The sequence below is a fragment of the Lithobates pipiens genome, unplaced genomic scaffold (genome assembly GCF_037356315.1).
Source record: "Lithobates pipiens isolate NorthernLeopardFrog02 unplaced genomic scaffold, aLitPip1_a1.2 Scaffold_18, whole genome shotgun sequence".
NCBI classification, from domain to species: domain Eukaryota; kingdom Metazoa; phylum Chordata; class Amphibia; order Anura; family Ranidae; genus Lithobates; species Lithobates pipiens.
Window position 1 is genome coordinate 249055815 of NW_027507758.1, and position 72089 is coordinate 249127903.

Below are 72089 nucleotides of genomic sequence, written 5' to 3' on the forward strand. Positions count from 1 at the left end.
AGTTGAGAGCAAAGTTCTTTTACTAAAAGTAATTAGGTATAAATAAACATTACTTGTTTGTTCACAGACATCCATTCTTGCAAAGTATTATTTCAGTGCCTCATGGTGCCCCCTGCCTATTAAGATAGTGATACCTTTTGGATAGTAGGCAGAGAGCTTAAAGTCCTTAGAATATCGAGTCCATAAGTTCAAGCCCTGGAACCCAAACTGGGTTATTGCCAAGGGGTGAACACAAAAGTGCACACTAAGGCCGCGTACACACGGGCGGATTGTCTGTCCAACTTAGTCCGCTGAACAGTGTTTCAGCGGACAATCCGCTCGTGTGTGGGCTTCAGCTGACTTTTTCAGCGGACAGTCTGACGAACAAAGTCTTACGGAATTTCCGTAAGACAGTCCGTTCAAACTTGGTTTTGTCCGTCCAAACTTGGTTTCAGCGGACAGTCCGCTCGTGTGTAGGCAAGTTGGACGGACTAAGTATGGCGCATGCTCAGAAAGGGTTTACACGGCCGAAGGTTGCATTGCAGTGTATAGGACGTCGTTTTTCTAGTCCCGTCGTACGTGCTGTACACGTCATCACGCACGCTTTCAGCGGACTGTCTGCTCATCGTGTGTGGTCAAGTCCGTTCATGCAAATTTTGAACGGACTGTCTGTCGGATTGTCTGCCGAACTTAGTTGGGCAGACAATCCGCCCGTGTGTACGCGGCCTTAGTTACATGGTGTGTCAAACTTCCATACTAATCCCTTACAAGGAGCTACTACAAGTTCTAAAGGCAGCTTCCTCCTTTTAGTTGTTTGCCCCCAGCAGAGGGTGGTACCAATAAAAAGCCGGGGAAAACCTGACCAGCTTAGTTGAAACTTCCCACACTCAGCTGGAGTGCTTTCATCATATACCGCTTCCTCCCAGTCTGAATATAGAGATCAGATATTCCAACCGCTGCTGACAACCAACAATACAAGACAATACTTGTTTTATTTGCTGAACATGGACTGTTTATTGAAAACGCATGTACACAGGTAATACTCTGGACAATCGCACCACCTTTGCATTCCAGGCAGGGTAGATGGTCCAATCAGCAGTGAGAGCTGATGGAGGAATTCGCCCCCACCAATCTACATACACATCCCATAATATCCAAGGCAGACAGACACAATAGAACATTGGAATACAGCCACACCCCAAATGACCCAGCAAAGAGTACACAACAAAATGAGACTATATATATAGTCGGACAAAGTTTGTCCAATTGGAATTCTCTACACATGATCGGAGTATGTCCGATCGGAGCAGTTTGTCGGAAAATATTTCCAGCAAGTTGGAAAATTTGGTCTGACGGATATTCCGACGGAAACAGTCCAATGCATACCACACACAGTCAGAATATCCGACAAACCGCTCCGTGTGTACAAGGGCTTAGTGTCAAAATCAGTAATGAAGGACTTGCTTACTTTGACTAAATCCAGAGAATAGCCATTCACAACTGGATGTTCACTCAAGTTGGACATTCCCTCTCTCACAAGGCCTAGCAGCCAACAAGGTGCTTTACTCAGGAACAAGTCTCTGCCACAGACGTTGTTGTAGAACATACAGGAATATGTCTCTGCCACAGACATTGTTGTAGAACATTCAGGAAACGAAAACATGTGGAACACTCGCGTGATACCTGGATCTTTCAGCCAGCTTGGCGATACCCACAAGACTGGATTCACTTAGGTACTTCAGTCCTACCAGGCTCTTGCTAAGAAGCCAACCCGTACGTGGCCTTCTTCTGAAGAGTCCTCCCCTGGATAGCTATGAAGTTACTGGTCCTCTCCAACTACCAGAGACAGCAGCGCACCACCTCGGAATCCTTCTTTAGTTTCCTTGCCTCAGGCTAGCCAGCCCTGAGACAATAAGTTGGTTGGATCCGCACCCAAGGCCATAGCCTTCCTGGGGGCTGGTCAGGAGGACAACGACCATGGAGTCAGAACATACTTTTGGACCGAAACCCCGAACCACGTGACATCCGCATCTTAAGTACCCTCTCCCAGAAAGCACAGCAAGAGTGACACTCCCACTGGGCGGGCTTTGAGAGAGAGAGTAACCTTAAAGCACCCAACCAGACTGTGGTTCCATGCCTGCCAGAAGAGACAGTGCCCCTTGTGGCCAGGCTGAACATCCTATAGTCCAGTCAGACTGATGCTGAGGTCAAAATTTAGAATAATTGTACCCAAACCAAACTACAGTTCAGGTGTAACCTTAAGTTTCAAAAAACATATCGCGTGATCTTCAGCAGCCGACGATATATATATATATATATATATATATATATATATATATATATATATATATATATATATAAAATATATAATATATATATATATGTATGTATATACACACACACAACATTCCAGTGTGGTTGTACAGTGAGTCCAATTAGTACAGACTGGATTTCTCGGTCAACCCTGTGCCCCTGTTAGAGACACAGGGTGACTTAGACATACGAGGTGTATGAGCAGCTGAAACAAGGTTTTCCCAACCACCCCAAGGGATTTTGGTTACCACGCCCCCCCCCTGCCCAAAGTGACTCAGTCACAACAGACTTCCCATGGGCACCAGCCTCACATAACTAAACAGTATAACAGTTAGTATGGATAAAGCATAATAGAAAAAAAAACAACACATAACAGACACTTGGTAAGCACCTAATTACATGCAAATCCTTACCAATGTTTGTAGCATGTACATCTCTGCTGGATTTCACTGTAGCACTTTATATGTTAAGATTGTTTACAGGTACTCGTTTGTGGTCTTCCTCTATGTCATTTTTCAAGTCTGCTTTCACAAACTTGTTATTTTACAGTCTAGTATATTTTGTCTGAAATTTCAGACGTGTAATTTAAATATTATTATTAAATCCTTATTAAATATACAGTTTAAATAAGCCAAATGCATTACAAGTTTATCTCAACAAAGATGTGCAGTCTTTTACAGTTGGTTGTCTTTAGTTGCCACAGCTGGTTGAAAAAGCCTGTTTCCTGCCATTATGCTGTAGAGATGGACCCGTGTTTTCTGTGAGGAAGTAGTATTATTTCTTCACGCGTTAGACACACCCCATTAAGACCATACCTAAGAAACTACTCACAAATATATATGCAAACCAATTTAATACATTTTTGGCGCAATATATCCACGTGGACCAGGTGGGATTTGTTAAGGGGCAGCAGGCTGCTGACCAGATCCAATGGGTCATAGATCTGATCTCTATCTTACGCTCTAATTGGGATTGGGGTGGGTGCTAGGCGAGGAATATTGCTGTCTTTGGACCTTCACAAGGCCTTTTACTAAGTTTCCTGGCCCTTCATCTTCCACATATAGAGATGATGGAATTGCGGACCAAAATTCTTAAATCTTATTGGTACATTATACTCAAATCCTTCAGCTAACATTCTCGCATATGGGTGCAAATCGAACCTTTTACAGATAAAGAGATGAACTAGGCAGGGATGCCCTCTTTTGCCTCTCCTTTTTATTTTGGCAATATAATCATTGGCTGCGGCCATTCGTGCTAACCCCAACATTCACAGTGTCTCTATTGTTGGCAAGACTCATAAATGTGCTTTCTTTGCCTACGATTTGTTATTATTTATAACAGATCCCATCACAACTCTGCCCAATTTATTTGTAACACTTTTTAGGTTTGAAACTGTCTCAGGACTGCGAGTCAATCAATCTAAATCAGAAGGATTGGACATAAATCTTCCTGACTCGGTATGGGATGCGGTACAGCAGTCTTTTTCCTTTAAATGGTGCACACAAGCACTCCCTTATCTTGTAGTTAAACTCACTCGGGACATTTCCACACTGTTTCAGGTTAACTATACCCCCCTTTGTAACTCCTCTGAACAAGAATTAAAGAACTGTCAGAAACATGAACTTTCCTGGATGAGTAAAATAGCGGCCATTAAGATGATGGTACTCCCTCAAATCTTATATTATTTTCGATCATTGCCAATTCCAATATCATTTATATTCATTAAAAAACTTCAATCGCTGGTTTACAAATTAATTTAAGGTGGAAGCGGATGTAGGGTGGCTCACTCTACCCTCTATATCTCCAAGTGGAGAGGTGGACTGGGATTTCCTCATTTCCTGAGGTACTACAGGGCTGCTCAATTGGTACAACTGTACCAAATTTTCTCTACGGCATACCAACCTAACTAGGTACGGTTGGAAGCACAGGCTAGTCCCTCACTGCCTGTGGACCCCCTGATGTGGGTTTTGACAAGAGAACATCTGGCTATTCTGAGTCCTTCTTTATCCCATTCCCTGCGTCTCTGGGACACGGTGTGCAAATTATATCTGCTGAGATCTGATAGACATAACCACTAGGACTTTGTTTGAAAATAAATGCATATGCGGACCTGAGTCACGTTGGGGGATCTCGGAGCTCCATGCCCTCTTCAACACTCAAAGGACTAAACTCTCATACCAAACAGCATGGGAATCAGGTCTAAGCGAGACTATAGAGGAGGAGGTTTGGGGGCAGTGAACCATGGCACACTGAGGAATACTCAATACTTTCTTGGTAGAAGCGAATTACAAGGTGCTGTCCAGGTGGTACCTGGTTCCGGCAAGGCTGGCGAGATTGTACCCTGGCACTTCACCTCTTTGCTTCAGAGGATGTGGGCAAGAGGGTACTATGTTCCATGTGTGTGGTCCTGTCCCAAGGTCCAGCGATTTTGTATGAGAATATTCATTCTGGTCTATTCAGTGACAGGACAACATCTACCTAAAAATCCTAAAACTGCGCTGTTTGCGGACCTGCTGGACGAGATTTCTAGACATATCCGAACTCTCATCTTCTTTAATTTTCAGCAGCTAAAATTACAATAGCGAGAGCATGGAAAACCCCAGTGGTCAGTCTTGCACTAGTAAATCATAAACTTTCTTGGATCATGGTCAATGAAAAATTGACCAGCATCCTTAGAGACAGAGAAGCCAGATTTGATAGGGTGTGGTCCCCCTGGATTAAGTACCTCCAAGCTCCATAATTCCCAGTACTGGATAGTAGGGGGCCTAGGCCGAGGGCAATGACTCCCGCTTTTGATTTCTGACCTTTATTCTTATACTTTTCACTCCTTCCCTCCTCCCCCTTTTTTTCTCTCTTCTTTTCTATTTTATGTTCAGTGATTTACCTTTATGGATGCAAGTGGAGAGTCCTGGAGCCTCTCATTTCTTGATTCCAATGAAGGAACTACATAAAGTGACTTAATGTACCTGATCAACTTTGGTGATAAGGCCCCGATCTTGGGCTATGTTAAAGGCGCTGCAGCATGATCAAACATTACCAAGAAGTTATATTTATGCCATTCGAGCCCAAGCGGGGAGTAGCCTAATTCAACTGTATTTACCTTTATCATTGTTTTTATATTACAGTCATATAGATCAGACACTTGGTCACATTTGAGAGTGCATGGATCTTTCTGTAGTGATATACTATTTGTATCCTAGGAAATTTGTTAAACTTTTGAACAAAAAATCTATTGCAAACAAATAGAGTAAACATTTATTTTAGAGCCGGTTCATACAGGGGTGACCTGGGATCTGACTTCAAGTCGCCCCAAGTTGCACGGTTGAGAAAATCAATGGAAGTGAATGGAGCCATCTTAATCCACACTACTGAAGTCGCTCCGACTTCAGAAAAGGTTCCTGTATGACTTCAATCCAACTTTTAAGTGACTTGTACCCTTTGATTTCAATGGTTGTGTCCAAATCGGATCCCCTGTCTTAACTAAAGCAACTTTCCTGGAAGTAAAAATTGTTTTCTAGGCAAACCCCTCCCTTCCACAGAGCTGATTATTATGTGATTGGCCACTGGCAAAGTCCCCTGTCCTGGAGGCAACTTCCAGTTGCCTTGTAAGTTGCCTCAAGTCGCGCTGTGATTCATACTCAAGTCGTGTCCAAGTTGCCTCCCAAAGTCACGCTGGAAGTCGTGTTGCCCCTGTGTGAACCGGTTCTTAAGGTAAAGGCAAATTGTTTTCCTTTTGATTAGAGTAAGGAAGAAGAATATTTCCCCTCTATTCCTGTTCTGGGGACAATCTAAAATTTGGAATTTACTGTCACTTTTATCTTTGGTGATAAAGATCACCAGAGTAAATAGAAAGGGTGGATCTCGCTAACAGGGGCACGGACGGCAATAAAATCCTGACCGGCTTCTAATCCCTCTCCACTGTATCCAAAACATAAAAAACTTTTTTGCCTTTAGTTTTTTTCTTTTATGTTAACTGAAGCATACCGACACTGCTAAATTTAATCTGGACATCTAGGCATTCAAATAAAAAAACATTAAGTGACTATAAAAACACCATATAAACATTTTGCTATAATGTTATGTGTAGGTGATACAAGTAAGCATGACTGAATACCGTCACACTAAAATGATTTCTTTTAAACATTTTGCATTTTTAATTTTTATGTTTTTTAAGCTTTTTTTTCACTTTGTCTTACTCTATTACATAATGATAACTCATCATCGGGTCCCATTGACACATTCTCCCCTAATAATGTTCTCAAACAATTCACGTGTAGTGTACTTTTTCTTTGCTGAATTTTGCATGGCTCATAGACTCTACAGCTCTGTTAAGGGATTTAAACCATGCACAGGATGATACGCTGGTTAAATGTCACACTTCCTCTCCACCCACAACAAACATCCCCACCCTCATATTTAGAAAGAATCTGTCTATTTATTGGTTTGTTAAACATACTTTCCTTTACCCTCACTAAATTATGAAGGAGGGGGCAGCCTGTAACATTTGTGTCCTGTATTGTAGGCTGGCTTTCAGTATTAGAAGTGGGGAGTTTCTCAGGCTGAAGCAGTCACACACATTCTAATTTTTTGTGCAATCACATAAGGCCAAACACTGATCTAATTATGGGAAAAAATAAGACAACTCAGGTCGAGTAAATCTTTAATTACAGTTAATAATAATGGTGAATAAACTGTACAAATTAGGATATTCTCAGGATGCTCTGATATAACTTCTCATGGAATGGACTATTAAAATAATCTCTACCTATACATTTTAATGATCAAATGAGAGATATAAATGCAGTCAACCTTAAAGGGGTTGTAAAGGTAAATGTTTTTTCACCTTAATGCATTCTATGCATTAAGGTGAAAAAACATCTGACAGTGCCTGCGCCCCCAGTCCCCCCGTTTTACTTACCTCACCCCTCGAAAGTCCCGCGCTCGTCCTCGACTTCCTCTTCACCACTCAGCCTGGCCGCTGATTAGCTGGAGTGGATGAATGGAAAGCAGCGCAGCCACTGGCTCGCGCTGCTGTCAATCACATCCACTGATGCGGAGCACCGGGGGGCGGGGCCGTGTGATACAGCGAGCGGTTATAGCCGCCGGCTGTATCACGGGAGCGCGCCCGCAGATGCTTCTCACCATGCGAGCGTGAACGTGAGAAGCACTTGCGGGAGGAAGCAGAGACAGCCGCCGAGGGACCCCAGAAGCGCAGGTTCGGGGCCACTCTGTGCAAAACGAGCTGCACAGTGGAGGTAAGTATAACATGTTTGTTATTTTTAAAAAATAAAATTTTTAACTTTACAATCCCTTTAACCACTTCAGCCCCGGAAAGGATTTGCACCCTTCCTGAAAAGGCAATTTTTTGTGATTCAGCGCCGCTTTAACTGACAATTGCGCAGTCATGCGACATTGTACCCAAGCTAAATGTATGTCCCTTTTTCCTCACAAATGAAGCTTTCTTTTGGTAGTATTTGATCACCTCTGTGGTTTTTATTTTTTGCGCTATAAACAAAAAAAAGCGACAATTTGGAAAAAACAAAACAAAAACAATATTTTGTAGTTTTTGTAGTAAATATCCCAATTAAAAAAATAAAATTTTTTCCTCAGTTTATGTCGTGTATAAAAAAAATCACAATACGCGTATTTTGATTGGTTTGCGCAAATGTCATAGCTTCTACAAAATAGGGGATAGATTTATGTCATTTTTATTATTATTATTTTTTTTTACTAGTAATGGCGGCGATCTGCGATTTTTATCAGGACTGCGATATTGCAGTGGTCAGATCAGACACTTTTGACACCATTGCCATTTATATAGTTACATAGTTAGTAAGGTTGAATAAAGACACCAGTCCATCCAGTTCAACCTGAGTGTCTACAATTGTCCCCATCACTGTACATTGCACACTCACATAGGTCCCTAACCTCAAGGAGCCCACAATCCAAGGTCCCCATTTATATACTAGGGACAATTTTGGATTGAAGCCAATTAACCTACCTGCATGTCTTTAGAGGGTGGGAGGAAACCGGAGGAGGACCCTTCTTACTGCTAGGTGAGAGTGCTAACCACTACACCACTGTGCCAACCATATAGTGATCAGCGCTAAAAATAGCCATTGATTACTGTACACCCTGTACAACCACTTTTACCTACAGGTTAGCCTATATTAAGGCTTACCTGTAGGTGCTTGAAATATCTCATAAGCCTCCACGGTTTAAGAGATATTTACTAAAATGGTGAGCGGCACTGACTATGGCACACATCGTGCCGTTTCTAATAGGGGTCATGCCGTGACTGGCGGCTCCCGCGTGCATGCGTGGGAGTGATGTCACATGACTCCGGCCAGTCACAGAGCTGGAGTTTGTGGTCCCGGAAGGAAGAGGGGCGAAGATGGAAGCTCCCTGCTTGTGGGGACAACGGCGACAGTGTGGGCTTCAGTGTCAGGTAAGTGACACATAATGGGCTACTATACGATGCTCATTATGCTTTACCTTTGCAGGGAAATAAAGAGGAAGTAAAACCCACCAGGGTTTAATTCCTCTTTAAAGCAGTAATAAAGCCAAAACCAAAAATGTAATATATTGCAGCATACCAGTCCTTAAATGTCGAGGCTTCATTAAGCTGGGCATTGATGGTTAGTTACTAACAGATTTCTCTATTTTTACCTGGTGATCTTGGCAGTACCACACTTACTGTCTTAGGGTAGCTCCTCTGTCTATGAAAGGGCACTGTAGTCTGCTGTAGACTAGTAGATTAATGCCACGTACACAAGACCGGACTTTTCGGCAGCAAAGGTCCGACAGAGCGAATCCGTCGGACAATTCGATCGTGTGTGGGCTCCATCAGATCTTTGCTGTCCAAAAATTTCAAAAAAAAATCATATTTTTTCTATGGAACTCCGCCGGACCAAGTTCCTAACGAGAAATCCGCTCGTGTGTATGCTAGTCAGACGGATGAAAAACTACGCTAGGGCAGCTATTGGCTAGTGGCTATGAACTTCCTTATTCTAGTCCGGTCCTACGTCATCACGTTCATATCCGTCGGACTTTGGTATGATTGTGTGTGGCCAAGTCTGTTCATTGGGAAAGTCCGTCGGAACTCCGCCGAAAAGTCTGCTCATGTGTACGCGGCATTAGATGGACTTTACATAAGCAATTAACAAATTAAAGCCAAACTCCACTAATACTTTTTAAGCAGTTACAGTAACAATATTTCCCTTTTGGGATAAAGATTGAATTAGTCAAACAATCAAGCCCCTATGTTGGAGATTTTATCGAACAGGGAAGGACATAGCAGACAAACTATCCACAAAAATATATAAGTATTTGTTGTTTCATTGTATCAATATTTAATAAATGCATATAACTCTTTTCTATTTTATTTGTATATATCAAATCCTCTACACCAGGGGTAGGCAACCCTCGGCACGCAAAGCCTCTTTTGCCGGCACACAACTCCCTCATTAACAGCAGAGCAGCCCAGGGAAGTTTCAGTGAGACACGAATGCATCCAAATTCACAATTCCCCATGCCACACCTACACTGAGGGGAAGGCACTGTGCCCCCACACATTGTAAAAGATGGGAAATATTGATTGGTTATCTAACTTTGTTGTAGCTGCCATCGTCAGCTCTTGTGATGGGGAAGAGATTGGGTGCAGTTGTGCTAGGGGGGCAGTCCCTGTTTCCAGGAGGAGGAGGAGGACTGTGATTGGCCACTGTGAAAGCCAATCACAGCCCTGCTAGCCCCTTCCACCATCTGGAGGAAGATGACTCACTTGGTTGCCATTACCAATCTCAAAGAAAGGATTTCCCTGTGACAGAGAAAACCACAATCAAGTGAAAGTTTGTGGAAATACTGTTAAGCTTCTGGGATCTTTGTTGAAAAAAAGAAATAATATACATATATATATATATATATATATATATATATATATATATATATATATATATATATATTTATTTATGTGTTTGTGTGTATGTATCACTTACTACTGACCCCTCGGCTCTGCATCATCTACTACTACCAACCTCGACATCACCTACTCCCAACTCCTGAACTCTGCGTCATTTACATCTGACCCCTGAACTTTGCATCACTTACTACTGAACCCCTGCACTCTGTGTCCCTTTAAACCACAGCCAGTTTTCAGCGCAGTGAAAATCACACCCAGTTTTGCTGCGGTGCTCAGTGCTGCACTTTTTCTGCGCGGGCTCGATCTTGCACACAGGCCCACTACTTTCAGAAAATGCCCCTGATCTGAGTTCATCATTGCGTATCCATTCCAGATGCTTGTATGTGACATCACTGGGCTAGATGCGAGAGGTGGATTAGCGGGGATGAGTGTGCCAGGACAAGTAGATGTGTCTAATCTCGGCTTCCTTGCACCACTCTGCATATAGAGCATATCATAGATGATGTAACGAAACATCCCACACTCCGCTTGAGTGCTTCCATCATATACTGCTTCCTCCCAGTCTGAATATAGATATCAGATATTCCAACCTCTCACAAGCACAAAACAAGATGATACTTGTTTAGTTGCTAAACATGGACTGTTTATTGGAACCAAAATACAAGTCTATATATAGTTGAGGAGGAGGTTCCTACCACCTGCTCATATTACTCTAACATTACACCTGTAACCAGAAACAGAATTAACATGAGCTAATTAACTAATCCCTTAAAGCAGCCGATGTGACTCCATGCCCTCCTGGGCATTGTTATGATAAATCAGGATTTCACTACAGGCCAGACTTGTTGTCACCGAGCTTCACACAGTAGATTATACATTATCATAAGTATAAACACAAGACACCTTCCCACAATAGCAGGAGCTCCAGCAGGAGTCGGCTTGTCTCCTACATTGTACAGAGGCCAATGTGATCAGCTCTCTAAACTAACATGTTGAGTTCAGAATCAAACAAACCAAGAATAGTCTTTACATATATCCTGGGAGATATTGTGGAGTAAGTAATCCAAGATATATTTTCTCAGTCACCCCGTGCCAGGATGGCACAGGGTAACTTAGACATAAGAGGTGCATGGGGAGCTGAAACAAGGGGTTCCCAGCCTTTCCAAGGGATTCTTGGTTCCACGGCCCCTCCTGTCACATCTGAGAAGAGGGTACAGCAGTGGAGCAGATGAGTAGGAGGGTACAGTGGTGGAGCAGATGAGCAGGGGGGTTTAGCGGTGGGACAGAAGAGCAAGGGGGTTACAGTGATGGGGAAAATGAGCAGGGAATTACACTGGTGGGGCAGAAGAGCAGGGGGTACAGAGGTGGGGCAGTTGTGCCGGGGGGAGGGTGCAGTGGCAGGACAAAGGAGAAAGGAGGTACATTGGTGGGACAGATGAGCAGCGAGTTACAGTGCTGTGGCAGAAGAGCAGGGGGGTACAGAGGTGAGACAGATGTGCAGGAGGCAAAGTGGTGGGGCAGATGAGAAAGGGAGTTACAGTGGAAGGAAGCCATGAGAAGGGGTTCAGTGGTGGGACAGAAGAATGGGGGTACAGTGGTGGGGCAGATGTTCAGGGGGTACAGTGATTGGGCAGAAGTGCAGGAGGTACAGTGGTGGGGCAGATGAGCAGGGGGGTTTAGTTGTGGGACAGTAGAGCAGGAGGGTATGATGGTGGGGCAGATGTACAGGGGGTACAGTAGTGAAAGAGATGAGAAGGGGGTTACAGTGATGGGGGGTAAATGAGCAGGGAGTTACACTGGTGGGGCAAAAGAGCAGGGGGTACAGAGGTGGGACAGTTGTGCAGGGGAGGAGGGTGCAGGGCAGAGGAGAAAAGAGGTATATTGGTGGGACAGATGAGCAGGGGGGTTACAGTGTTGGGGCAGAAGCGCAGGGGGGGGGTTACAGAGATGAGACAGGGGTGAAGGAGGTAAAGTGGTGGGGCAGGTTAGAAAGGGGATTAGAGTGGTGGGAGCGATGAGAAGGGGTTCAGTGGTGGGACAGAAGAACAGGGGTACAGCGGTGGGGCAGATGTTCAGGGGTTACAGTGGTTGGGCAGAAGTACAGGAGTGCAGTGGTGGGAGAGATGAGGAGGGGGTTTAGTGGTGAGACATAAGAGTACAATACAGTGATAGGGCCAGATGAGAAGGGGGTTACAGTGGTGGAAAAGATAAGCAGGGGGTTCAGTGTTGGGGCAGATGTGAAAGGGAGGTGCATTAGTGATTAGTGGGACAGATGATCAGGGGGTTACAGTGGTGGGGCAGAAGAGCGGGGGTACAGATGTGGAGAAGATGTGCAGGGGGGTACAGTGGTGGAGAAAAGGAGAAAGGAGGTACATTGGTGTGATTACAGTGGTGGGGCAGAAGAGCAGGGGGAACAGAGATGGGGCAGATGAGAAAGTGGGTTACAGTGATGGAGCAGGTGAGCAGATGGGTTCAGTGTTAGGACAGGTGTGCAGACAGATGCAGTGGTGGGGCAGATGAGAAAGGGGGTACATTGTTGGGGCAAATGAGCAGGGGGGGTTACAGTGGTGGGACATAAGAGCAGGGTGGTACAGTGGTGGGGCAGATGTGCAGGGTAGTACAGTGAGGAAACAGATGAGCAGTGGGGTACAGTGGGGAGACAGATTTGCAGGGGGTAAAGTGATCTGAGGTGTGAAGGTGCAGTAATTGGGGCTGATATAAGGACTGGAGGTAAAGGAATTGGGGCTGATTTAAGGCATGAGAGAGCAGGATGTTATTTAGTCACTATTACTCAAGTAGTTTACAGCATTCTTTGAAAACATTTTTCCGCATAGTATGCTCAAAAGGTTGCCTACTCCTGCTCTACACAATAAACTTATTTAAAAATAAGTGGGTGGAGAATGCCTAAACGTGTGCAAATATCGACTTCAGATGTTGCCGTTTGGATTTCAGGGGGCTCCAGCATACTTGTCAGGGGGATGATCGGAAACTGGAAGGTAGAATCTGGCAATATATATTATGCCAACTGTCCATCAATGCGTTTAGAGAAGGTTTCCTCACTAGTGTTTAAGTTTATACTGTGGGAAACATATTTTCCAACTCCTAAAATCAGCCCTGAATACTTAACCTTTACTCTGTTCCTTCATGGAGGCAGCAGAGACACATCGGGCTCTGTGGTGGTGATGGGCGAGTCATACTGGAACCACTCATAGCTTTGTATCGCCCGACCATCTCCTACACTCTGCTGAACTCAGCTGCCTAAATTTAGAAAAAGTATCATGGCCAATACTCAATTCAGTATCAGGTTAGTGTCTGCATAAGTTTGCTAGAGTCCTTGCAATTATATAGCTGGTTTTGTATACATTTCTAACAGAGTAATAATACATAGTTTTTTTTTTTTTAAGATATTTCACAATATTTTAAATAATTAATTGGTTGTTGCTGCCTACTAACTAAATTTTTCTTCTTCGTTGATTTAGTTCAGATACTTATATAGCATCGTCAATTCACGCAGAGCTTTACATATACTGTACGTTCACATCCATCCCTGCCCTCAAGGAGCTTACAATTCAAGGTCCCTAACTCACATTCATACATACTAGGGCCAATTTTAGACAGGAGCCATCCAATTAATCTATCAGCATGTCTTCGGAGTGTGGAAAGAAACCCATGCAAGCACAGCGAGAACATGGAACCCAAGTCCTGCTAGGTGGAAGTGCTAACCATTAGACCACTGTAATTTACATGCAGTTATGTTTTCAGACATCTCTACCTAATGTCAGATAATACCGATCATTAAAGCATTATCTTTCAAACGTGTGCCAAACTTCCAATGGATCCTAATATGAAATTTCAATGGCAAGAACCTCAACTAATAGCAGCACACAAGATATTAAGGGAATATTTGGCTACATTTACTAAAGAGTTCCTACTTCTTAAGTGCTTAGCCAATAATGATTAACTTTGCTAAAGTCAGTCCAATATAGCATGAATTCTGAAAATACTTTTTTTTTAAATTAAAGTGGATGCAAACCCAGTATAAACTAATGGCACACTATTAATGTATATATATATATATATACATGCAAACCTCATGCATGTATTCCTACCTTGCAAACGCCACCCCCTTCAGCAGTAGGAGCCCTGCAAAACTCAGGAATCGGTGGGTGTGTCTCTTTGCTGGAGCTCGTGGGTGGAGTCATGATGTCACAAGACTACCTGCCCATCTCCTACTTTCCTATTCCTGGGTAATATCCAGTCAAAACTCAGGAAAAGCACCACATGACTTCAGCATGCCTAATCATGCTGAGGTGTGGAACAGCCAATCCTGGGAGAGCTGAAGAAGAAAGGAGTAGGGATGTGAAGCTGGAATTGTAACACTCTCTCTCTCTCTCTCTCTCATGAGATAAAGAAATCAGATGTCAGTCACAGCAGCGGGGGGATGTGACGACACAAACTTATCTGTGTGTAGTTCTTTATCTTACTAAAAAAAGACAAGAGGTTTGTTTAGAGCTGGATTAATGCTTTGTGGCAGGCCTGGGCACAGATGACTTGACATCTTCTACTGTACCAGGTAGCAGTCTTCATAAAAAAAAAAATTTCAGGTTTACATCTATTTTAAAATAAAAAAATATGTTATACTTGTGCAATGCATAGAGTGGCCCTTTACCCCCTTTTCAGGAGTCCCCTGCCTCCGCTGTCTGCTTCTTCCTGTGAGTGCCCTCTCATCAAGCTGGCTGCTGAGGGGGCACCTGTGCGGACACACAGCGCACCTCGGCCATGCCCCCACTCCCTCCTCACAAGTTTTGACTGCAGCACATTTATATAAAAATCTACTTTTTTAAGGGCTCTGTGACCTCTGTGTGTGTGGAAATGTGTGCGATTTACAGTACATGCATTTCCGGACCCACATATATGTGAACTTAGCCTAAAGGTCTGCATCACATTGTCAGTTATGATTTGTGATAACTGCTGTCTCAGTAGGAGATTGGCCAGGTATTCCGCAATATGAATACAGTGGAAATGTAGTAGGTGGCCATACCTTGGTGAATACTTGGGGTGTGGAAGACAGATGGAAGGGCTATACTGTTGGATGCTTTTACAGGAAAACAAAGGCAGTGTTAATGCGCTGAAAAGATGGGGACATGCAAGTATGCATTCTTGATTTCAACAGAGGCTAGGAAGTCTCTCTGATGAAGGGAGACTTTGACAGACCTAGTGAATTCCATACAAAGTTTTTGAACCATGGGGGAATATAACTGACTGGAGGAGGAGAGAGAGTGTTGTTCCTGATTACTAGGAACAGCAGATCTGTCTCTCCTCTCCTGTCAGCACAGGGATCTGTGTGTTTACATACACACATCCCCGGTGGCCGGCAGACATTGTAGCCGCTGGCCACGTGCATCGGGTCCCCCACCATGCAGCAGGCGCACACTTGCTATCACCCTTAAAGGCTCCCTTGTGTACACCTACGGTGATTTGCGGGATCGTGCCGACCTACCACAGTATAATGACGGTGGCTGGTCGGCAGTGATTAAAGCCTGGTAATATTGAAAGCTAAGCAGAGGCAGGCAGGGGAGACTTCCTATTTTTTGGCTTAGGCCTCTTCAGCTGGGGCAGCTTCCCGTCTGTTGCTGGAATTAAATAGGGTCCAGCTGAGAGCTTCTCCACCGTACAGGAGAAACCTTGTATCTTTACGAATGAATACAAGGCTTCCTCTGATTGGCTGAGGTAGAGCTCTTGATACCATCCTCCTGCCTCTTCAGCTGATAAAAATAAAAGAACTCTCCAGAGAAGCACTCAGTCCAACTCTTTTTAATGCCAGCAGCAGACAGGAAGTTCCTTATAAACAGTGCCACTTACTATATGTAGGTAATAATACTATAGTATATTACAGCACTCACATTGGCTGCATCAATATGTAATCTAAATAATTAATTTGGGACAAAGTGGTTATAAAGCTGGAATTCTACTTTAAAGCAGACAATCACCAGATCCACAGTGGGAATGGCCCAATTCATTTAGGAAGCATGAACAGTTTTCCAATTTCTGTACAAAGCACATTCAGATAAGGAGTGCTTCAGAAAAGTTTTCATTGCCTTAGTTCCCCTCAGTGATCCAAGGCTAGAAAGAGCCATAGCAGAAGCTAAAGGTTGTTGTTTTCATTTAAAGGTGAGAACTGATATAATATCTAGCCTGGGAAATATGGCAGCTGCCTGCAACTCCTTGGGAACAAAATCATCCAGTAAGAATCATCAGACAGAGACCCGGCAACAAAAAGCTCAGAGGCCTTAAAACCTACAGGTATGTCAGACACTTTTTATGGAGGGAAAGGCATAGAAATATGTTTACAGCCCATGCCTGCCTCCTGAGCCAGCAAGCATAGTTGCAATTTGGCTTATACATTCTAGCATAGCGAAGGAGAACTCCTTGGATAAGACAGAGGATGGGACAACATCTGAGAGAGCATCCAGAGAGTGCCTGAACTAGGGTTTCCACCTCATCCCTTTAAACCCGAACACATATTAATTACACAAATTCTGTGGCTGGTTAAGATGGTAATTAAACTCACTTGGTACCTTATCTGTAATAAATTAGCCTAATAACCTGTGTAATTCATATGTGTTTGGGTTTAAAGGAATGAGGTGGTAACCCTAGGCTGAACTCAGGTAGAGAACAACAATCCTGGTTGTTGGTGTCAGGTCCCTGAAGAGGGACACTGTAGGCTGCCCCAAAACGAATAATAGATTGTGCACTGTAGAGGCTCAATGCAGTGGGACTGCTCCCCATGCACTTGTAATCTGATTGGATAAATGTTCACAGCTTAACAGAGACAGCCTAAAAGATAAGGTCACCTTTGGAACATGTTACATGTTCCACCCTTTTTAGGGTAGAACATGTAACATGTTTCAGTATCTGCACATTCTCTCCCCCCCCCCCCCCCACCCCGATCCCCCCTTGTGAAAATGCAGCAAGCTTCAGTACAAGTTGGTCTTGGTATGGCCACCTTGACTAAAGAAAAATAATTTTGAAATGGAGAAAAATGGCTAGAAAAATTTATTCACTTTTTTTTCAATAGTTAAACGATGCACATTCTCCTTACCAAAAAAAATCAAGCATGCTGGGATTCGCTGGCCCAACACTGTTTTGTTAGCTAGTGCCCTGCTGTATTGCTCTTGTGTGTGGCATTATTGTCTCAAAATAACTGAATCCTTCCTGTGTCTCTTAATGAAGGAGAATGAAATTACCCTTGATGAAAATGCACATTCCAAAATATTTTTTCTGACATCCCATTCATGCACAGTCAGATTTGTTTAAGATTTGCAGTTTGAATGGTCTGTTTAGGTTTGAATGATCAAATCTGAAACAAATCTGTGTGGCTATTTTAGGAAGTAGACATTTTCAATATTCCATTTTTATTTCCCAAATTATGAACAAAATACACATTTTGGTTAAATTAATTTTTTTTTTTTTTAATATATATACTGTGTGGAATAAGGCAGGGTTTGAGTGGAATATAGCATCTGACAAGGTAATAATATGTTTGACATACATGTGTATTCATTTCTTTTTAGCTTAATGTTCCAGTACATCCAATCAAACATAATAACTTTGTAGTATTAACTTTTTTTGTACTATTCTACATGTCATATGCCAGCTTGGCACAATGGGAGGCTTGTATTAAGAGGTGTCCTTGGCACAATCTGATGCAACTGTGCTTAACCAATATTTGCAATAGCAGCAAATGCTAATGTACAGTATTATAAATTGTACCTTACCCACGATTTCAGTAACCTTCATCACTATGCACAATAAACAATATTAGAATGCTTTAGCTGGCCATACGGACAGAACAAAAATGGATGGAAGCACTAATCTTCCCCCTGTGGCTATTGTATCTTGACAGCACCAGCACCTGAAAAGTGGTTGCATCTAACTGGATGCAGCTGATGTTGGGCCATCTATTTTTGGTCAAGCGCTTTCGGTTCTTCAATCAAAGGATGTCAGGTGGGAGGGTAGCAACAGGACCACCCATTTAGCGAATTTCACTGGCTAATATTTGCATAGTGCATGACCAGCTTTAGATCTTACAAATTTCAGTTAAGAAAGCTGAACTGACAGTTTGAAAATACACACACACACATACCCTATTGATAAGTGTTTTGGGAGTTATAGAACTTTTTTTAAAGCTTTGATCCCAGTGAGATACTTTCCTATACAGCTTACAACCTGTCAGTAATTTAATAGTAGAACCACTTAAAATGTTGAACAAAGAAGTCAGTGTATTGTAAAAGTCACAGCTAAATCTGCAGTATTGGGTAAAATACAGGACCTTTTTCCATACATAACGCCAAATGTTTCCAAGAACTCTAATCATAGAACTGATGTACCTTAAAGCCTGGAGACAGAAGTATAACCCAGGCTATATTTATAATGCATATAATTGTATCCAGAATTATTCAAGGCCAAAAAGAACTCAGTCACTATATGAATCTCAGCAAGATCACCCTCAATTCAGTATCCCATTCAGCCACTCCCTGTATAAGTGAGATGAGAAATTTCACCTGCTACAAATACAGTATCTCACAAAAGTGAGTACACCCCTTACATTTTTGAAAATATTTTATTATATCTTTTCAAGTGACAACACTGAAGAAATTACACTTTGCTACAATGTAAAGTAGTGAGTGTACAGCTTGTATAACAATGTAAATTTGCTGTCCCCTCAAAATAACTCAACACACAGCCATTAATGTCTAATCCACTGGCAACAAAAGCGAGTACATCCCTAAGTGAAAATGTCCAAATTGGGCCCAATTAGCCATTTTCCCTCTCAAAGTTATGCTGGTAGGTTAATTGGCTTCTGTCCAAAATTGGCCCTAGTATATGAATGGGGACCTTGGATTGTGGGCTCCTTGAGGGTAGGGACCGATGTGAGTGTACAATGTACAGGGATAGGGACAATTGTAGACACTCACACAGGTTGAACTGGATGGACTGGTGTCTTTATTCAACCTTACTAACTATATAACTAACTATGCAACTATGTGACTCATTAGTGTTACAAGGTCTCAGGTGTGAATGGGGAGCAGGTATGTTAAATTTGGTGTTATTGCTTTCACTTTCTCATGCTGGTCACTGGAAGTTCATCATGGCACCTCATGGCAAAGAACTCACTTAGAATTTGAAAAAAATTTGTTGCTCTACATAAAGCTGGCCTAGGCTATAAAAAGATTTCCAAGACCCTGAAACTGAGCTGCAAAATGGTGGCCAAGACCATACAGCAATTTAACAGAACAGGTTCCACGCAGAACAGGCCTCGCCATGGTCGACCAAAAAGTTGAGTGCACGTGCTCAGCATCATATCCAGAGGTTGTCTTTGGGAAATAGATGCTGCCAGCATTTCTGCAAAGGTTGAAGGGGTAGGGGGTCAGCCTGTCAGTGCTCAGACTATAAGTTGCACACTGCAACAAATTTGTCTGCATGGCTACCGTCCCAGAAGAAAGCCTCTTCTAAAGATAATGCACAAGAAAGCACACTAAAAGTTTGCTGAAGACAAGCAAACTAAGAACATGGATTACTGGAACCATGTCCTGTGGTCTGATGAGACCGAGATAAACTTATTTGGTTCAGATGATGTCAAGCGTGTGTGGCAGCAACCAGGAGAGGAGTACAAAGACAAGTGTGTCTTGACTACAGTCAAGCATGGCGGTGGGAATGTCATGGTCTAGGGCTGCATGAGCGCTGCTGGCACTGGGGAGATACAGTTCATTGAGGGAACCATGAATGCCAACATGTACTGTGACATACTGAAGCGGAGCATGATCCTCTCCCTTCGGAGACTGGGCTGCACAGCAGTATTCCAACATGATAATTTCCCCATACACACCTTCAAGATGACCACTGTCTTGCTATAGAAGTTAAGGGTAAAGGTGATGGACTGGCCAAGCATGTCTCCAGACCTAAATCCTATTGAGCATCTGTGGGGCATCCTCAAACGGAAGGTGGAGTAGCGCAAGGTCTCTAACATTCACCAGCTCCGTGATGTCATCATGGAGGAGTGGAAGAGGGCTCCAGTGGCAACCTGTGAAGCTCTGGTGAACTCCAAGTCCAAGAGGTTTAAGGCAGTGCTGGAAATAATGGTGGCCACACAAAATATTGACACTTTGCGCCCAACTTGGCATTTTCACTTAGAGGTGTACGCACTTTTGTTGCCAGTGGTTCAGATGTTGAGGGGGACAGCAAATTTATACTGTTATACAAGCTGTACACTCACTACTTTACATTGTAGCAAAAAGTAATTTCTTCTGTGTTGTCACATCAAAAGATATAATAAAATATTTACAAAAATGTGAGGGGTGTACTTACTTTTATGAAATACTGTAAGTAATTACACCATTTAACAAAAAGGTTACAGGTTATTGTGTTCAAATTACCATTTTAATTAGCAGCTTGCACATGAATATATATGGAATAACAAGATCTTTTAGATTTGTTAATTTTGAATGTTTAAATTAGAATCATGTAATAAAAAATCTCTGCTAAGCATTTGTTGCATCTAAACTGAATAACTCCAGTGACATTTTAGAAAAAAAAAATATTATTTTTATTGACTCCATAGTTATGGTGCCCCAAGTTTCCATCTGATGTAAGGAACAATGCAAATCAACTAAGCGCCACTCCTTTCCAGCATTGGTGGACCTAGACAAATCCTGGATTCCCTGACTACTAGTAATTTTAAAATGGAGTGTGCTAAGGCTGGAGAAGCATGGATCTAGAGCAGCTGTGCATCACAACCAATCAGCTTCTAGCTGCCCTTTTCAAAGCTTAACTGAACAGCTGATTGGTTACTATGCACAGCTGCTGCAGTTTTATTAAATTCCCCCAATGCAATATTATCAAGGCTGGTAGATAGGCACTCATCCAGAGAATCCAAGGCACGCTATAGCACTGGAGAATGCCAACTAGGTGATTTATGTGCATAGAATGTGCATACAGTACATCACAGGTATGCTTTTAAAGTAAATATACACCGATAAAGTCTGCCATTTCAGACCTTCTCAAAATGATAGTTACCTGGGTGGCATTAGTATTTGTGCTATTAAAAAGCATGCAACAAATACAGTCAGGGTGATGTTATCAGGCCTGATCTGCATATTTGCTACAGATCAGTGACTAGGAAGGTATTAAAGCCACTTGAGCCCAATTAGAGCAAGGCACCATTATTTTCAGGTGATTAACCCACCTATGAACGTCTTTCAGAACAGATTTCCTTTAATGTAAGATGAGCACATAAATGCTCATTCACCTTCCTATCTGCTCAAAGAGGGGCCTTTCTCACTTCCATGACCTCCTCCATTTGAAATTTTTTAGACCCAAGTGACCAAAGAAAAGGCCCGGTCACTTTCAAATGGGTAGGACCAATGACATTATCCTCCCTGCTAAACACTGTCCATCACCAGAGTGGCAGTAGAAATGCAGCTGGTGAATGTGGCTTTGTGCGTGGGCTATCAATGAACACCATCACTTTGCCCTGAAAGGGCAAAGTAACAGTGGCCCTAAATGGGCAAAGTGACAATGGCTCTAAATGGGCAAAAGTGACAGTGTCCTTTTAAAAGATCCCTAGAACGTTGGAGATTGACAGTATATAGGGTTTGCTTTATAACATCACTTGTAAACCGCAATATTCTAACTCTGGTTTGCAAAATTTTACTAAATTAGGGCTGGTAATGTCACAACAGTACAAAATTATAAAGAGCATTTTTATCAAGATATAATTATAACCAAACATAACAGAAAATCCACACAAAACAACCCAAATAGTTTGAAAATATATAAAAATAAATCTTATTATAACACATATCAAACATTACACACAGAAACAAATTTCACACAAAGGGGATTCAAGGGATTTATATGTATATACATATTAAATAAAAATACAGTATTGATAAATATTATGGTAAAGTGATTAAAAGCATGTTCTTTCAAGATTTAGTAAGTTTATAAGGAGTGTTTTAGTGGTTTGTGCCATTTCCAAGTGTTTTGTCCAGTTTTTTTTTTTCTATCCATATATCTGTTTGAATTGGTAGCATTCATTACAGTAACCGCTGCACTTGTTATTTCCATAGTGATCACATCCTGGTGCCCTACACCGTAACTTAGGAGTGTCTTCTCCAGATGACTTGCCATGGCTGCCTCTGTATTTGCACTGAGTACAAAGCTCGTCATTTCTCCCAGTTACTGGATTCCGGCAGACATCCCTAGCACATTTCTTCATATTGGCACCAGAGCGATTTGGTCCAGATCTCTAAAAAAAAAAAAAAAATTTGATTTTAACAATGTGATTTTCAGTAAATATCTCAAACACTGAAAACATACTAAGAATCAAGCCTCTTTAGTATCTTTTAATGAATTTCCCCTCTAACCACTTGCTCATCCTCAAAAAGACTTTCTTTTCTATACTGATTCCTATTCCAGCACCTCACTGCACTCATATCCCCATATCTGTAGCAGAAACTAAAAATATGATGCTGAAAGGATAGGGCTCGGCATCAGGGTGAGGCTTGCTACTATGACAGTAGTTTAAAAGCAACCTGTCAGTTATCACACTCAGAACAAAAAGACGGGTTTTCTTAATAACACATACACCTTCCATTCTGTTCCCCTATCAAAGCACACAGAAATACTTGGTACTTCTGGTTATGGGGGAGTATATCACCTGCTACCTTTTCTCCCAGAAGGGCAAGAGAGCCCACTTGCCAAGCTTGTATATTTTCACATAGGAGATTGAAGAAGGTAATTAATGGTGTGCTCTGAAAGGCCAACAGGATTCTGGCAGAGCATGGGGAAGGTAATTATCGGCATATGATGGAGGTGGCCTATCAAGGAAATTTTTTGTCCATTTAAACAGGAACTTTAGAGTGAAACGTCAGGCAAACAGCCAAATACAGGTAATAAAACATACATGTTTGTCTGTACAGAATTATTAATAGGTAAAACAGTAATTTTGTGATTTATATACATTTCCACACTTCACAGCCAGATAGTTAGCACGCAGATTCTGATCAAGCAATTATTCTTCCTTAATATCATATAATCTATTGTATAACACCTGTGCACAACAGAATCTAAGTGCAAAGATAGCAATAAAGTGTGCAAAAAACGTTTTTGAAATTTCCAAAGTTCGTGAAAATTTAAAGTAATCCTCTTCCGAAGTGTTCAGATGAAAGTAGTGAATGTCAAATCACCATTTTTGAGTTGGTATAGAATTAATCTTCCTGGGGCAGCAATACAGTTTTATCAAATGAGCAGGAGTTTGACCAGGGAAGCAGTTATTTTAAACCAGGGGCAGGCAACCTCGGCCCTCCAGCTGTGGTGAAACTACAAGATCCACGAGACATTGCAAGACCCTGACAATCACAGGCATGACTCCTAGAGGCAGAGGCATGATGGGATTTGTAGCTTCACCACAGCTAGAGTGCTGAGGTTGCTTACCCCTATTTTAAACCAACAGTAGTAGAGTAGTTCTACTGATTAACAGAGGCATAGCAAACACAAGAATAAATGGCTGCGCTGTCCTAAGGCAGCATGATTTCTAAATACTGTCTGGTCTTTGGTTGAATAAGGTCTAACTCAAGATAGATTTCAGTCTTCCAAACGGTTTGAGGAAATTTTTACTCACCTCTGTTGGTCTCTGCAGTTGCTGCTCTGGATTTGTAGCTTCCTGAAATCTCTGATTCTGGGCTTCAATGAAACACTTTTGGCAGAATCCTTCAAACAGTGTACTCCCTAATGTACTGCAATCTTGCCCTAGGCAGCGACTCATGTCTTTAAATGCAGCCACACTGACATTGCTTTGCGATGATTTGTGACCTCTTCTAGAGGCACCACCTGGAAAATAATAAGCAGAATTGTAATCACATCTTGACATAATTACATGGTTGTTAGAATTATACTGTCGAGACACTTTGCACAAATCAGTTCAAAATGCATAACTTTGAATTATTACTTTTAAAATATCTTAGCATGACTGACACTCTAAAAACATAGCCAAAATATGCTTAAAAAGTACATCTGCTTGTAAAATTCAAATATTCACTATTACCTGTTATATTACAGTAAATGTGTCACATCTCCTAAAATAATCTCTTATTTAATTATAGCCTTTTCTTTAAAAAAAAAAAAAAAAAGTGCAGACAAAACTGAGTTAGTACAGAGATTGTTTATTCTTAACTCTGACTTTAAATAAAATACTGTAATTAGTGGCATTAATTACTTATTGATTTATTAATTACTATTGGATTTGGCGTAACTGTTTCCAGGGTTGTTTCCCTTCTCATTGAACAGAGGTGATAATTCATTCTGATTTAGTGCCCATTGAGGGGACAGGGGATGGAGATTTGACACAGGAAGCTGTAATGGAGAATCAGGAAAACGTCTGTGAGCTTAGAGAACAACTAAGGTCCCCAGATTACTGCTGGGTTTAAACAGTGGGATGACCTTTTACTTTCACAAAAGGCCCTGGGCAGGTTCTCTATATCCCCCACATGCAATCAGTGCTTAATGTTTAGTTTAGACTCTTTGAGCATGTTCAAGAGATGCATGAACATTTTAAAGACGTGATCACAAGAAAAGAGAGGTTCCAGAAAACTGCCCATTGCTTAGAAAAGCTTATGCTTAAGTGATTCTAAATGATTTTTTGTAATTAATAATCATGTTATACTTTTGGTGGTTTTGAACAGAACAGCCCTGATCACCTTCTTTTGGGGTCCCCTGCTCATGCTCTTGGCTCCATCCCCCAGAGGGCATTGTGCGGGGTCACTCCTGAGCCATGCTCTGTGTGTCCATTGGCACACAGCATGGCTCAGCTTTGTCCCCCACTCTCTCTTCACTGGCTGAGATTGACAAACAGCAGCAGGAGCCAATGGAGCCTTCCACTGCTGCCTCAATCTCCATTGAGGAGAGCTTTTTGGGGACAGAGCCGGTTCAAGATCAGGCTCAAGTAAGTATGGGGGGGGGGGGGATAGATTGGGCTGAGCTGCACCTGGAAGGTTTTTTATCTTAATGCAAGGGTAAAAACATTCTATCTTTGGGGCCACTTTAAATACCACTAACATTTTTTCAAAGTTCAAATATGCATACAGTATCTCACAAAAGTGAGTACACCCCTCACGGTTTTGTAAATATTTTATTCTATCTTTTCATGTGGCAATACTGAAGAAATTACACTTTGCTACAATGTATAGTAGTGAGTGTACACTTTTATAACAGTGTAAATTTGCTGTCCCCTCAAAATAACTCAACACACAGCCATAAACCGCTGGCAACAAAAAGGAGTACACCCCTAATTGAAAATGTCCAAATTGGGCCAAATTAGTAATTTTCCCTCCCCTGTGTCACGTGACACGTTAGTGTTATAAGGTTTCAGGTGTGAATGGGGAGCAGGTGTGTTAAATTTGGTGTTAACGCGCTCACTCTCTCATACTGGTCACTGGAAGTTCAACATGGCAAAAAACTCTGAGGATCTAAAAAAAAAAAAAGAATTGTTGCTCTACATAAAGATGGCCTAGGCTATAAGAAGATTGCCAAGGCCCTAAAAATGAGCTGCAGCATGGTGGCCAAGACCATACAGCAGTTTAACAGGACAGGTTCCACTCAGAATAGGCCTCGAGGGCCTCGTCATGATTGACCAAAGAAGTTGAGTGAACATGCTCAGCATCATACCCAGAGGTTGTCTTTGGGAAATAGATGTATGAGTGCTGCCAGCATGGCTGCAGAGTTTGAAGGGGTGGGGGATCAGCCTGTTAGTGCTCAGACCATACGCTGCACATTTCATCTTCTAAAGATGATGCACAAGAAAGCACGCTAATAGTTTGCTGAAGACAAGGACATGGATTTCTGGAACCATGTCCTGTGGTCTGATGAGACCAAGATATACTTATTTGGTTCAGATGGTGTCAAGCGTGTGTGGCGGCAACCAGGTGAGGAGTACAAAGACACGTTTGTCTTGTCTAGAGTCAAGCATGGTGGTGGGAGTGTCATGGTCTGGGACTGCATGAGTGCTGCCGGCACTTGGGAGCTACAGTTCATTGTGGGAACCACAAATGCATCAACCAGCCCCCTGATGTCATCATGGAGGAGTGGGAGAGGACTCCAATGGCAACCTGTGAAGCTCTGGTGTACTCCATGCCCATGAGGGTTAAGGCAGCTCTGGAAAATAATTGTGACCACACACAATATTGACACATTGTGCCAAATTAGGACATTTTCACTTAGGGGTGTACTCACTTTTGTTGCCAGCAGTTTAGACATTACTGGCTGTGTGTTGAGTTATTTTGAGGGGACAGCACATTTACACTGTTATACAAGCTCTACACTCACTACTTTACATTGTAGCAAAGTGTAATCTCTTCTGTTTTGTCACAAGAAAAGATAGAATAAAATATTTACAAAAATGTGAGGGGCGTACTCACTTTTGTGAGATATTGTATATAATAAAGTGCTCCTGTGCTCCAATTTAAGCAGCTTAATGTCATGCTGAACTTTTTACTCTCTTATGACTAAACAACCTCCTACATTGGTGTATTCCTGGTATGATATCATACACAAAAAAAAAATCTCATAACAGATATTTATAATAAAGCGCTCATGTGCTTTATATTCAAATAGCATTCAACGTGCAAAACATGCATTAATATTTATTTATATATATATATATATATATATATATATATATATATATATATATATATATATATATATATATACACACACACATACACAGACACACTCACACACACAGTATTATCAGTATACATATATTCCAATGAAATTAAGCAACTTAAAATTAAATTGTGGTCAGGATAAGGCTGTAGGCACTGTTGAACAATTCAGACTCAAAAGTCAAATCAGAAGCACTGACGTTATTTTCAAAGCTAACGAAGCTCCCCTTGTTTCCCCCTCCCAGCGGTAATTTAGGAGCCTTCTTGTCTACTTATCTCTAATCTGAACACAGAGCAGGCGTTTTGGGAGAATGGGCTAAATTGCCTGAGATAATGACTTGAAGGTGCTTATTCGGTGCTTCTGCTGTGTATTTTGAGGTAGAATTGCCCCATAGTGCCTGCAAATACAGAGGTCAGTAAAGCTTGTTTTAAAGTTTACCTGCTGTCTTTTAATAATATGTAAATACTTGAATGCACATAGACTGGCCACAAGTTCAATGGACCAGTATTTGGCATGTGATCAAGTTAGGATACATTTTATAGCAGAAAGCAGCAATTCACGAGTACAGTTAATATTGAAGAGTACACAATAAAAAGTCTAGTAATTACCTACCACTATTCTCCTGATATTCATAAAAACATAGTGTGCAAAATCCTTCATTTTGTAGTGTCCCGAAAAACTGGCAGCCAGACTTCCTGCACTTTTGGTTAGGTGTTCTTTCTTCTGCATTATACACAGCACCAGACTGAGACCCAGGGGCTGGTTCCTGGCTCTTACTGCTGGTTATCTCCAAACCTGTCAGGTTCACTAGGCTTCCAGACCCATTTATAGGGTCAGAGAAAGACCTCTGATGAACTACAGATGGGGAACTTGAACTGTGTGTTTGTTCTGTTGTCCTTTTAAAGCAAGAGCTGCAAATACCATTAAAAGTCCTTGTGGTGTCCTGGAAACAAATATTGCACCTAATTATATCCAAGTCCCTTGTCCTGTCTGCCTTGCTACCAGACTGAATTTGCCTGATATTATGGCAGCGCTCACACAATCCATTGAGTTCCATATTCAAAGTAAAGGGACAGTCAGGTGTTTTACATTTCATTGCATTTGTTTCACTAAAGATAAAAAGACTTGGTGCTGTAGCCAGAGCAGTGCCAGAGCCAGACACGGTCTCCTCTCTTATCTGACAAGATGGCTCCAAATATTCAGTTCTGTTGAGGATGGTTTCACCCTTGTGCACTTGAGCTTTAGTCCTGTCACTTGACTTTTGTTTCCTTTCAAAGCACTCATGGCAGTAAGGTTGGGTGTTCACAGACATGTAGAAAGGACAGTTTAATGTTTCACATTTTACTTCCACAAGAGACAGCTGAGGTAGACAAAGTTCATATCTACGTTTACTGCCATTGTCCCTGCTTGTTTGCTCTGAAAACTCTTGCCACCTCTTGTATTCATGTTGCACTAGCTGACAATAATCTTCTACTAAGTTGATTTCTTTTGGTAAATTATTCTCATCCAGTCTGTAAAAAAAATTTAAATTAGCATTTATATTAATGTGTTAACTTAGTAATAAAAGTTTATTTTATTGCATGCAATGACTGACTATCTCATCAGAAAATTTTACTTGAAAAGGGCTATACTGTTTTTACTAAACGCAAGAAAATGCCAAGCTAACAGCCACCAAATACTGTATATCAGTTTGTAATATTTTTCTTATTATTACATTGTTAAAGCAGCGTTGTTATGAAAAAAGTATTGTTGTCCATGTGAAATGGGGTTAAGAGATGTGTAGGCATAATCAATAAAGTGAAGGTCCTGAATTGGTTATATAGCGGATGTGTCTTTTCAAATTCCCTAAACTGGAGGTAACATTACAAACAGAAATGCTTTGATTCTTTGCTGTGCTTAAAGAGGAGGTTAGGGCTGTTAAAAAAAAATATATATATATATTATATATATATATATATATATATATATATATATATATATATATATATATAAATTAAATAAAGGATCCAGCACCGTCCTCACCCAGGCTTGTTTTTTGTTAGATTCCATGTTCCCAGTGTCAGCATCCCAACTGTGGGTAGCAGGCTGTGTGGCTTTTGGCTACACAGCAAACTTCTCACTGCACGAGCTGTGCTTTTTGAATGGTCCCGCAGTCTTCCGAGACCTGTGATGTGTCCCAGAGGACTGCAGGGTGGGAGGGGGAGGGCCAAGCAGAATTTTGGATGTATCTAAAGAAACTAAGATAAGGAGTTTTCTATTAGAAGGTGAACTCACCTGGCAGTATTTATTAGATGGGTAGTGCCATGCTCCCAGGACTGAACAGGTACCTGCAGTGCATGTAAATACTCTTTCAGAAGCTTGTCTTTGGTTTTTTCTTCATGATCAGTTAAGAAGTGAACTTTCATATCTTCATATCTCCCACTCTCGTTGAACACAAGTGGGACAGCTCGAATCTCTGTTTAAAAAAATTTAATTCTTTAGAAATGTAATGTATGTGGTCATTTTCTCTCTATATATAGGCAGTGAAGATAAAAAGTTAAAACATATGCTGATTTTTAGTCTGCTTGGGTTGTTTGCCTAATCTCCTGTAACAGACACGTGCAGTGGTAGCAAACCACCTCTCTTCCCGAACTATATATGCATGCAAATTCTGAATGAACACAATGAAAACCTAGTCAAACTTTGTAACGGCATGCGTATGTAGTCATTCTGTCTTCTGGACAATCTGGTTGAACAATACTAAACAGCTGGTTCATAAATGTACATGCTTTTCACAAAATCTTTTGAAGACTATACCATAAAAGACCCAGAATGGAGACAAGATCTTAAATTATCTAGCTTTCAGAGTTAAGTATACGGGTGCAAATCAGATACACATACCTGGACCAGTGTCCATCATAGTGACAAGAGGTGCAAAGTGCTGGCTTTCGTAGCCAAGAACTATAGGGTATTTATAGCATTCCTGTGCAGGCCAATGAAGAGGTAGGTAAATCCCACTAACATTAAGAGGGGAGAAGCTAGAGCCAGACTCCAAGCTACGAATTACATTGTCTGTGGAGAAAAAAGTAAATACATTGGTGGTCATTTATTAGTGACACAATATGCAACAGTTTTTCTGTGCATTTACAACCCGTGCAGGAAATCCTAGGTAGACAACTGAGATAGACTTGTACAGGTTCATGCTAAACAGATGTACAATTAAGAAGCAGTCAGGGAACATTTGTTCTGTTGTAGTGTTGGCTTAGAGCAGCAAAAGGAGGACTTTATGGATGAACCTGAACTTTTATAGTAAATCTGTCTCTCTCAGTGCTTCTGTTTAGCACCTCCTTGCATATGTACTGTTTATTATTATTGATAACTATGTTTACCTAATTATCATGAGAAGGCTAACATCACTTGTTGCAAATTAGTCTAAACCTGTTCTATTGTGGATAGTAAATCAGAGTAGAGCTAAGAAGACTTGACATTTCAATTCATATGGTAACTCTTGATCTTGAGATTGATGTGGTAAAAAAGGTAGGGGGTTAGGGACATCATCAGGGTCATCCTCCTTCATTGACATTTTATTGATGAGCTCTCCAGAAAGATAAACTGTGACATCTAACATGTCAGGTACACCCCTCTTGGTTCAATACCCTCCTGTCTAATCTTGCAGTCCAGTTGTTGTCTGTCCTTTAAGTCCAAATTGAAGTGGTGTTTTTTCTGCCGAATTTCATAATCATTGCTTGTTGCAGGAAACGACTCACTCCCATCTTCTTAGGAAGGCTTACTGTAGAAGTATCAATAAAAACCTTGCATCTCACTTCTACAGGGAAAATCTTTATCTTCCGGCAATCTTGAGCAGCTACAGTTGTCAATTGCAAGGTGCTTCATCAAGAGTACAGTCTTCTTCGCATCACTGCTTCAGGTATGCTTGGGGTAGTAAGTCATCAATAGCGCCAATGATTAGCCAAGATCTCTCTATTTCCCAGGCTCTCTTTTCCAGGCAATCCTAATTAGTCCATTGGCCCTGCTTGGATATTGAGATGGCCGTGGCATATCACTCTTACCACTCCTGCATTTTTACTTCCATCACCACAAGCTGTATCCTGTGCACTGATGCATTGATGCATTGATAAATTGAGCAGAGAGGAGCAATCAGCTGGTCTTGATCCCAAACAAGAAAAATAATTTTTTAGATACCATGGGTTACTAGAGATTCATGTTTTCTAGGTTCTGCTGAGAACCATGTCTAATCCATATGTATCTATGTGCCTGGACTAAAAAAGCATAATCTGATTGTTAAAAAAAAGAGTTGGTGTAGCTATTAGTATTCAGGCATTCATATAAAGTTTTTATAATCTATATATATAAAAAAAAAAAAGTATATTATATATATATATATATATATATATATATATATATATATATATATATATATATATATATATATATATATATATAGTCAATAAGTAGAGCCTTGCACTAAAGTGAACTAAACACTCCTATTTTCTTATCTGCCAACTAGGACAGTGCTATCATAGCCTCGATTTAGTGTTGCCATGCTGCTTTACACATGACCAGTTTCGACACCATTTCTTTTGGGGAACAGCTAAATTGTGGACTTCTGCTTTAATTTAAAGCAATTAAAGTTGTTCAAAACCAACATTCCCTATCCCTCTAAACAGTGCCCAGCTAAATATTTTTAGTACTGTCAATGTTTGCCTCTGTGCTAAATACATTGGGGTAAAAATAAACAGAGGTATTTAAAACGAAGACAATTCAAAACCACAACAGGAAGGAAGATAACATTTCTTATATTTTATATATTCACCTGAAAGAACAATAATTGGTCTCCTAAGGATGTTAACTAGCACGAATATATGAATTTCTTCAAGGCAGTTATACTGGAGTCCATTTTGGCCCATTGAGGGTTCTGTTGATGCCATCCTAACAATATGTTCCCATTCATCATCCCAATTCTATAAATGAAATAAAAGTAATTTTCAAAACAAATTATATACCTGTAATTTTCATCACAATACATTGCAATTTGTTTGCCAAAAAATATCTTCAAACATACTTTCCAAAGCTTTATCAAAGGCATGATATACCTGTAACCTCATATGGTGGTTTAAATGAGTGTTTTGTTTCTGGTTTAGGGGGATATCTCCGACAACTCTTTTTGAATGGTAAAGAACATAGGAAACTCTAATGCCCCGTACACACAATTGGACTTTCTGACAACAAAACTGTGGATTTTTGTTCAAAGGGTGTTGGCTCCAACTTGTCTTACATACACACAGTCACACAAATGTTGGCCAACAATTACAAACATGGTGACAGACGTAACTGATATCTCCATTACGAATGCTAGTTATATTTCCACCCCGTACTTGATTCCGAGCATGCGTGGACTTTTGTCCAACTGACTTGTGTACACACGATCGGAATGTCCGACAACAATCATTTGTTGATGGAAAATTTGAGAACCTGCTAGCCAACATTTGTTGGTGGAAAGTCCGCCAACAAATGTTTGATGGAGCATACACGTGGTCGGACTTTCCGCCAACAAGGACTTTCACATCCAACATTTGTCGTCGGAAAATCCGATCGTGTGTACGGGGTATAAGAATGTGTCCATCTTTAAGGCAATATTTACTATATTTATCTTATATTGGGGTACCCTCTCCTGTAGGGGTAGGATCGGTATATGGGTCTGTATGAACTTACTATGGGGGGTGGGGGGATGATATCCCTCTTCTTACTCTACAATATACTGTATATATTCTATTTGCCAAGTATGTTAAACCTAGCTGCATAGTTCTTGTCCAATAAAAGGAAATCAAAGAATGGAAACTCTTAATAATGCCTGTAAGTTTATCATTTCAAATGAAGTATCTCTAGAATTTGCTTTTGTTATTGCTTTAGTAAATGTGACATTGCTATTCACAATCTGTGTAAAAATCAGCAATGCAAACACATTTGCTAAGGCGGCCATAGATGAATCAAAATTCAGCTGGTTCAGCAGGGATAGGCCTATTTCAAACAGTGTAAGGCCATCCCTGTTGGACAGACATTGATATTTAGATCCACATCTGGCAAATGATCAAGTTGGAAAAGGTTTGTTGATCAGTGGCTGCATCTACTGGTCACTGTATTCTAAGAGCTCTAAGCCCTTGTACACACGGTCGGACATTCCGACGGAAAATGTCAGATTGGACCGTGTTGTCGGATAATCCGACCGTGTGGGCTCCATCGGACTGTTTCCGTCAGCATATCCGACCAACAAAGTTTTAGAGCAGGGCTATAAAATTTTCAGACAACATGATCCGATCGGACTTTGTCCCATCGTGTGTAGAGAATTCCGATTGGACAAAGTGCCACGCATGCTCAGATCAAATTCCTAGACCAAAGCTATTGGCTACTAGCCTGAACGTAGTCCCGTTGTAATGAAATAATGTCACCACGTTCAGAACGATCGGATTTTCCGACAACTTTGTCCGACTGTGTGTATGCAACAGTTTCGGACAAAATCCGTCAGACAAAATCCAACGGATTTGGTTGTCAGAATGTCCGACCGTGTGTACATGGGCTAAGTCCTGCTGTCAGATTACAATGTCCCAACGAGGGGGTTGGGGAGATTTCTCCATCCGCCTTGCTTGTGTGGATGGAGAATTTGGTTTGTTTTTATTCCTGGCTGAACAAAAAAAACAAAACAAATTATGGCCAGGTTTATGTCTTATGGAGAGCAATTTCCATTTGTTTTGTTGAACTTTATATAATACACTAAACAGCACTAACAAAGTTTCAGATGGATTGATCCTAGTTTGCTAGGCAATTCATCTTCCATTTCTTACCCGAGTATCATATCGAAGCCCGGTTTGTATAAACTCTGTGGATTTAACAGATTCAAGCTGCCAGCGAAATTTAAAGTTTCGAGTATCTGATGTCCTTAGAACTTCTTGTAGGGTCTTTCTCAGCAGTAAATCCGTGTCCTGCACACCCCACATGTACATAGATGTTGCATGCATTAAGCAGTTTCCATCACCTACATAAATATGACACAGGATTTATACAGAGGAATGTTGACAGGAAAACCAACATATTAAAAAAAACATAAATATCTTCACAATGTTAATTAGATTGTATTTAAGTAATCAAATTAGTACCTACCTAAGTAGGTATGAGTACCTAAAACTTTTTTTTTCTGATATTAGGAGGGGAACTTATGATACCATAGTCTGACAGTGAGAATAGATGTCCCATTAAGTCCATACATGCCTGAATCAGAATTAATTCCCCCCACTTAGAAAATCAAAACTCCCAGTTCTGTGTTCCCCTGTAATCTTGTAATATTTTTGATGGAATATACTTGTTAAAGTTCATCTAATGCAAGCCTGTTTTAACCACTTCCTGTTTACATAATCTCCCTCCAACATTGTCCCAGACCTGCTTCCTAAAAGCAACAACAGTGGACTATGCCTGTGCAATGTGTGTGGCATTGCCACTTGTAGGCTCCATTAGGGGTGCAGGTGACATGGTGACAAATCAGGGGAACCACTGGAAGACGGTTGTCAAACCATAATGCCCTGTACACATGGTCGAACTTTCCGACGGAAAATGTGTGATCGAATCTTGTTGTCGGAAAATCCGATTGTGTGTGGGCTCCATCTGACTTTTTCCATCAGAATTTCCGACACACAAAGTTTGAGAGCTGGCTTGAAAATTTTCGGACTACAAAATCTGATTGTTTAAATTCCGACAGACAAAGTGCCATGCATGCTCAGAATAAATTATGAGATGAAAGCTATTGGCTACTGGCCTCTTTATAGTCCTGTCATACGTGGTTTACGCCACCTCGTTCTGAACGATTGGATTTTCCAACAACTTTGTGCGACCGCGTGTATGCAAGACAAGTTTGGGCCAAAATCCGTTGGAAAAAATCAGATGGATTCATCGGAATGTCCGACCATGTGTACAGGGCATAACAGTAAGTGCTTGAACAAGGACTTAATGAATGCTCATATAAGCTAGAAACTACAAACACACAATGGGGCCACTTAGTGACAACCAAAGCAAAGGGCCATTTTTCAGAAATTACTGAATTAAAGGGGATAGGGCATCATGAAGCTTGTCTCTGGTTTCTGACCAGATCTTGAATTGAGCAGTGTCCAGGCATATGTGATAGCAGTAATAGGTCTCATCACATACCTGACCCACATCCCATGTAAATTGTTCCCTAAATCCCAAAGTGTCGTTGTTTAGTTGCACAGCATGTACAAATGGTGCCTCTACCCCTGCAAAGTTTGGAAAAAACCCACTGGTTTTGGAAGGTTGGGGGCAACCAGAGCGCTTAAGAAAACAAACTTCTACTTTTTTTTTCTAAATATAACAATATAAAACTTGGAAATACATAAAAATAAAGTCCTTACACATTACAATCGATTTGTATGACTTTTTCAGTCTGAATGATTTTTTTAACCTGATAATTTGATGATTGCAATGTGTGGTGGCGTTTTTATTGAGATTGCAAATGCCAATTGTTTTCAACTGACTATCCATTAGATAACTAGAAAATGCCTAGTTCTATCTGATCCATTCCAAAAAAATAACCAAACTGTCATAACTTAAAAGCTTTAACTGAACTGAAAAATAGTTATAAAATGTGCAGCCAGACTGTTGTATTTTCAGTAACGCTACAGCTGCTAAGTACCTAGGCAGAGGATGATAAGCCCAGCACAAAAGAGCAGTCTGTAAAACTGACAGGTAAATTTCCCTTCTATTGTAAAATGTGGAACAAAGATCAGATTTGTTTTGCCTGTGCCAATCAAATAATGATCTGCATAAAATTCCCTGTCACTTGGAATTTCCCAGAGTTCAGCTAGATGACTGGTAATAGGCTGAAGTCTATTGTATTTTTTTTTTTTCTCCTTTCAACATAACAGCAGACAGGACTTTCCAGGAGGGCGGGACAATAGACAAATGAAATCTGTGCACACAATTGAAGTGGGAATTTTTTTTCTTCTCTCTCGTAAGTTTCAATTTTTATATGACCCATGTTCTTCCTCATTTTATGTCATTCTGATATTTCAAGTCACACAGGTTTATTATTCAGAAGATAAGCATTCTGTAAGGTATTCTGTGAATGTGACTTTTTTTTGAAAAAAAAAAAAAAAAACTTGGCTTAACTTTTTTATGAATGCATGTCAGTAAAGTGCAAAGATTATTGATAAAATATAGACCAATCTTTTTTTACTTTAGCAATTGTTAATAAACTTCAAAGATTAATGAAATACTTTTAGCCCATATCAACCAATCCGTTTTTACTTTAGCAATTATTAATAAAGTTTATTTGAAGAAAACTAAATGTAGTTAAGCAGATGATTTTATTTTGTTAACACTCTATTTTTTCTGGGTCGCTTAAAGATTAACAAAATATATTTATAACAGATAAGCCCCGCAAAATCTCCTTAAAATATTATGGATTCTATACAAGGAGAGACCCACCAAAGCAGTTAAATTCCCTATGACAAAATGCCCCATCAGTTTCATGTGTTGACTCATATCCAGGGGTGGACTGACCATTCGGGCACTGCCCGAGGGCCCCATCAGGGTTGCCAGCCTCAATAAAACCAGGGGCAGTATGTAAAAATCTGTGTTTTAAAAATCCCAAGATTATATCTACCTGTCTCTCCAGTACCTTTTCAGTGTGTGTATGTGTATTCTGTGTGTGTATACTGTGTGTATATTGCATGTCTACGCGTGTGTGTATACTGTGTGGCCCATAATCTATTGCCTGGGGTCCCCATAATCTCCTATTGCCAGGGGGCCCCATGAGTTGTCAGTCCGCCCCTGCTCACATCAACTTCAGTGTACAATAGATACATGGTACACTGACTATACACAATTTCAACCAGCTTTCAATCGCAAAAACAATCAAACAGATTAGGGCAACCTACCACCATCAGTTTATATATACATGGCAGGGATGTTGGTAACATGTGTCTGATATTTTCTACAACTGATATCTGGCTGAAATTGTTTTAATAAACAGCTCATATATAGCAAGAATTCAAAGAACAGAAACATATAAATGTGAGCATATAAAACGCAGAAGACACAGATAGGCAACATAGATTATATACAGTGGTGGTACACATCTTAAGTCACGTACAACACATTTAACCTGCCAGTTTAAAACTGTGGAAATATATGAAATCAGTTAATATTATTTCAAATATGCCATAATAAAGAATACTTTATATGATAAAGTAGCAATCTACTTGTAGTGCTATTTCATTCATAAATAAGCCTGTAAGTACAGTAACAAATATAAATCATACTTGTAGCATGATCGCGAGATATATATATATATATATATACACACACACACACATACATACATACATACATACATATAACCATACACACACACATAAATTATATATATATATATATATATATATATATATATATATATATATATATATATATATATATATATATATATATATATATATATATATATATATATATATATATATATATATATATATATATATATATATATATATATATATATATATATATAAAATATAAATTATAATATATATACGGTATACACACACACACACACACTACTTACCATTTATTTTCAAAGGGACAAGCTTCTTCACTTCTTTACATGCATTTATCCTTTTGTGACTTTCCAGCGCAACTTGCATGGATCTGTCAAACAGACTCTTTTGAAGAATCTCCCGAAATTTGGTGCAAAATTGACAAATCATAAACAGTTCGATAGTGAATCGGTGCATCGTTCTAAAATGATGTATGATTCCGTTGCAGGGCTTCATGATGTCCTGCTTGGTCCTTTCTCGGATTTTCACAGCCTTAAGCATGTTGCTCATGTGTAAGTCTTGAGGAAGGACCTGTGTGTTTGCCATGTTTCTGTGGAAAAGTGAAGGGAAACCAGTTGGCTGTCATATGTACACTGAACACACACCTGAAGGTTGTAAACTTGGCATTTTACATGTACACAGTTCAAAATTCCCCAGCAATTACAAAACTGCTACGGCAAGTTTCCGAGATTTCACAAATAAAAAAAAAGACTTAGTCATACAGCTCTGATGTAATTTACATATTGTAGATAAGACGACATCTATAGTGAAGGTACTCTACATATTACATATACATTTACCAGTACACCAGGCAATTTGTTATGCCTGGTTGACTAAAAAAGTAGTAAAATGACGTGAATATATTTTATTAACATTAAAGGGTGATGCATGAAACTGCTAACAGTGCCAATAAGAATCTATCAGAAATCTTGTTTAATTTAAATAAAATTAAATTTAAAAAATGTTGGCAAAAGCTCCACTTGTCAGCTTTAATGCTGCAGGCCCCTGGAAATGTGTTATCTATGGTAACCAGACAAGGTCTCCTTTTATAATAACCTATAGAAATCATAAGTTTGATGCTATATACACAATTTTTTTTTCATTTTTCTTAGAGCTGGATTTTACCCTCCTAAGTAACTTCATATATTTATTCCTGCTCTCCTCCGCTAACAGAATTTAATATTTTTGGGGAGCCCTTCCCATACTTCCATATTTCTGACATAGGCCATAATGACATGTACTGTACCCACGTCATGGGTCCCAGGAGCTGCTGCAGGTCTGGGGGGCTGACTGCCTATTCATGGATTTTGCAGCCCCCTCTTTTCTGATGATGCAGCGAATACGCCTCACCACAGAGCCAATGCACAGTCCGGAAAAGGCAACCTCATTAAAATGTGCATATGGCTCAGTACAGGGCGAGTGCACAACCTGGAAGAGAAAGCCACCTCCTTGATGTCGCATCATCACGGGACCAATGAACAACCCCAAAGAAACAGTTGTCCCATTGATGAAATGGTGCATAGGTGTACAAGCCCCATCATGGGGCCAATGCATAACCTAGAAGAGGCAGCTAACAGCCCCCCCCCCCCCCCCCACTCAGTGACATCAGAAGAAGATAGTGATGTGGGAATGGGTATGCTGTAGCAAACAGGCGGATTCTTAGGGCCAATAACTTCGGGGCAGGCCAGTGCTAAATATCTGGCTGGCCATGAGGTGAATTATTAGCTATATAGGTTTTTTTAATTTAGCTCTATGGCGGTGTATAGTTTGGGGCAGTTTCAGTCAACATAATATTCCAGGCCAATCATCATTTTTTTGTCCAGTGACCAAGCAGGAGAGACAGCAAGCCCACAAATCCTAATACGTAATACTGGTATCACCTGACTAGCTGTGCATCATGTATGTATAAAATACAACTGGCAGAACAGACATTTTTGGGAAGGTAAAACCGTGTGTATATATATATATATATATATATATATATATATATATATATATATATATATAAACATATATAAAAACATATAATGTAGTGTGTATATATATATATATATATATAAACCTAGAGTCCCGCTTCAAAGTGAGTGTAAACTCCCAGGTATGATTTTTAGCTATTACCTATAATAAGGCTTACATATAGGTACTGTAAATATCTCCTAAACGTGCACCGTTTAGGAGATATTTACTTTAGATGCAGCTGGAGACGTCACCGGCGCATGTGCTCCGAAAGAATGTCATACCAGTGCTGTTCCTTCAGAGCCGTGCCATAAACAGCAATTCCCGTGCGCATGTGGGGGAGTGATATCATCGCCGGCATGGCCAATGAAAGCCCTAAAATCTGGAAAGAAGAGAGGGTGAAGATGGAAGCACCTTCAGCGGTGAAAGCGCACCGCTGGAGGGCTTTGTTTGCAGGTAATTCTGTCATAAGGTGCTAGTATGCGATGCATACTAGCATCTTATGACCTAATCTGGTTTACTTCTGCTCTAACTTTCACCAGACTCCTTAATGTCCTTTTAACTCTTCTCTGATTATTGATATCCCACGAGTTCCTAATGTGCAACGATGTTAAATGGGACCAGAAAATGGACAATTTATTATGCGTTTTGGTATCGTATGAGAAAAATGTTCACGCTTGTCCTTTTGGATAATTTTGCATAAACTGTGGTGATCGGCTCTCAAAAGCTTTGTACTAACGATCAGTTTATAGTACTATTGCTTCAAAAGCATAATTTTTCATCCGGCTTTCTGATCGTGTATACTAGGCATTAGATCTATAATGGTACTTACAGCAAATTGTTAACATCTGTATGAGGTGGACGGTGGCAAGTGCCCCACTGATACACTACCACACTTGAGTAGTAGAGGAGCAATTTATGGCTAAAACTACATACTTATAGTAAATCTGTCTCATAAAATAGAATTCGGTTTCTCTTTTGTGCTGCAAATAATAATTGCTGTGTTAATTTGAGTGTTGTCAAATCAGTCATTATGAAATCTTTTGGAAAAAATATAACAGTACATTTCAGAAATTCACATAATTATCACATGACTATCTTTAGCTGAAGGTCACACCTTGTGACACTATACTGATATCTATTTGTGAGATAAGAAGGCGTTCACAGCTCACATGGAATTTATTGTGTAATATTCACCGCAGATCACAATAGTAAAACACACACTAATTTTATTTTTATAAAACAAGACACATTGGACTCTCCAGCACACCCTGGTAAGAAGAAAACTTTTTGTGACCTTATCAAAAGGTGTGAAGCCAGACATATCCTGGGGAAAGTTTCTAGATTTGAACGCACTTTTTTAAATCTCATGTATATTTTTAACTAAACAAAAAATGTCATGCTGAATAATCAATAACTAATACCTGTGCAATCCGAAAACATACCTATATGCAACTATAATAACAATACATACAGTATCTCACAAAAGCACCCCTCACATTTTTGTAAATATTTTATTATATCTTTTCAACACTGAAGAAATTACGCTTTGCTACAATGTAAAGTAGTGAGTGTACAGCTTGTATAACAGTGTAAATTTGCTGTCCCTTCAAAATAACTCAACACAGCCATTAATGTCTAAACTGCTGGCAACAAAAGTGAGTACACCCCTAAATGAAATTGTCCAAATTGGGCCCAATTAGCCATTTTCCCTCCCTGACGTCATGTGACTCGTTAGCATCTCAGGTGTGAATGGGGAGTTAGGTGTGTTAAATGTGGTGATATCACTCTCACTCTCTCATACTAGCCACTGGAAGTTCAACATGGCACCTCATGGCAAAGAACTCTCTGAGGATCTGAAAAAAAGAATTGTTGCTTTACATAAAGATGGCCTAGCCTATATGAAGATTGCCAAGACCCTGAAATTGAGGTTCAGCACAGTGGCTAAGACCATATAGCGGTTTAAAAGGACAGGTTCCACTCAGAACAGGCCTTGCCATGGTCGACCAAAGAAGTTGAGTGCACATGCTCAGCATCATATCCAGAGGTTGTCTTTGGGAAATAGACATATGAGTGCTGCCAGCATTGCTGCAGAGGTTGAAGGGGTGGGGGGTCAGCCTGTTAGTGCTCAGACCAAACACTGCACACTGCATCAAATTGGTCTGCATGGCTGTTGTCCCAGAAGGAAGCCTCTTATAAAATGATGCACAAGAAAGCCTGCAAACAGTTTGCTTAAGACAAGCAGACTAAGTACATGAATTACTGAAACCATGTCCTGTGGTCTGATGAGACCAAGATAAACTTATTTGGTTCAGATGGCGTCAAGAGTGTGTGGTGACCAGGTGAGTAGTACAAAGACAAGTGTGTCTTGCCTACAGTCAAGCCTGTTGGTGGAAGTGTTATGGTCTGGGGCTGAATGAGTGTTGCCGAAAGCTACAGTTCATTGAGGGAACCATGAATGTGACATACTGAAGCAGTCCCCTTCGGAGACTGGGCTGCAGGGCAGTATTCCAACATGATAACAACCACAAACACACCTCCAAGATGACCACTGCCTTACTAAAGAATCTGAGGGTAAAGGTGATGGACTGGCCAAGCATGTCTCCAGACCTAAACCCTATTGAGCATCTGTGGGGCATCATCAAATGGAAGGTGGAGGATTGCAAGGTCTCTAACATCCATCAGCACGGTGATGTCGTCATGGAGGAGGACTCCAGTGGCAACCTGTGAAGCTCTGGTGAACTCCATGCCCAAGAGGGTTAAGGCAGTGCTGGAAAATAATGGTGGCCACACAAAATATTGACACTTTGGGCCCAATTGGGACATTTTCATAATTTTTAATGGTGAAAGTCCATAATGAATAATGTGCTGAAAATTTCCTTATGGGATAGACGTTTATAAAAATCCTTGTGACGAGTGCTCCAAACTTGAAACAAAGTACTAAACTTAGGTGCTTCCCTTTGGCAATGCATTCACCTTAAAGAGGAAGTAAACCCTGATGGGTTTACTTCCTCTTTGTCTCCCTGCAAAGGAAAAGCAGAATGGTCTACTATGCATCGCATAGTAGCCCATTATGTGTCACTGACCTGATACAGGAGCCAGCGATGTCACCGCTGTCCCCTGTAGTTCGGAGCATCTATTTTCTTCCTGGTATCGCTGCTCCGGCCACTCACAGCGCCGGAGCAGCGATGATGTCACTCCCGCGCATGCGCATGGGAGCCGCCACTAACGGCATATCGCCGTTAGCAGTGGCATGCCGCTAATGGCGATAGTGTGCCTGCGTACCGCTGTCTATGGCGCATGCGCCGTAGACAGCTGTCACTGTTTTTTAGTAAATATCTCCTAAACCGTGTAGGTTTAGGAGATATTTCTTGGACCTACAGGTAAGCCTTAATCTAGGCTTATCTGTAGGTCAAAGTGGTTTGTAAGGGTTTACAACCACTTTAAAGGCGTGTGACTGCACAACTAAGTTTGGTCTAACAAGCTTGCCATGCCTTCCCGGGGCTCAGTGGGAATAAACTGCTCAGGTGTCCTGGATCATCCTAGAGTCGTAACCTCATAATAACAGAAAGAGAGCTGGATAGTTTAATATCATTTAAAATACTTTATTTAAAAAACCCAGCAAGTGGGTACTCACATGTAACAGGTGCTTGAAGCACACCAAGCTAGTAAAGGCAAAAAACTGCATGTATCCTTGGAGTCATTGTTCTGTCCCACAGCAGCTGCTGCTATCAACGCCTTTCTGTCCCCCCCACGTGTGCCGGGACGGAGTGATAACTCCACAGATACATGCAATTTTTTGCCTGTAATAGCCTGGTGTGCTTTTTTTAATAAAGAATTTTAAAGGATATTATACTATCCAGCTCTCTTTCTGTTACCATGAGGTTACCCCTCTAGGATTATCCAGGACACCTGAGTAGCTTATTCACACTAAGCCCAGGGAAGGCTTGCAAGCGTGTTAGACCAAACTGGCTGGCCATACACTATACAATTTTCTTGTTCAACTTTCCTTTAGATTTACCAAAACCATATAATATGAGGTCAAACCTAAACCCTTTCAATTAGTATGCAATCAGGCAGGCCTTTGCACTACATAGTTGAAAGTAAATCTAAAGGAAATTGAGCAAGAAAATTGTATAGTGTATGGCCAGCCTTAGTTGTGCGGTCACACACCCTAAGGTGAGGGCATTACCAAAGGGGAGCACCTAAGTTTGGTACTTTCTTTTAAGTTTGGAGCACTCGTCACAAGGATTTTTTCTTTTTTTTATAAACGTCTATCCCATAAGGAAATTTTCAGCGCATTATTCATTATGGACTTTCACCATTAATGCATGTTTTGCACATTGAATGCTATTTGAATATAAAGCACATGAGCGCTTTATTATAAATATCTGTTATGAGATTTTTTTTGTGTGTATGATATCATACCAGGAATACACCAATGTAGGAGGTTGTTTAGTCATCAGAGAGTATTTGTTCAGAGTGACACTTCGTTGTTTAAAATGGGAGCACAGGAGCACTTTATTATAGATGTATTGTTATGATATTTGCATATAGTTATTTTTTTACGATTGCACTTTTTATGTTGCACAGGTATTAGTTATTGATTATTCAGCGCAAAAATTTTTTGGTTAGTTAATCTTTCCCCAACATGGGAATGTGAGCGGTGTCACACACACACATACATATATACACACACATTATATATATATATATATACATATATATATATATATATATATATATATATATATATATATATATATATATATATATATATATATATATATATATATATATATAAATTTTTGCATACCCACGGTCGGTGGAACGAAACATTATAGCTCGCAAGATCTTTGTTGTTATATAATTAATGTATATTTTTAACTGTCTGCTTTTAGGCCGGGTTCACACCGCTGCGATGCGGGAACGCCGCGAATCCGCGGCGTTTTCCCGCATCGCATTACTCCCGCCGGCAGTTCACACTGCCCTATGCGGATGGCTGGGAGTGTCAATGATATGTTAATGACACCCCCAGATCCGTCCGCATATCGCAGTGCGATCTGCCGACTCGCACAGGAATCGGATCGCATGGTGTGAACCCCCATGCGATCCGATTCTGTTGCGGACCAAAAAAAGGGTCCCATGCGAGTTGGCTGCGGGAGCGATGCGAATTCAGCCATACTATCTGTATGGCTGTACTCGCATCGCTACGGAGATCGGATGTGATTTGCGGTGCGAATCACATCCGGATCTCCCCCCGCAGCAGTGTGAACCCAGCCTTAGAGTGATCCTTTTCTTACATTTTAACAGTGGGGGAGATTTGCTAAAACGTGTGCACACAGAATCTGGTGCAGCTGTACATAGTATCCAATCAGCTTCTGGGATTTATTGTTAAAGCTTTATTGAACAAAGTGAAGTTAGAAGCTGATTGGCTCCCATGTACAGCTGCACCAGATTCTTAACGCACCAGTTTTAGTACATCTCGACCACTTAGTGTATCTTACATTATAGTTGTGAAAATCCTTTATTTCATATGACCTTATCCAGTAACATCAATTGGGTGCCCACTTTACTGAACCTAAAAAGAGTGCCTCCCCAGATGCCAGACCCAAAAGAATGGACTGAGCAGTCTGTCCACAGAGGACATTCAGCAAAGCACTTGCTTAATACTCATTTTTGTTTCAAGAAAAGCAACACCTACGACAAACTTCCTTTACTTTCACTGCGAGGAGAGCTCTTAAAACCAAACATCCAAATATTAAATACCATGTGTGCACTTCAAGGGTTTTTCCACTTTCAAAAACCCCTTTTTTCCAAAGCATATACTGTAAATGTATAAACAGAAATGCCAATAGAGCATCTTATGAATCATATTAGCCATATCTATACCCTCGGGGAGGCTCTTGGGGGATTATCAGCTGCATACGACTTTCATAGATGGTGATGATAAGTGCTTCCAAACAGCTATTTTTATAAGTGTACGCAAAGGTTTTCCATCGTGCTGCCCTGATTCTTCACTCTTTACACCCAATTCACACTTATGCGCCTTGTCATATGACTTTGATAATTTATATATGATTGTGATAGCCATTCTTATATGTACTACTTAAAGTCTTAGAAAATTGAAAGTAATTCATGCACTATATTGGTCGACTTTCATGCAACTTGAGGGCCATAGACTTCAATGTTAATGCTTGTGGTGGGCTCAAGAACGTGCAGATATCTCATCACTATTGTACAACATCTGCCTGTGCTAAAAATCTATTTATTATAGTTGGGGCCAGGAGTCTTTGGGTCAACACAGTGGTTTAGTGGTTAGCAATTATGTCATGCAACACTGAGGATTAAAGAGGAAGTAAACCCTGGTGGGTTTATTTCCTCTTTGTTTCCCTGCAAAGGTAAAGCATAATGGGCTACTATGCATCGCATAGCAACCCATTATGTGTCACTTACCTGACACAGGAGCAAGCGATGTCACCACTGTCCCCTCTTCCATGAAGCATCCATCTTCTTTCAGGGTATCGCTGCTCCGGCGCTGTAAGTGGCCGGAGCAGTGATGACGTCACTCTGGTGCATGCGCGTGGGAGCCATCAGTGACGTTAGCCTTCACTAACGGCATGCTCAGTGCGCTTGTGCCGCTGTCTATGGCACACATGCGCCATAGACATCAGTGCCCGATTTTTGTAAAATATCTCTTTAACCATGTAGGCTAAGGAGATATTTCTTACAAAAGTGGTCCCAGAGGGTTTACAACCACTTTAAGGGTGGATTATGGACCAGGACACTACTTGAAGTTTGCATATTTTCCCTTTTTTGCATGGGTATCCTCCCATATTTCAATGACATACTGGTAGGTTTATTAGTTTCTGTCTAAACTGACCCTAGTACGGTATATGTGGACATATTGGCTATGGACATGTATTCACATTCTGCATGTGGATCCCACGCATATGAAAACAGCAACGATTGAGGAAACTACCTACCTTGTAAAAAATGTGCCAAGAATTTCTATGGAAAAGGCTATCAATCATGTCATATGGTGCCCAGAGAGCTGTCCCATAGAATCAATAAGTCAGTCAAGACTGAACAGATACAACACTAGGAGTCTTCAGGGTACCATATGACTAAATATTATAAACTGAAGGAAAGAAAATCTAAAAATATTACATGGCAACCAAACTCGATTTCCTTTTCCTTCCTGTGCTAGAAAGATCATGGCTGAAATCTGAATGGTATTTGACCAGTGTTTCTCAACCTTCTTTCAGTCGCAGCACCCTTTAAAAACACGCAAACTCTTCAGGCACCCCAGTCCTAAATGTAAAGAACATCAATAGTAATTATCAAAAGGAAACCTGAGCCTAGGATAATGCACACAGCCACCTTGATGAAATTAAATTCACATCGGAAGCCCCCCATTACATCAGAGGTCTTCCACATTACATCAAAGCCCCCTATTCAAAGCAGAACCCCCTCTTCACATCAGAACCCCCCTTCATGTCAGAGGTCCTCATCACATCAGAGTCCACCCTATATGTTAGAGTACTCCCATGAGGGAGTACCCCCATCACATCACAATTCCACTATCAGATCAGAGTCTCCCCATTACTGAGTCCTCTAATCACATCAGAGTCCCCCAATCACAAAGCCCCCATCACACAGTCCCCTGCATCACAGAGATGATCCCACCAATCAATTGACTCCAGTAATGAGGCACAGGGCTGAAAGTGGAGAAGGTCTGGAGGAGTGGGTATGGGACCTTAGGGGGTCTTAAGGGCTTTTGATGTGTTACCATTGACTCACAATGGAAGGTGCCTTTTTGGTGAAATTTTGAAGAACTGCACCAAAAGATGAAACATGTAGGACTTCTGAAAACGTAGCACATCTGAAGTGTGAACAGTTACATAGGATTTAATGGGGAATAGTTTTCATGTGCTTTTTTTTCACCCTGGAAAAGAGTGGCAAAAGCACACCAGAATGAAAGGGACCTTAAAGTGTTACTAAACCCACAACAGTAAAATCAGTCTGTATATGCAGTAAAGCATGCTTTTTATAATCAATGTGGAACCTAAGGGGTTAATCCTCTGCACTGTGTAAAAAGGGTGTTTGATCCTATCTTCTCAGATCCTCCCCTTCTTTTACTGTCCCCAATTAATATTCTGCTAGTACAGAGCCTTGGGGCACTCTTTTTTTTTTGGGAGGGTGTATGGGATCAGCACAGAGCCAAACAGCACTGTCCAGACAGAGAGTCAGGGGTCATGCAGGACAGTCAGAGGAGAATGAAAACTCCTCTTACAAGCTTTAACCATTGTTTGGCTGGACACCGATAGAAGTCATTAGAAATAATAATACTGCTGATGAGAAAATGTATTTAGCAGTTTATATTTCCTAAAACTATTGCATTTTCCATGTTATGTGTACTGTGGGAGACTAGATATAGTAAATGTAGGGCCCTAGGTTTAGTAACACTTTAGGTAGACGCAAGCTATAGCACTCTAGCTCTAGTTCTGTGCAACGATGTTTCACTTTAAACAGCAAAAGACAGATATAAACAAAACTTTCTGTTGCCAATTCAAAAAATGTTTTGTTCAGCAACATGAAAACATGGTGACAGTAGCTATTTTTGGGCTGAGTAATACAGAGTAACTTGCTGATGGCTACAGTAACAAAAAAGTAACTAACGCCAGCTGGATTGGTATCCAGCTTCCTGTTGTGAAGAATATGTTGTGCTGTTTGCACAAATTATATTAGTGTTAACTCTGATCTAATCACATATAAGATTGGGTTTTATGTACTGTACATATGGAATAATAATTGGTAAAAAGGATAGTTAATTATATATATATATATATATATATATATATATATATATATATATATATATATATATATATATATATATATATATATATATATATAAATAAAAAGCTTTTATATTTTACACAGCCCCATTATTGGTTTTCAGCTGCTGTCTTAGTAAGTATACCCACATTTTCAAACTTTTGATAACTAGAGATGAGCCGCATGACAAGCAATATTAAGTAAGTACATGAATGTCTAAAAAAGAAGGAATCACATAAAAATGACCTATAAACTAGGTAAACATGTACTGGAGTGTAAAACAAAATGCACAATGCTACTTTTGGCATACTGTGCCAGAGAGCATAAAGATAACCTCAACAGTCTGTTGTTGTTCTTCACTGTCCAACTGTTCACTGTCCAACAGGTTGGGGCTAGGAGGTGACCTTCATCTGTTTCCTAATTGCAGCAGAGAAGTTAGGTATTGAGGCTGGCTTGATCTGTAGTATCTGTAGTAGGGTTGTGTAACTCTCAGGAATGGATAGATGGAAATATGAATTCTGAGACACATACGAGAGCTATTGTATATGTATTTCAACTGTGTGTTTAGCTTTTTGCCCACTGTTTAGCTGTTATTATAATAACTTGTGAGATCTACTTTATGGTGACTACGCAAAGGGAGAGGTTTTTGCATGACATGATCTGCTCACAGACCAATGACAAAACAGATTTATAAACAGTTTGTACATCTCATCTCATGCATGTTCCTGGACAAAGATGAGTGCCTCAGTCTACACAAATCCAAATCCTCCTCAGACTAATACAGTGAGCATAAATAATTACTTGATCCCCTGGAGATCTTGTAAGTTTGCTCACTTACAAAGAAAAGATCAGTCTAAAAAATTTTTTATCATAGGTGTATTAGAAATGATAGGGACAGAATATCAACCAAAAATCCAGACAAAACACATGATACAAATGTTATAAATGGAGTTGCAGTTCAAAGAGTAAAAAAAAAAAAAGTATTTGATCCCCTACCAACCAACAATAATTCTGGCTCCCACAAACTGGCTACAGTATGTGCTTATGAGGTACACAGATTAGTCCTGTCAATTTTAGAAGGTGCTCCTAATGACAACTTGTTACGTGTATAAAAGACACCTGTCCACAGAATCCCTTTCTTCCATTCAAACCTCACAATCATGGGCAAGACCAAAGAGCTGTCTAAGGATGTCAGGCACAAGATTGTACTGTAGATATGCATAAGGCTGGAATGGGCTACAACGCCATCAGCAAGAAGCTTGGTGAGAAGGAGACAACTGTTGGAATGATTATTCACAAATGCATAAAATACAAAATAACCATCAATCCTCGGTCTGGAGCTCCATGCCAGGTTTTGCCTCATGGGGTAAGAATGATCATGAGAAAAGTGATGGATCCACCCAGAACTACATGGGAGGAGATTGTGAATGATCCCAAGGCAGTTGGCACATTCACCAAACAAACCATTGGTAACACAAAGCGACCACCATAGATTGAAATCCTGCAGTGCCTGCAAGGTCCCCCTCCACAAGAAGGCACATGTACAGGCCTGTCTGAAGTTTGCCAATGAACATCTAAATGATTCAGGGAAGGATTGGGAGCAAGTGTTGTGGTCAGATGAGAGTAAAATGAGCACTTTGGCATTAACTTGACTCACCGTGTTTGGAGGAAGAAAAATGCTGACTACAACCCTAATAACACAATCCCTACAGTGAAGCATGGAGGTGGAAGCATTGAGGGGCCAATGGATGGGGCCAAGTATTTTAAAATCTTGGATGAGAACCTTCTCTCCCCAGCCAGAACACTGAAGATGGGTTCCATCATGACAATGACCCAAAACATACTACCAAGGCAACAAAGGAGTGGCTCAAGAAGAAGCACATTAGGGTTATGGAGTGGCCTAGCCAGCCTCCAAACCTTAATCCTATAGAAAATGTATGGAGGGAATTAAAACTTCGAGTTGCCAAGGGACAGCCTTGAAACCAGTACTTAGAGAAGATCTGGAAGGAAGAGTGGACCAAAATCTCTCCTGAGATGTGTGCAAACCCGGTAACCAGCTACAAGAAACGTCTTACCTCTGTGCTTGCCAACAAGGGTTTCTTCGCCAAGTACTAAGTCATGTTTTGCTTGGGGATCAAATACTTATTTTACTCACTGAACTGCAACTCAATTTATAACATTTGTATCATGTGTTTTCTCTGTTCTTTATTCTATCTCTATCATTTAATACACCTAAATGATAAAAATTATAGACTCTTAAATTCTCTGTAAGTGGGCAAACGTACATAATCTGCAGGGAATCAAATAATTATTTTCCCCACTGTAGGATGACATTCAGCTTGAGGTCTCAGAAAATTTAAATAATAACAATTACGCACAAGAGCTGAGCAAAACCAAGAACTTCCCTAACCTTTCAGTGTAAATAGATTTTGGTATAGTTTTGGCATTTTGGTGAATTGCATGGGTGTCAGTAGGGAAGGTTATACAAAACTTGAAAACGTGCAGAAACATTAATGCATAGTGTAAGCAATAAGGATTTCAAATATTACAAATAACAAAAGGTTAGTGCTTACTTTTAGCACATATGGTATTCACTGTAAATGTAATGCTTTAGGCACCACAATATCATGTATTTTATCCTAAATAATAAGGGCACTGTGTCCTCTAAATACTGTTTCTAAGACCGATAGCTGGTCTACCCGCTGTTTCCCCAATCACGTAACATCCCTGCTGTTCTGTTCTTACCAGCAGCAACATAGTTACATCACCGCTGGCTGTAGTGGAAGGGCATGGGCATCTGAGACTCCTGGTCAGTTCAGCCCATTACACAGCTAAACTGTTTGACAGACCAGGACTCTCCAGGTGTGGGCCCACACCATGACATGCCAGCATGGTTGACAGGTAAGGAAATTCCTGGTCTGTCACACCTGCTGGAATGGACGGTGAATCCCACACAATACTGCCCACTGAATGAACTATAATTCTTATGGCATCATTAAGTCTTAATTGGCAACCATGCAGTTTGGTGTGGAGGGTTGGAGACTTCTTCATTCATTGAAATGAATAGGCTGCCCTGATGAACCCTGTAACCCATTGTGACCAGTCTAACTCATTCCATGCAGTCTTCCTCTCGTTACATCTCCCTTTCCTCCCAGTGTAAGTATAACATAAAACATAACAATCCATTAGCAGTGTCCAGTACCTTTCTATGACTGTCTACAATACTCCAGATCTGCTGGCAGTTTCCCTTCTCAGTGATCATTCTACATTCACTTCCCTGTTGTGACGCAGGCAGTCATGTGACCTCACGCCTTCCAATCAGCATTCTGCTCTGTGTTTCTGTCTACACTCTTCCAGGCTTCCTTCGTCTTAATTGTAGTCAAATGTGTTTGTATACATTGTAATCTAACATAAACAACTGCCATCACACAGCCAGATAGTATGACCACTTCTGAGCACAGAGTTATTCCCAATACTTTTCATGGGGATTTTTATGGTCCTATAACATCATATTCTACCCTCTAGTCTTAAATCCCCCCCCCCCCCCCCCCATTCACAAAAAAATAATATATAAATAAATATATATATATATATATATATATATATATATAAATACTGTCAGCCTGAGTTTTCAACACATAAAAAAATAGATTACATTTTCCAGGAAACACATTGAACCCTTCTCTCTACACCAAAATATAGCCCTCCAATAAAGCATCGTTAATCTAAAAACGTGTACGTGGTTTCCCTGTGGCAGCGGTTGAGATGGCACAGCAGTCCATTCCTTTGACTGGGCTGCGGTACCAGTGAGAAACACAAGGAAAAGGTCCCTGCACCTAAAAGCACAGCTGCACAGAATCTGCATAGTGCCCCAGTTTTCAATGCGTGAGGATGTCATTAAGAATTAAACAGCGGTGCATTTTTGCTGCGTGTGCAGAAAACACGTGCAATTTACACGCAGTCCCACACCCACATATAATCTTTAGTTAAAGTGGAGTTCTGCTTAAAAAAATAAAAGTCAGTAGCTACAAATACTGTAGCTGCTGACTTTTAATAATTGGACACTTACCTGTCCAGGAATCCAGCGATGCGGGGGTGGGGGGGGAGAAAGCCCCACTTGTCCCCCCTTCCTCTCTACGGCGCTGGCATTGTTACTGTGGGCTCCCGGCTGTGGCTTCACAACCAGGCACCCACTGCACATGCGCGACCCGCGGGCCGTGACTGGCCGGGCAATCACCTGGGACCTGTGATGTGTGCACCAGGAGAAAGCAGGAGCTGGGACCCTCTAAAAATAGGGTACCGCCCCCCCCAAAAAATGACATGCCAAATGTGGCATGTCAGGCGGTCGCCTCCCTTAAAGCGGAAGTTCCATTTTTGGGTGGAACTCCACTTTAAGGCTCCATTTACATTTGGGTGTTTCAAGATCGTGGCAGAAACATTGCGATTCTGCCCACGATCTGAAAACGCACTAACATGGCAAAATGCAAGTTCAGGTGTCATTATTTTCAATGGCATTTACCAAAACAATATAATATGAGGTCAAATCTGAACACTTTCAGTTTGTGTGCAATCAGGCAGGCCCTTGTACTACACAGTTGAAGGTAAATCTAAAGGAAATTGAATAAGAATATTGTATGGTGTATGGCCATCTTTAGTACTTGGCAATGGAAAAAAGTAGTCATCTCCTTGCTAGCTGCATTGTTGGACAGCTAGGATGAGGGAAGGAGAGGGTGCCCTGTCTGACCTCACAGCTAGACTTAAGCCTCATACACACTATTAGATTGCCCGCAGATTTTTGTCTTCAGATTTACCCAAACCATATAATATGAGGTCAAACCTTAAGAGTTTCAATTTCTATGCAATAAGGCAGGCCCTTGTACTACATGGTTTTGGTCAATTTAAACACAAAAATCTGCAGAAAATCTAATAGTGTATATGTGGCCTTAATCAGCACTTAGGAACTGGGACAAAGGTATGAACTTGATCGGTCACTATGAGGGCATTTATATAGCCTGTAATAGAAATGTATTATTTAATTTAGGTCTGGACATTGGAAGCAACCCTCGCATTATGGGGTAGATTTACCAAAACCGGAGCACTCAGAATCTGGTGCAGATGTACATAGTAGCCAATCAGCTTCTAACTTCAACTTGTTAAATGAAGCTTTGGCAATAAAACCTGGAAGCTGATTGGTTTCTATGCACAGCTGCAGCAGATTTTGCATTTACTAAATAACCCCCACTCTGTCTATTCTAGTTCTGTGTACTTAGATTGGCACTTATTTTGGGGAAAAATGACCATTGCTTGATCTCGTTCCTATTAATAGAATTGCCAATAAATCTCAGTTTTGCCACCCAGGTAAAAACCGTATCTGCAACCAGAGGGTAGTGCAAATGAATCCAATATACCATGATTAAAGCAGTATTAAACACAAAAACAAAAAATGTAATATATTCCAGTTTACCAATTCTTACACGTGGTAGCTGCATTTGTTTTCTTTTTGTACTTTTTTTTCATTTACGCCTGTTGATCCCACTACATCCTTTAACAGACCAAACTGTCCAGCAAAAGTGTCATTTAGGTTACATTCACACGGGCAATTAGCATACCCTGCAAATTCAAGTGGCAGGAATCCATGGCTTACTGGTGGATGCATAAGATGTGTGTGCAATGACAGGCTAATGGTGGCTGCAGGTATCCGTGACTGCTTAGCCCAGTGATGGCGAACCTTGGCACTCCAGATGTTTTGGAACTACATTTCCCATGATGCTCTGGCACTCTGCAGTGTACTGGAGCATCATGGGAAATATAGTTCCAAAACATCTGGGGTGCCAAGGTTCGCCATCACTGGCTTAGCCAGTGGTGATCGCGGCTGGACTCACATATAATATGTCCAGCCAGAATCATCTGTCCTTACCCACAGGAAATCGCTGGCTGTGTTAAATAATTATGGATAGCTGCGGTCGCCATCAGCCTGTCATTAGACACACATCTCATTGCAGCTGCAGGAATGTACAGATTCTGCCCTCTGGAATACACATGGGGGGTTTACTGAAAACTGGAGAGTGCAAAATCTGTGCAACTCTGCATAGAAACCAATCAGCTTCCAGGTTGTATTGCCAAAGCTTAATTAAACAAGCTGAAGTTAGAAGCTGATTGGCTACTATGCATGGCTGCACCAGATTCTCGGTGCTCCAGTTTTAGTAAATCAACTCTACGATCTGCTAATTCCCTGTGTGAATATAGTTTGGATTGAGACAAACCATATAACACTCACAGGGATCTTAAAATAATCAAATTTTATTCATTAAGGTAAAACTTATCCCAAAAGGAAAAAAAAACCTGCTGCTGTAACTGCATAAAAACTGTTAGCTGGCGTTCCGCTCAAATTTGTTACCAAAGGGTGCAAACGCCTAGAGCCAGCCCATTGAGGAACAACTCAGGTTTGAATAGATGATATAACCAACTAATGCGTTTCGGGGGACGAGCCCCCTTCTTCAGAGCTAACCTTGCAACTACAAGATTCCCTGGTTTTAAGAGGGCTGCAATGCCTGGAGCATCCAGTTTGACTTGCTTAGAGGATATCCATTTCAAACGTATCAAGGGATTACAGAATAAGTATTACAGAATAGTTAGAGTAGGGATTACAGGGCAGTTAGAATATGGATTACAGGTTAGGTAGAATAGGGATTAAAGGTTGATTAGAATAGGGATTACAGGGCAGTTAGAATAGGGGTTACAGGGCAGTTAGAATAGGGATTACAGGGCAGCTAGAATAGGGATTACAGGGCAGCTAGAATAGGAATTACAGGGCAGCTAGAATAGGAATTACAGGGCAGTTAGAATAGGAAATATGGGGTATGTATGATAGGGAATAGAGGGTAGGTAGAATAGGGATTACAGGTAAATTAGAATAGGAAATATGGGGTAGTTAGAATAGGGATTACAGGGCAGTTAAAATAGAGATTACAGGGTAGTTAGAATAGGGATTACAGGGCAGTTAGAATAGGGATTACAGGGCAGTTAGAATAGGGATTACAGGGCAGTTAGAATAGGGATTACAGGGCAGTTAGAATAGGGATTACAGGGCAGTTAGAATAGGGATTACAGGGCAGTTAGAATAGGGATTACAGGGCAGTTAGAATAGGGATTACAGGGCAGTTAGAATAGGGATTACAGGGCAGTTAGAATATGGATTACAGGGCAGTTAGAATAGGAATTACAGGGTAGATAGGATAGGGAGTAGAGGGTAGACAGAATAGGGATTACAGGTTAGTTAGAATAGGAAATATGGGGTAGTTAGAATATGGATTACAGGGCAGTTAGAATAGAGATTGCAATGGGGGTTAGGTAGCCTTTTTTCAGCATTAACTATATACAGTAAAACCTTGGTTTGAGAGTAACTTGGTTTGAGAACATTTTGCAAGACAAGCAAAATTTTATAATAAATTTTGACTTGATATACAAGTAGCATCATCTCACAACTGAGTACTGTATAAAAGAGAAGAGAGGCGCCTCTAAGTGTATCAATATGGTTACATTTAATGAAGGTACAACATTTAGCAACTCACATGGTTGATGATTAAAAGAGGCACATCTAAGTATGCAGGCATCCGGGGTAAAGCTGTCCATATAGACCGTCCCCTGCACCGCCGGCTCTCACCGCTGTCAGTCTGCAATCATGACCAGGTAGACTACCCTGCAGTAGAGCGATCTAAAAGGGAGGCTTGAAGCGCTCGTAAAGCACAGCGTGGAATGGACGAGGTCGATGGCGGTGCAGAGGATGGTCTATATGGACAGCTTTACCCCGAATGCCTGCATAATTAGATGTGCCTCTTTTAATCATCAACCATGTGAGTTACTAAATGTTATACCTTCATTAAATGTAACCAAATTGATACACTTAAAAGGCGCCTCTCTTCTCTTTTGTACTCTGTAACTCCTGCTATACTGTTCTTCTAAATATGTGGAGAATGCTATTTATGAATGGACATTTTATGGTTACACAACAACACAACCTTGCTATAATCTTTTTATGCGGACTATAAATCTGAAGGATTTAGGAATAAATGGTTGTGGCACGAATCATCTCAGTTTCCATTATTTCTTATGGGGAAATTCGCTTTGATATACAAGTGCTTTGGATTACAAGCATGTTTCCAGAATGAATTCTGCTCGCAATCCAAGGTTTAACTGTAATGACATAATTGTTACAGAATTCTGGAAATTCACATAGTTAAATATAGAGGATATGACATGAGTCAATAAAATTCCACACATGGGTAAAGAATGTAAAGCCTACAGCCTGTGACCCAGAAGGAAGCTACTGAGCATGCGCGCTAACCCGGGTGCTACTGAGCATGCTCAGAGACTGCTCACATCTCTGGGGTCTTACAGACCTCGGGAACCCATAGTACGGTCACTGTGTAACCTGTCATGTAACACAATGAAGAGGACGGTCTTATTAGTTTCCAATGAAAATCAATGGCAGTGAGCCGCCAGCCTTACCTTGTCAGCTGGAAGAGGTTTTCTATGAGCATTAAATCCCGCTTTCTATATGTATGATGTGATAAGCGGCGCCTGCATTACTTGTGGACGGCCCCGAGCTCCATACAGGACAGCAGGCTGTGAATTGCTGTGCTCGCAGTGCTGCACACTACACCCGCTGTTAGGTTTTGCACTCCGCTCCCCCTCCCATCGGGGATTTCCCAGCCCGGGACTTTCCCAGTACAAGCCATCAGAGTTCATGTGCGCAATGTTTCCAGCAGAGGGCGCAGTGTTGCGTCCAACATCTCTATAGAAAGAGATGGATTTTTCCACATACTGCCTCATGATTTGTGTCACCTACCTTTGTATTTACTGACAGGAAAACCCTGCAGGATAAAAAGGAGAACGGACCACCGCATTGGGAAGTGCTTAGAGCTGAAGTATGGCCACAAACTATGTTTGGCCAGGTAAAATGTGCACATTACAGGTAAAAAACCTGTAATGTGCGTCTGCTGCAGCGTTTGTTAAAGGCGCCATGCAGCAAAAGATCGCCATGGAGCCATGCTGTGTCTACACCGCCAGGGTTAGGTGGTGTTCACACCTCAGGGTATCCTGAACATGGGAAAAAGCGTACGCCAAACGCATGGAAATTGCACGCCTAGCCTTACATCAACACACATTTTTGCATGCTTTTTTTTAATGATTTTTGTGCATAGGGTAGCTGGAAGGTAATGCACCAAAGTAGCTCATGTACCCTTTTCAGTTTAGAGCTTCATGCCCTTTTTTAACCACTTCAATACTGGGCACTTTCTCCCCCTCCCTGCCCAGGCCAATTTTCAGCTTTCAGCGCTGTCGCACTTTCAATGACAATTATGCGGTCATACTACACTGTACTCAAACTACATTTTGTTCCCACAACTAGAGCTTTCTTTTCGTGGTATTTAATCACCATTAAAAAACACCGAAAAATTGGTAAACACATTTTTATTCGTTTCTGTTATAAAATATTGGAATATAAAAATTGGAGGTTCAGTCAGCGCAAAATCAATAAAACTATAAAAACTATAAAACTATAAATGTACAAGCAGCTGAACACTAAAGGTAAATAGAAAAAAAACCTTTACACAGTACTAAAATGAATAATGCCTTGTACACACGGTCGGACATTCCGACCACAAAATCCGTCGGATTTTTTCAGACGGATTTTGTCCTAAACTGGTGTTGCATACACATGGTCAGACAAAGTTGTCAAACATTCGTTCGTTACGACGGGACTATGTAGAGACTAGTAGCCAATAGCTTTGGTCTCGTAATTTGATCTGAGCATGCGCGGCACTTTGTCCAATTGGAATTCTCTAAAAACGATCGGAAAAAGTCAGATCAGATTTTTCTGTCGGAAAATTTGAGATCCTGCTCTCAAATTTTTTCCGCCCGAATTTTCGATGGAAAAAGTCCGATAGAGCCCACACACGATCGGATTTTCCGACAATATAATCCGATCGGACCTTTTCCGTCATAATTTCCGACCGTGTGTACAGGGCATAACAGTGCAGCACTGATCTTACAAAAGCAGACTGACATATTGTTCATAACACATAATATAGAAAGTCCCCTTGTTGTTACTCTTATGCCGCGTACACATGACCGGACATGACCATAAGGTCCGACGGACCTTCGGCGGAGTTCCGAACGAATGGGCTTGCGCACACACGAACGGACTAAAGTCCATTCGAAAGTCCATTCATTTTGAACGTGATAACATAAGACGGGACTAAAAAAAAGGAAGTTCAATAGCCAGTAGCCAATAGCTTCCCTTGTGTTGTATTTGGTCCGCCGGACCAGCATATAGACGAATGGTTTTCCCGATAGGAATTGAGTCCATCGGACAGATTTGAAACATTTTCTATTTCTAGGTCTGTCTAATTTTTTTTTTAAGAAAAATGATCGGATTATCCCACACACAATGTGAATGTTCCGACAAGAAAAAATTGTTTTTTTGTGCGTTGCGCTGCTGGATTATATATGTCCTGGATGGGGGGAGTGAGGAAGGAAAAAAGAGGGGGTTTTTTATGGGGGAGGGGAAAAAGGTTTGGGGGAAAAAAACCGCTGAAGTTGATAAATTGGTGTGGCGGATTTAGGGATGTCAAGTCTGCTTATCACAGAGTTTTGCAATCCTTGCTGTGTATGTCAGTAAATGCAGCAGAAGTAATGGATAGCTGGCAGGATCACAAATTATAGTCCACAGTTACTGGTTGTGGAAAATAGTCATAGAAAGGGGATGATTTCTTTAGCACAGGCAGGTAGGCAGCATGTTCAAGGATAGAAGGTACCTTGTAAAAGACATATAAACAGAAGAAAAAACAGCGCCAATCTAAGTGCAGTATTGTTGAATCAAAGACATTTAATTTGTGAAGTTATGCACTCACACTCTACCAGAAGGTTTCAGGCACATCATGTATCTAGAGGGCATCGCAGGGCTCTCGAGGAGAAGCGGTAACTCGTTCGGCTGTATCTCTCGTCCGGTGGCGCCGGTGGTTCCCAGAGTCGCACGGCTTGGTGTAACAGCGTCAGGGAGGTCCGTTCGTCCGTTCGTTGTTATGTTGAGGGGCGCACTGCGATGACGTTTCGTTGTGGTTTACGTTGCACGCGTTCGGAGCATGCGTGCTCCTTCATCAGGCATCTGGGTACTATGTTTGGAGTGGTTTAAATAGGGAAAGGGGGCAGTTCTAATTAGTCGTTTAGGTTCCACCTTATGGGGCGGAGCTGTTCCGACCAAAGCATGGTGTTGATTGCTCATGTGTTGCAGGCTGGTTGTATGTGATTATTGTGTGTGTGTCCATCAATGTATGTGGATACAAGTTGGATAGTGTGGACAAGATGTGGGAAAAAGTGATAAGAGTTGGAACTTTTTTATTTATTTAATTGTTTTAAAAATTGTTTTAAAAAATTATTAAAATACTTGTTAAAGGTAAAAAATAGAAGTGGATTTTGCAAGAATTAAAAGAAGGTTGTTAAAAATTGAAAAAATACATAGAAAATACATATAAAGAATATATATATATATATAAAAAAGAAAGGTTTTATATATAAAAAATATATATATAAAAAATATATAAAGAATCAATAAAAATAGAGGTAAAAATAAGGATAAAATTACAATAGGAATAAAAATAACAATAAAAAAATAACAATAAAAAAAATAAAAAAACAATAAAAATAAAGATAAAAATAAAGATAAAAATTAGGATAAAAATAAAAATAAAAATATTATTTTTATCTTTATTTTTATTGTTTTTTTATTTTTTTTATTGTTATTTTTTTATTGTTATTTTTATTCCTATTGTAATTTTATCCTTATTTTTACCTCTATTTTTATTGATTCTTTATATATTTTTTATATATATATTTTTTATATATAAAACCTTTCTTTTTTATATATATATATATATTCTTTATATGTATTTTCTATGTATTTTTTCAATTTTTAACAACCTTCTTTTAATTCTTGCAAAATCCACTTCTATTTTTTACCTTTAACAAGTATTTTAATAATTTTTTAAAACAATTTTTAAAACAATTAAATAAATAAAAAAGTTCCAACTCTTATCACTTTTTCCCACATCTTGTCCACACTATCCAACTTGTATCCACATACATTGATGGACACACACACAATAATCACATACAACCAGCCTGCAACACATGAGCAATCAACACCATGCTTTGGTCGGAACAGCTCCGCCCCATAAGGTGGAACCTAAACGACTAATTAGAACTGCCCCCTTTCCCTATTTAAACCACTCCAAACATAGTACCCAGATGCCTGATGAAGGAGCACGCATGCTCCGAACGCGTGCAACGTAAACCACAACGAAACGTCATCGCAGTGCGCCCCTCAACATAACAACGAACGGACGAACGGACCTCCCTGACGCTGTTACACCAAGCCGTGCGACTCTGGGAACCACCGGCGCCACCGGACGAGAGATACAGCCGAACGAGTTACCGCTTCTCCTCGAGAGCCCTGCGATGCCCTCTAGATACATGATGTGCCTGAAACCTTCTGGTAGAGTGTGAGTGCATAACTTCACAAATTAAATGTCTTTGATTCAACAATACTGCACTTAGATTGGCGCTGTTTTTTCTTCTGTTTATATGAATGTTCCGACAGACTGATTCTGTCGGACCTAATCTGCCGGAAAGTCTGGTCATGTGTACGTGGCATTAGTTTCCAACCATAGTACCATGAAATACAATAACAGATATATAGTGCACACTGTGTGGCTAAAAACACTTTATTCTAAATGACAGGTACTCACATAAATAGCACTATAACCCCAGTGCTGGGATGAATGGCATATAGTCTTTACAGACATAGGTAAATAAGGTGGCTGCAATGACGTCCCAGGGTCCTCCCGCACGCGTATAGTCCTAAACAGGACTTCCTCAGCATTTTAGTGCAGCTCAGTACAATGCACATCACACTACCATTGCAGCGTGAATAGGGTATGTATGAATAGGGTATGTAGAAATCATTGTTTTCTATGTGCCCTAGTGGTGACCTGCATTTTATTTAAACTATGACAAAGAAAAAAAGGGACTAAGAGGTAACAAACCTCAGGGACTTTTAACGGTATCCAATACAAAGGTTACACCAATAAAGGTAATAATAGATTTTTATTAAGTTACATAAAAACATGAAAAAAAGGAACGTTTTATTCAGCGAGGCTTGCTCTCGGCATCATTGGAACGAGTGCTCTACCTCTTTTAAGGCCGGGCTCACAGTGGAACTGGGTGCGGATCGCAAAGGAGCGCTGTGCATCCCTGTTCCCCGTTTCAGGAACAAATCAGGGCAGAATATATGCCTGAATTTGGCCCTGAAACAGAGCCAAAGATGCACAGCATTTCTGTGCAGTGAGCTCCGCAGCCGCAACGTAGATATGTGAACCGGCTCCATAGGGAGCCAGTCACATTCTCCTGCTGTGCAAATTAGATGCGGGAGAACCCTCATCTAATTCGCATAGGTGTGAACCCGGCCTGAGTCTCCTGCTTGCACCAAGCTCAGTCACTGCAGCAATAGGAAAGCTGTGTGCATGCACAGGTATGGTGAGGCCTAATCAGTGTATCCAAGAATTGAGTAAACTCACATGAATACTTAAAGTAGAACTAAAGACAAATCTTTTTTTGGATGAAGTGGAGAGGGATTAGACCCCCTGCCAGTTTTTATTGCTGTTGGTGTCCCTGTTAGGGAGATTAATCATCTCTATTTGCCCTGTTTACCATTATCATTGAAAGTGAAAGCATGCAGTAGGTGGCACTGATATTGTGTTTCCAGCACGATGGGATCGCGCCGGAAATCCCCGCTGCGAGCTGTGCTTCTTGCGCTCGCCGTTCCCCACGAGATGCCGCACATCCATAGGAATGTAATGGGGGCAGCGAGCAGAAGGAGTGACATAGCTCGGTGCTGGCTCCTACGACGGGGCTCTCGGGTGTCAATCTCGCCGCTAATAGCGGCGAGATTGACACAATATCGGCAGCACCCACTGTACCTCCCAACTTTAAAGGGAATGAGGGACACCTATCAGCAAAAGTATGCAGGCATAGGACATTTGTACAAAAAAACAAGATTGGTTAAACCCACAAGTGCTTGTTTTACCACTACTAATCCTTTATATTGGCTTTCCGAATTTACAAACGCAGCAATTTTAAAATCAGATGAAAGGTTTAGCACTGGGAAACACTTTTTGATAGATAAAAAGTGCACTTTATATACATCTATATAGATCACACCAAAATGAAGGACAAATGAGGAATGAGGGACAGAGGGACATTGCTTCAAATCAGGGATAGTCCCTCGAAACCAAGGACAGTTGGGAGATATGATAAAAGTAAAAGAAAATCGCAAAAGCATGGTAATAGAGGGGAAATCTTGCAATGGGGACACTTAATCTGGTGACCTGGGGGTCCCCAAAAAATGCCCTTAATTTGCAGGTATTTCCTCCCACTTTCTGTTTGGCTATGGAAGTGAGGGGAAATCTTTGCAATGGGACAGCTGGTGAAAAAAAAAATATCTGGCAGGGGTTATAAGCCTCCCTTACTCAATCCAAAATGAAAAAAAAAAAAGTTTTTCACAGTGCTAAACATTTCATTTCAATTTCTAAATTTCAGAAGCCACTATAAAACAATAGTAGTGGTAAAACAAATTACTTCTTGGATAGGTTTAACTAATATATATATATATATATATATATATATATATATATATATATATATATATATATATATATATATATATATATATATATATATATATATATATATATATATATATATATATATATATATATATATATATATATATATATTTTTTTTTTTTGGTATAATTCTCCTTTAAGCGGTGTGGCAGTAGGTGTGTCCTATGCCTACATAATTTTTGCTTATAGGTCTCTCGCTCCCATCTCAAAAAGTCGGGAGGTATGCCAATAGTAATATATCAAGCAATTAGAAGCCACAGAATGCCAGAGGAGCACTTCTATTGGAGGGGGGCTATGTTATTGCTCGGTCACACTTCAATCCCCAAATGGCCTTGCAGATATCCAGCTGCTAGTGGGAGAGCAGTAACCTCCCTGGCGGTATTCCCAAGTCTGGCTCGGGGTGAGATTTCAGTACCATAAGCGGGATCCCATCGCAGGATCCATGGAGGGAGTTACCTTGTCCCCTGGATCCTGCGATGTCTCCCCGCTGTGATCAGCGAGCCGTCGTGTCTCGCTCGATCTGTGACAGTGCCGAGCTCCGTTCCCTGCGAGCATTGCGACGCACGGGGACGGAGTTCAGCGCCAAATTCAAAAAGTAAAAAACACAGTATAGATACAGTATACTGTAATCTTACAGATGACATTACTGTATCAAATAATTACACATCCCTTTTGTCCCTAGTGGTTTGTCCAGTGTCCTGCATGCAGTTTTATATGATAAATACTGTTCTTTATGCCAGGACACAGGTGATTGTCCATAGCAACCAAAAAATGTCCATTTACATCAAAAGTGCTTTTATACCAGCTAGAAAACAGCGATAATAAATTAGAATCACTTGCAGAATTGAGCGATAGTAATTTGTGGGGAAATTCAACATCAAACACTAAAAGCAATGACAGCGACAATTCTGCAACTCATATTTCATTCTGTTTAATCAGTACAGCTGTCGTCTGAAAATACAATACAAAGCAAAGCATATTTCAGTGTTTTTGATTTGATTATGTTATTGAATAATTTTTATTATTATTATTTGTTATAATTATTTATAGTTATTTATTTTTTGTATATATATATATATATATATATATATATATATATATATATATATATATATATATATATATATATATATATATATATATATATATATATATATAATATATATTATAATTATTTTGTATTTCAAATTTTTTCATACCCAGGATGTCTATTAGACTTTTTTAATCCCCCACTGCGGGCGCCCCAAATGATGCAGAATCTCTATAATTCTGTGTCAAGGTGGCCATCCAAATCTTGCGGGATTTTGGTATCTAATAAGATATGCTGTCCTCCCTAAAATTGCTGCCAAGAGCCCTGGAGCAGCGAACAATTAGTCCTCAATGGTCTTCTGCCAGCCTGAAGAAACAACACAGTGCCACCTTCAGGTTGGAGGATATACTGCAGCCTCCACCTTCCGCCATACAGGTTTTGAAAGAGGGAGAACCCTGGTGCTAGTGATGCTGGGGGCAAGTTTAACATACAGGGCAATTCAGATCATAGGCAGGATGGCACTGAGCGATCCTATTACTAGTTTTTCAGCCATGCTGTGGGTAAACTGCAAAGTCTATACAAGTATATCACTTAGACCCCTTTCACACTTAGGCATTTTTCAGGAGCTCACAAAAATCTTTTTACATTAAAATCAATAAATGCTTTTACATTGGGGCAGTGCGCTGGCAGGGTGGTGAAAAAACGCCCTCTCCATTGAAATGAATGGAAAGCACATGAAAAGTTCTTCAAAAGCGCTCAGTGTTTTACTGGCAGTTTATAAGTGCCTCAGTGTGAAAGGGGCCTTAAAGTCAAGCTCCACTCAAAAGGGGGAAGGAATGGCGGCGGCAGCACCCGAAAGCCGATTTAAAAATTGGCTGGGGTGAAGACACCGCTGGATAAGTAAGTATCCTAATATTAAAAGTCAGCAGCTACAGTATTTGTAGTTGCTGACTGTTAATTTTTTTCTGAAGGAGCCTGGAGTACCTCTTTAAACTGGAAATTTTAAATCTACACAGTAATGCTTTTCACTTTTTCCCCATAGCTTAGTAAAGAGAGGTGAAGCTCCTCTGACTGCCATCATCCAATCATGTGCAAGCAAAATGCTATTTTTGCTATTTTCCTTGCACATGACGGGGCATTCTTTCCACCACGAAAGTTCACCACATTCACTAAGCTCTGCAAAGACCAACTTCTCTTGCAAAGTGAACATCTGATTTTCCTTTAGTAAATCGACCACAGACTTAAAAGCGAAAAGCACTTTCACTACCCTAACTCATTAACCACTTCAAGACCGCAATACGTATATATCAGTGGCGGCTGGTGGTTTTTGGCTTCGGGGGGCAGCAAACAACCAACCCTTTTCACAGCGGCCGGGGGCACCCTCCACCTCCTCATCCCCTGCTGTTTGTTGGTCGGGCTGGCACTTACCCCATCTAGGCGGGTGGCGGGTGAAGTGCAGCGGACAGCTCCATGCAGTGGCTCTGTGTCCACTCCTTCATGGCGGCTTCCAGCGTGCGGCTCCTCCCCTCCTCCTAGGCATCCAATAGGGCCGCCTGTCCTTTCAGCCAATTGAGTGACGGGTGTCAAAACCCACTTCCTGATTGGCAGGGAGTAGGATCTGTGTTTCAATAGCGAACTTCGGCTTTGAAGTGGTTTACAGGGATTGAGGATATCAGCTATAACGCCAGTATAATTTTTTACAGCCGGCCGCTGGCTTGCCAGTGTTTCTCAGGCTTACCGTTTCTGCCAGCTCAGCCGAGAAATGATCTGACGGTGGGGCAGGCTGCTCCCACAGGCAATCAAGGAGTAGATCCTCTTTGATCGTCTCTATGGCCTTGGAGCAATGCAATTTCTGGTCTAGGCTTGAAGTAATTTATTTTTTATTTTTATAAGCTTTGAAAGGTAAAGAAGAGATCTGGAGTCTTTTTGACTCCAGATCTCTCCATAAAGAGGACCTGTCATCCTTATTTATATTACAAGGGATGGCTACATTCCTTGTAATAGAAATAAAATGATAAAAAAAACTAAAATTAAAAAGGGACAGCGTAAAAATAAAAAATAAATAAGAAAAAAAATAAATAAATGTAAAGCATCCCCATCCCTCCGTGCTCAGGCGCAGAAGTGAATGCATACATAAGTCGTGCACACATATGCAAACAGCATTTGCACCACACATTTGAGTTATCGCCATGAGCGTTAGAGCGGGAGCAATAATTCTAGCGCTAGACCTCCTCTGTAACTCTAAACAGGTAACTTGTAAAAGCGTTTAAAGCATCGCCTATGGAGATTTTTAAGTACCGTAGTTTTGTCGCCATTCCACGAGCGTGCACAGTTTGAAAGCGTAACATGTTAGGTATCTATTTACTCGGTATGACATCATCTTTCACATTTTATAAAAAAAATTGGATATATAGTGCGTTTTTTTTTATTAATTAAATCTTTTCTCGAAAAAATTGCATTTGCAAAACCGCTGTGCCAATACCATGTGACATAAAAAATTGCAACGATTGCCATATTATTCTCTACTTCACTCTCTACTAAAAAAAATGTATAATGTTTGGGGGTTATAAGTAATTTTCTAGCAAAAAAATACTGATTTAAGCTTGTAAACAAAAAGTAAAAGTATTTTTTTTCCTTCTTGCTGACTGTATGTATCTTCTGGCTGAGCTGCTGCTGTTAGTTTATTTATTTATTTAGTATTTAGCACAGTTTGTCTTTTTCTATTATTGTAATCAAAAAGTGACAGAAAAAAGCCTGGTCTTAAAGCAGGTTGGGACTCAAAAAAGTTGCGGGTGTGTTTGGGGTGGGTCACCATTTTGACTTGGTGTCCAATTGAAAAATCAACAGCTAATGACATGTCATAGCACACTGAAGGAGCTAGAGTGCATGGGGGGAGTGAAGAGACCCAGCGCTGGTTGGAAATGTCCACAAGGCAACATTTAATTATTCTTGCTTTTACAAAAGCAAAAGGGAAAAGAGTGTCTGTAATGTGTTCTATATGAGGACGTTCTTAAGCCGGCCATAGATGATGAGTGTTTTTTTTTCTGTTCAAGCAGAGAACTGAACGCAAAAAAAAGAACAGCTTCCTCAATCCAGAAAAATCTGATGGATGGAGGTTTCCCCCACTGGGACATTGCATTCTGACAGCAGGACTCTCCAGTTGCCTCCAGCCGCTGATAGACAAAAGTTTTCCAACATTCCCACTCTAAAGGCCCGTACACACGGTACGAAAATCGGAAATAAAAATGTGTCCGACGAACGAGCTGCCAATTTTTGGATTGTTAGTAGGGTACTTTCAACAGCCGATTCCGGTTTTTCGTCAGACAAAAAGCTGGAAGCGCAGATATAAAATGTTTGTTGTACATGAACTCAAATGTCTGAATTTCATTTATTTAGTACGGTTTTCATATGAAAAAAATCGTAAGGGCAAGATTATGCATGCTCAGAAATGAAAGAATACATACAAAATAGTCAACACATTACGTCACTTCTAAAGTTGTATTCTGTCGTACGAGAATTTTTCGTATGGTGAGTAACCTCTTCACTTTCGACATGAGACTAGCATGCAACAAAAAACAGACGTTCGGTAGAAAATCTGATCATGTGTACGAGGATTGACAATCGACTCCTGTGGATTGTGGGACGGCCACGCATTGGAACAAAATTTGACCGCTCCTTGCTGAACCAGACAAATTTTTATGCATCTTTGACCAATTTTAGTAATGAAAGAATTTCATTTAGCAAGCTCATTTTTTAAAACAAAACACTCAGAGTATGATAACAAACCCAAAGATGTGCACTTAACCTTATCTGCACCTTCTTCCAACCCTCAGCACTTTCAGTATAGATCATATTTAGCTACAGCTCACCTCCTCCAAAATCTTTTTTGCCCTGCCCAGTGCTTCACAGCTTCTGTCTGCAATTTTCAGAAAGACTAATAGCAGTATCTGCACAGGTGTGCCATATCCTTCCAGGTGCATAAAAGAGAAGTCTGTCAGCAGCCTGATAGACTAATGCCCTATAGACACGAGTGGAATTTCCGTCAGAAAAATCTTGGATGGTTTTTCCCACGGAATTCCGCTCAAGCTTGGCTTACATACACATAGTCACACAAACGTTCTCTGAACTTTCAAGCGTCAAGAACGCGGTGACGTACAACACTACAATGAGCCGAGAAAATTAAGTTCAATGCTTCCGAGCAGGCGTCGAATTGTTTCCGAGCATGCGTAGGAATTTTGCGCATCGGAATTGGTACAGATGATCGGAATTTCCGATCTGAACTTTTTCCATCTGAAAAATAGAAAACCTGCTCTCAATCTTTTGCTGGCGGAAATTCCGTCAGCAAAAGTCCAATGGAGCATACACACGGTCGGAATTTCCGACCAAAAGCTCACATCAGATTTTTGCTGGCGGAATTTTTGATCGTGTGTACGGAGCATTACAGGCAGGCTTTCCTTTAAGGCGGGTACACGCTATCTGAAAATCGTATGAAAAATACCGCTTTTGAAGTGATCATTACAATAATCAGATCATTGGTACAGAGCTTTCGAGAGCCGGACATGACAGTTCATCCGATATTATCCAATGGGACAAGCAGGAAAATTATTCTCGTACGATACCAGATCGCACGATTTCTGTTTAATCAGTACAGTTGTCGTCCCAAAATACAATACAAATACAGTACAACACATGACATCATTTCTGAATTTTTTTATTCTGTCATACGAGAATTTTTGTAATTTCATGTTCGATATGCGACTAGCATGCAGAAAAAAAAAACGGAGGATCTGTTGTCTGATTTTTGGATCGTGTGTAGTGGGCTTTAGGGCCTATTTACACCGGGGCGGCCCACTGTTAACTACATGCCGACCGGGCCATAGCCGAAAGATGACTATAGCGCGGTCGGCTTGTTCTGGGAGGGCGTCCATCGACATCCCCCCAGAATCTTGCTACCGCGCGCCCCCCTGGGGCGTGCACCCAGGAACATCCGTGACCACCGGGTCCGAAGGACCTGGTGCATCATGGATCACGGTAAACAGCCGCTAATAGCAGCCGTTTACCACGTAATCGCTTCATCAAATGACGGAGCGATCACTTGTAAACAAACCGGCGTCACGTCATGACACCGGTTTCTCCCTCCCCTCTCTGTACCAATCGGTACAGTGAGAGGGGAGAGTGGGAGAGATGGTAGCAGCGCTGTGGGCTGGATGTGTAGTGCCCACAGCGCTGCTCAGTGACAATAATCTGCAGTACTTTGCCCATACTCTGCAACACTGTGCAATACTCTGCCCATACTCTGCAACACTGTGCAATACTCTGCCAATATACTGCAACACTGTGCAATACTCTGCCCATACTCTGCAACACTGTGCAATACTCTGCCAATATACTGCAACACTGTGCAATACTCTGACAATACTCTGCAACACTGCAATACTCTGACAATACTCGCCAATACTCTGCCAATACTCTGCAATAAATTTTAAAAGGAACAACATTTTTTTTTTTTTACAGAATTTTCAGTCTTTTTTGATTTATTAGCACAAAAAATAAAAAACTCAGCGGTGATTAAATGCCACCAAAAGAAAGCTCTATTTATGTGAACAAAATGACAAAAATTGCATTTGGGTACAGTGTTGCATGACTGAGTAATAGTTATTCAAAAGCCCCGTACACACGAGAGGACTTATGTCCGACAGACTTCCGAAGGAGTTCCGTCGGAGTTCTGCCGGAGTTCCGACAGAGTTTTGACGGACTTTTCGGCGGAGCGGACTTGGCCACACACAATCACACTAAACTCCGACGGATTCGAACGTGATGACGTACGACTGGATTCGAATAAGGAAGTTCATAGCCAGTAGCCAATAGCTGCCCTAGCGTCGGTTTTAGTCCGTCGGAATAGCATACACACGAGCAAATTTTTCGAAGGGACCGGGTCCGGCGGAGTTCCTTCGGAAAAATTTGAAGCATGTTCCATATTCTAAAGTCCTTCGGACTTTGGCGAGTCAAAAGTCCGTTGCAGCCCACACACGATCGAATAGTCTGACGGACTCAGTCCGTCGGACTTTGGATGTTGAAAAGTCCGCTCGTGTGTACGGGGCTTTAGTGTAAGAGCACCTAAAGCTGAAAATTGGTCTGGCTAGGAATGGGTTTACGTGCCCAGTAGGGATGAGCCGAACACCCCCCGGTTCGGTTCGCACCAGAACTTGCGAACGACCCCCGCGTTCGGTACGAACGTTAGAACCCCATTGAAGTCTATGGGACTCGAACGTTCGAATTGGAAAGTGCTAATTTTAACGGCTAATATGCAAGATAGTGTCCTAAAAAGGGTTTGGCGACCTGCCTCCTGCCTCAGGGGACATGGGTCACTGCAAAAAAAAGTTTTAAAAACTACCGTTTTGGCGGGAGCACTGATTTTAACCACTTAATAACCGCCCTATAGCCGAATGACGGCTTTAGGGCGGTTTCTTAACTGTGGGAGGCCGTCATATGACGTCCTCCCAGAATTCCGCTCTCGCGCGCCCCCTGGGGCGCGCACTCGAGAGCATCCGTGACCGCCGGGTCCACAGGACCCGGCGCATCACGGATCACGGTAAACGGCCGCTCGTCGCGGCCGTTTACCACGTGATCGCTCCGTCAAATGACGGAGTGATCACTTGTAAACAAACCGGCGTCATGTTATGACGCCGGTTCCTCCCTCCCCCTCTCTGTACCGATCGGAACAGCGGAGGGGGAGGAGATCGGTGTCAGCAGCGATGTGGGCTGCATCTGCAGTGCCCACATCGCTGCTCACCGAAAATTAACCCCTCAATTCCCTGCAAAAACTCTGCAATACCCTGCCATTACTCTGCATTACTCTGCAATACCCTGCATTACCCTGCATTACTCTGCATTACCCTGCATTACCCTGCATTACCCTGCATTACTCTGCATTACCCTGCATTACTCTGCATTACTCTGCAATACTCTGCAATAGTCTGCATTACACTGAAATACTCTGCAATACCCTGCCATTACTCTGCAATACCCTGCAATACCCTGCCATTACTCTGCAATACCCTGCAATACCCTGCAACACTCTGCAATGCTCTGCAACACTCTGCAATGCTCTGCAACACTCTGCAATACCCTGCAACACTCTGCAATGCTCTGCAACACTCTGCAATGCTCTGCAACACCCACCAATACCCTGCAACACTCTGCAATGCTCTGCAACACCCGCCAATACCGTGCAACACTCTGCAATGCTCTGCAACACCCTCCAATATCCTGCAATGCTCTGCAACGCTCTGCAACACCCGCCAATATCCTGCAATGCTCTGCAACGCTCTGCAACACCCGCCAATACCCTGCAACACTCTGCAATGCTCTGCAACACTCTGAAATGCTCTGCAACACCCACCAATACCCTGCAATGCTCTGCAACACCCGCCAATACCGTGCAACACTCTGCAATGCTCTGCAACACCCTCCAATATCCTGCAATGCTCTGCAACGCAATACTCTGCAACGCCATACTCTGAGATACCCAGCCATACTCTGATATACCCAGCCATACCCAGCCATAGTCGGTGATACCCTGCAATACCCAGCCATAGACACCCCCCCCCCTCCCGCCGCCCTCCGGTGCTTCTACCGACTCGCCAATACTATCAAATCCAGAATCTTTTTTTTTTTTTTTTTTCAGGCTTCCCAGCTTAGAGGTGAGATGCGGGGTCTTATTGACCCCACATCTCACTGTAAAGAGGACCTGTCATGCCATATTCCTATTACAAGGGATGTTTACATTCCTTGTAATAGGAATAAAAGTGATCAAAAAATTTATTTTTGGGGAAAAAAATGTCAAACTAAAATAAATAAAGTAAAATGAACAATAAATTTTTTATTTTTTTTTTAAAGCGCCCCTGTCCCCATGTGCTCGCATGCAGAAGCGAACGCATACGTAAGTCCCGCCCACATATGAAAACGGTGTTCAAACCACACATGTGAGGTATCGCTGCGTACGTTGGAGCGAGAGCAATAATTCTAGCCCTAGACCTCCTCTGTAACTCAAAACATATAACCAGTAAAAAAAAAAATTAAATCGTCGCCTATGGGGATTTTTAAGTAGCGACGTTTGGCGCTATTCCACGAGCCTGTGCAATTTTGAAGAGTGACATGTTAGGTATCGGTTTACTCGGTGTAACTTCATCTTTCACATTATGCAA

The 72089-nt window shown here is 41.0% G+C and overlaps 1 protein-coding gene across 2 annotated transcripts; it reads right to left on the reverse strand.

Moving 5' to 3' along the window:
* Positions 1–20792: 20792 nt before the first annotated feature.
* On the reverse strand, positions 20793–56791 carry TNFAIP3 (TNF alpha induced protein 3). Of its 2 annotated transcripts, none has more exons than XM_077486775.1 (9): positions 56620–56791; positions 37563–37864; positions 33775–33965; positions 31749–31896; positions 29816–29986; positions 29210–29390; positions 27548–28446; positions 23895–24103; positions 20793–22520 (listed from the first exon to the last, which is right to left on the reverse strand). In XM_077486775.1, the coding sequence occupies exons 1-9, from the start codon at positions 56649–56651 to the stop codon at positions 22275–22277; spliced, it is 2379 nt and encodes a 792-aa protein (XP_077342901.1). In that variant the 5' UTR covers positions 56652–56791; the 3' UTR covers positions 20793–22274. The 2 variants fall into 2 exon arrangements, with proteins under 2 accessions (XP_077342901.1, XP_077342902.1); XM_077486776.1 differs by lacking the exon at positions 56620–56791 and adding an exon at positions 51314–51397.
* Positions 56792–72089: the final 15298 nt, after the last annotated feature.

What these genes read in the sequence shown, in the direction of transcription:
- TNFAIP3 (XM_077486775.1), bottom strand. Translation starts at nt 56,651, where the DNA reads ATGCTCATAGAAAACCTCTTCCAGCTGACAAG. An exon ending in GGCTTCGATATGATACTCGG is followed by an intron (nt 31,897 to 33,774) that starts GTAAGAAATGGA and finishes TTTCATTTATAG; the next exon opens with AATTGGGATGATGAATGGGA. An exon ending in TATGATGGACACTGGTCCAG is followed by an intron (nt 29,391 to 29,815) that starts GTATGTGTATCT and finishes TTTTTTAAACAG; the next exon opens with AGATTCGAGCTGTCCCACTT.